Source organism: Macrobrachium nipponense, chromosome 19 (genome assembly GCF_015104395.2).
Source record: "Macrobrachium nipponense isolate FS-2020 chromosome 19, ASM1510439v2, whole genome shotgun sequence".
In the NCBI taxonomy this organism is placed as follows: Eukaryota; Metazoa; Arthropoda; class Malacostraca; order Decapoda; family Palaemonidae; genus Macrobrachium; species Macrobrachium nipponense.
The window spans coordinates 56,579,342-56,651,430 of NC_061088.1; the positions used below are offsets into that span (position 1 = coordinate 56,579,342).

The 72,089-nt window shown below is 36.9% G+C and overlaps 1 protein-coding gene and 1 pseudogene across 1 annotated transcript; one reads left to right on the forward strand and one right to left on the reverse strand.

The window, feature by feature from the left end:
* Positions 1–34,896: 34,896 nt before the first annotated feature.
* LOC135211796 (uncharacterized) lies at positions 34,897–59,387 on the forward strand. The gene is made up of 11 exons (XM_064245011.1): positions 34,897–35,116; positions 41,237–41,420; positions 41,702–41,799; positions 42,288–42,414; positions 48,026–48,169; positions 48,417–48,599; positions 49,015–49,529; positions 50,439–50,612; positions 55,094–55,280; positions 58,862–59,056; positions 59,176–59,387. The coding sequence occupies exons 2-11, from the start codon at positions 41,297–41,299 to the stop codon at positions 59,319–59,321; spliced, it is 1,893 nt and encodes a 630-aa protein (XP_064101081.1). The 5' UTR covers positions 34,897–35,116; positions 41,237–41,296; the 3' UTR covers positions 59,322–59,387.
* On the reverse strand, positions 36,908–40,230 carry LOC135212908 (uncharacterized; annotated as a pseudogene).
* Positions 59,388–72,089: the final 12,702 nt, after the last annotated feature.

Genomic DNA, 72,089 nt, shown 5'->3' on the forward strand with positions numbered 1-72,089 from the left:
GCAGTCTCAAAATTTTAAAACAGTGTTTGCTTTCTTCAACAGCAGTTCTTAAAATACAAGTTTTGCTTTCTTTAAACAGCAGTTCTTAAATACAGTTTGCTTTCTTTTAACAGCATTCAAACAAATACAGTTGCTTCTTAAAACAGCCAGTTCTAAAACAGTTTGGCTTTCTTCAACAGCAGTTCTTCAAATACAGTTGCTTTCTTTCAACAGCAGTTCTCAAATACAGGTTTGCCTTTCTTTCAAAACAGCAGTTCTCAAATACAGTTGGCCTTCTTTAACGCAAGTTCTCAAATACAGTTTGATTTCTTCAACACAGTTCTCAAATACGTTTGCTTTCTTACAACAGCAGTTCTTTCAAATAACAGTTTGCTTTCTTTAACAAGCAGGTTCTAATACAGATAGTTCTTTAACAGCGTTCTCAAATACAGTTTGCTTTCTTTAACAGCGTCTTAAATACAGTTGCTTCTTCAAACAGCAGTTTCGCAAATTACCAGTTTGCTTTCTTTAACAGCAGTTCTCAAATACATTTAAAATATCTTCAAAGCAGTTCTAAATTTACAGTTTGTTTCTTTAACAGCAGTTTCTCAAATCCAAAGTTTGCTGTTTCTTTAACCAGCAGTTTCTCAAATACAGTTTAGCTTTCTTTAACAGCAGTTCTTTTCAAAGCCAGTTTGCTTTCTTCAACAAGCAAGTTCTCAAATACGTTTGCCTTTCTTTAACAGAAGCTCTTAAATACAGCTTGCTTCTTTAACAGCAGTCTCAAATACAGTATTTCCTTCAACAGCAGTTCTTCAAATACAGTTTGCTTTCTTTAAACAGGCAGTTTCTCAAAACAAGTTTGCTTCTTCAACAGCAGTTTCCAAATACAGTGCTTTCTTAACAGCAGTTTCTTCAAATACAGTTTGCTTTCTTAAACAGCCAGTTCTCAAATACAGTTGCTTTCTTCTTTAAACAGCAGAGTTCTCAAATAACAGTTTGTTTATTTCTTTACAGCAAGTTCAAATGCAGTTTGCCTTCTTTAACAGCAGTTTCGCAAATACAGTTTGCTTTTCAACAGCCAGTATTCAAATACAAAGTTTGGCTTTCTACAGCAGTTCTCAAATACAGTTGCTTTCCTTCAACTAGCAGTTCTTCAAATACAGGGTTTGCTTTCTTTAAACAGAGTTCTTCAAATACCAGTAATTTCTCACAGCAGTTATTAAATTTACAGTTTGCTTCTTTAAACAGCAGTTCTTAAATACAGGTTTGCTTTCTTTAAAGCAGTTCTCAAATAACAGTTATCTCCAACTAGCAGTTCTTAAATTACAGTTTGCTTTCCGTTCAACCAGCAGTTCTTCAAATTACAGTTTGCTTTCTTCAACAGCAGTTCTCAAATACAGTTTGCTTCTCAACAGCAGTTTTCCAAAATTACAAGTTGCTTTTCTTTAACCGCAGTTTCTTCAAATACAGTTTGCTTTCTTCAACAGCAGTTCCACAAATACAGTTTGCTTTCTTTAACAGCAGGTTCTCAAAATACAGTTATTTAGCATTTTTTACAGCAGTTCTCAAATACAGGTTTGCTTTCTTTCAACAGGCAGTTCTCAAATACAGTTTGCGTTTCTTTAACAGCAGTTGCCAAATACAGTTTAAATTTCTTCAACAGCGTTCTTAATTTTACAGTTCGCTTTCTTCAAACAAAGCAGCCTCAAATTACAGTTTGCTTCTTTAACAAAGCAGTTCTTAATTTACAGTTGCTTTCTTAACAGCAGTTCTCCAAATACAGTTTATTTCTCAACAGCCCCCAGTCTTAAATACAGTTTGCTTTCTTTAAACAAGCAGTTTCAAATAGTTGCTTTCGTTCAAAGCAGTTCAACAAATACAAGTTTGCTTTCCTTTCTTTAACAGCAGTTATCAAATACAAGTCTTGCATTCCTTCAAAACAGCAGTTCTTCAAATTAACAGTTTGCTCGTCTTGCAACAGCAGTTCTTCAAAATACAGTTTGCTTTGGCTTTCAACAGCAGTTCTCAAATACAAAGTTTGCTTTCTTTAACAGCAGTTCGCAAATAAACAGTTTGCTTAGTTCGACAGCAGTTCAAATACAGTTTGCTTTCTTAACAGCAGTTCTTCAAATTACAAAGTTTGCCTTCTTTAACAGCAGTCCAAATTACAGGTTGCTTTTCTTCAACAGCAGTCTCAAATTACAGTATTTCCAACAGCAAAGTCTTAAATACAGTGTTTGCTTCTTTAAAACAGCAGTTCTTCAAATACAGTTATTTATCTTAACAGCATTTCGTTAAAATACAGGTTGCTTTTGCTTTTTAACAGCAGTTCTCAAATACATTTTGCTGTTCTTTAAACAGAGTTTTCTCAATTCGTTTTATTTTTCTTTCAACAGGCAGTTTCTTCAAAATACAGTTTTCTTTCCTTAACAGCAGTTTCTCAAATACAGTTTGCTTTCTTTAACACAGTTCCTTAAATTAACAGTTTGCTTTCTTTAACAGCAAAGTTCTCAAATACAGTTTATTTCTTCAACAGCAGTTCTTAAATACGTTTGCTTTCTTTAACGCAGTTCTCAAATACAGTTTGCTTTCTTCTTAACAGCAGTTTCTCAAATACAGTTTTAGCTTTCTTTAACAGTCAGTTCTTCAAATACAGTTTGCTTTCTTTCAACAGCAGCTTCTTCAAATACAGTTTTGCTTTCTTAACGCAGTTTCTTAAATTACATTTGCTTTCTTTAACAGCAGATCTCAAATACAGTTATTTTCGTTCAACAAAGCAGTTCTTAAATACAGTTTTGGCTTTCTTTAACAGCAGTTGCTTCAAATACAGTTTTGCTTTTCTTCAACAGGCCAGATTTCTTCAAGAAATACAGTTTTTTGCTTTCTTTAACAGCAGTTCCTTCAAATACAGTTTTTGCTTTCTTCCAACAGCCAGTTCTTCAAATAGCAGTTCTTCTTTGCTTTCTTCAAACATGCAGTTTCTTCAAATACAGTTTGCTTTCTTTCACAGCAGTTCTCAAATACAGTTTGCTTTTTCATTTAACAGCAGTTCTTCAAATTAAAACAGTTTGCTTTCTTCTAACAGCAGTTCTCAAAATACAGTTTGCTTTCTTTAACAGCAGTTTCTCAAAATACAGTTTTAGATTTCTTTCAACAGCAAGCTTCTTCAAATACAGTTTGCTTTCTTTCAACAGCAGTTCTTCAAATACAGTATTTTCTTTTTCAACAGCAGTTCTTAAATACAGTTGGCTTCTTTAACAAGCAGTTTCTTAAATACAGTTGCTCTTTAAACAGCAGTCCAAATACAGTTTATTTCTTCAACAGCAGTTCTTGCAATACAGTTTGCTTTCTTCCAAACGCAGCAGTTCTTTCCAACAAACAGTTTGCTTTCTTTCAACAAGCAGTTTCTTTCAAAATACCAGTTTGCTTTCTTCAACAGCAGCCTTCTCAAATACAGTTTTGATTTCATTCAAACAGCAAGTTCATTAAAAATACAGTTTTGCTTCTTTAACCAGGCATTCTCAAATACAGTTTGCTTTCTTAAATACAAGTTTTGCTATTTCTTCAACCCAGCAGTTCTTTCATAAAATACAGTTTTGGCTTTCTTCAACAGCAAGTGCTTCAAATTTACAAGTTTGCTAATCATTCAGCAGCATTCTTCAAATACAGTTTGCTTTCTATTCAACAAAGCAGTTTCTTCAAATAACACGTTGCTTTCTTCAAAAAGCAGTTTTCTTTCAACTACCAGTTTGCTTCTTCAAAAAGAGTCTAAAATACAAGTTTGCTTTCTTTTCAACAGCCAGTTTTCACAAATACAGTTTTGCTTTCTTTCAACAGCCAGTTCTTCAAATACAGTTTGCTTTCTTCGACAGCAGTTCTTTCAAATACAGTTTGCTTTCTTTAACAAAGCCAGTTTCTTCAAATACAGTTTGCTTTCTTTCAACGCCAGTTCTCACATACAGTTTTGCTTTCTTTAACAGCAGTTATCAAAATCACAGTTGCTTCTTTAACAGCAGTTCTCAAATACAGTTGTTTATTCGACAAGAGTTCTCAACTACAGTTTGCTTTCTTTAACAGCAGTTTTCTCAAATACAGTTGCTTCTTTAACCAGCAGTTCTCAAAATACAGTTTGCTTTTCAACAGCAGTTCTCACTACAGTGGTGCTGTCTTTAACAGCAGTCTCAAATACAGTTTATTTCTTCACAGCAGTTCTTCAATACAGTTGCTTTCTCAACAGCAGTTCTCAAATACTGTTTGCTTTCTTTAACAGCAGTCTTAAATTACAGTTGCTTTCTTTAACAGCAGTGTCTTCAAAATACAGTTATCTTCAACAGCAGTTTTCTTAAAAATAAAAACAGTTTGCTTTTCTTTAACAGCAGTTCTTCAAATACAGTTTGCTTTCTTCAAACAGCAGTCTTCAAATTACAAGGTTTGCTTTTCTTTAACAGCAGTTCTCAAATTTACAGTTTCTTTCTTCAACAGCAGTTCTTCAAATACAAGTTGCTTCTTCAACAGCAGTTCTCCAAATTTACAGTTTGCTTTCTTTAACAGCAAGTTCTTTCAAATACAAGTTTGCTTTCTTAAACAGCAGTTCTCAAATACAGTTTTGCTTTCTTTCAACAGCAGTTTCTTCAAATACAGTTTGCCTTTGCTTTAACAGCAGTTCCTCAAATACAAGTTTGCTTTTTTCTTCAAGCAGCAGTTCTTCAAATACAGTTTGCTTTCTTCAACAAGCAGTCTCAAATACAGTATTCTTCAACAGCAGTTCTTAAAATACAGTTTGCTTTCTTTAACAGCAGTTCTAAAATTACAGTTTGCTTTCCTTTAACAAAGCCAGTCTCAAATACAGTTTAATTTCTTTCAACAGCCCAAAGTGCTCTAAATACAGGTTTTGGGCTTTCTTCACAGAGTTTCTTCAATAACAGTTTGCTTTCTTCAACAGCAGTTCTCAAAATACAAGTTTGCTTTCTTCAACAGCAGTTCTCAAATTACAAAAAGTTTGCTTCTTCAACAGCAGTCATTAAAAAATACAGTTTGCTTTCCTTTAACAGCAGGTTCTCAAAATACAGTTTTGCTTTCCTTAAATACAAATTTGCTTTCTTCAACAGCCAGTTTGCTTTTTCATATAACAGTTTGCTTCTTCAACAGCAGTTCTCAAATACAGTTTGCTCTTTCTTCAGCAGCAGTCTTAAAATACAGTTTGCTTTCTTTCAAAGCAGTTCTTAAATCCAGTTTGCTTTCTCAAAAGAAAGTTCACAATCCAGTTTGCTTTCCTTTCAAAAGCAAGTTCTTAAATACAGTTTGCTTTCGTTCAACAGCAAAGTTTTCAAATCCAGTTTTCGCATTTACAACATCAAAAGTTCTTAAATACAGTTTGCTGTCTTTGAACAGCAGTTATTAAAATACAGTTTCTTGCTTCTTCAAAAAAGCAGTTCTTAAAATTATTATTTTTTAAAAAAATCTTTTTTTTAAAAAAAATAAAAAAATTAAAACTACAGGGTTTTGCTTTCTTAACAGAGTTGCCCTCAAATACCAGTTTTTGGTTGCCTTCTTTAACAGCATGGTTGGGGCAGGGAACTAGGTTCGGGGAGTTCTCTCAAATACCAGTCAGTTGGCTCCTTCTTTGAACAAGCAGGTCCTTCCAATACAGTTTGCTTTCCTTCAACAGCAGTAATTTCATCTTTCTTTCTCTTTCAAAAAAAAAATACAGTTTGCTTTTTCTTTCTTTCCTTTTCAAAAACTAGCAATCGTTCTCAAAACTTACAGTTGTGCTTCTTTTTTTAACAACAGCAAGTTCTTTTTCAAAAATTTTCTTAATTACAGTTTTGGCTTTTCTTCTCAAAACACATGGCCTGCAGGGTTGGGAGGGGTGGCGTGTACCACTACAGCAGTTCTCCACCCCCCCCCCTCCCCTATTCCACTCCAAAATAAAGTTTGCTTTCTCTTAACAAGCAGATGTTTTTCTCAAATTTACAGTTGACTTTTTTTCTTTTATTTTATTTACAGCAGTTTACCTCAAATACACTTCAGTTTGCTTTTTACTTTAACAGCCAGTTCTTTTCTTTCCAAAATTTTCACAGTTTAGCTTTTTCTTAACAGCAGTTTTCTTTCTTTTTTTTTTATTTTTTTTTTTTTATATAAAAAAACGTACAGTTTTCTTGCTTTCGAGAGTTTCTTTCAACAGCACAGTTTCCCACTTCTAAAAATTAAAATAATCAAAAAATACAGGTTTTGCTTTTTCTTTTCTTCTCTCCTCTCCCTCTCCGCTCTCGGTTTAAACCCCAACGGCAGCACGCCCGTTCTTGCCGAGCCCCGGTTCTCAAAACCAAAAAAAAACACAGTTTTCTATATCTTAAAAAAGCAGTTTTCTTTTAAAATTACAGTATGCTTTCTTTAACAGCATTTCCTCAAATACAGTTGGCTGTCTTAAAGCAGTTCTCAAATACAGTTTATTTCTTCAAAGCAGTTCTTCAATACAGTTTGCTTCTTCACACAGCAGTTCTCAAATACAGTCGCTGCTTTCTTTAACAGCAGTTCTTAAATACAGTTTTGCTTTCTTTAACAGCAGTTCTCAAATACAGTTTATTTTCTCAACAGACAGTTCTTAAAATACAGTTTGTTTCTTTTAACAGCGTTTCTCAAATACAGTTTGCTTTCTTCAACAGCAGTTCTACAAATACAGTTTGCTTTCTTTAACAGCAGTTACTCAAATACTGTTTGCTTTCTTCTTTTAACAGCAGGTCTCAAATACAGTTTGCTTTTCAACAGCAGTTATCAAATCAGTTTGCTTTCTTTAACAGCAGTTCTCAAATACAGTTTGCTTTCGTTAACAGCAGTTCTCAAAGACAGTTTGCTCTTCAACAGGCAGTTCTCAAATACAGTTGCTTTCTTTAACAGGCCAAGTTATCAAAGACAGTTTGCTTTCTCAACAGCAGTTCTCAATTACAGTTTGCTTTCTCAACAGCAGTTGCAAATACAGTATTTCTTCAACAAGCAGTCTTAAATAACAGTTGGCTTTCTTAACAGCAGTTCTTAAATACAGTTTGCTTCTTTAACAGCAGTTCTCAAATACAGTTTTATTTCTTCAACAGCAGTTCTTAATACACAGTTTGCTTCTTCAACAGCCAGTCTTCAATACAGTTTTGCTTATTCAACAGCTAGTTCTCAAATACAGTTTGCATTTCTAAACAGCAGTTCTCAAATTACAGTTTGCTTGTCTTCAACAGCCATTTCATTAAAAATACAGTTTGGCTTTCTTTAAACAGACAAGTTCTCAAATACAGTTTGCTTTCTTAAATACAATTTGCTTTCTTCAACAGCAGTTCTCATATACAGTTTGCTTTCTTCAACAGCAGTCTCAAATACAGTTTGCTCTCTTCAGCAGCAGTTTCTTAAAATACAGTTTCTTTCTTCAAAAGCAGTTCTTAAATACGTTTGCTTTCTTTCAACCAAAGCAGTTCTCAAATACAAGTTTGCTTTCTTCAACGAGTTCTCAAATATAGTTTGCTTTCTTAAATACAGTTTGCTTTCTTCAACAGCAGTTCTCAAACACAGTTTTTTGCTTTTTTCAACAGAGTTTTCTCAAAATCAGTTTGCTTTCTTTCAACAAGCAAGTTTCTTAAATACAGTTTGCTTTCTTCAACAGCAAAGGTTCTTAATCCAGTTTTGCTTTCCGCAAACAGCCAGTTCTTAAATAGTTTGCTTTCTGAAATTACAGTTTTGCTTTCCTTCAAGAAAGCATTTCTCAAATACAGTTTGCTTTCTAATAAAGTTTTGCTTTCTTCAAGAGCAGGTCTCAATTTACGTTTGCTTTCTTCAGAAGCGTTCTCAAATACAGTTTTGCTTTCTTCAACAAAAGTTCTCAAATTACAGTTTTGGCTTTCTTCACAAGCAGTTCTTAAATACAGTTTGCTTTCTTCAAGAGCATTTCTTTAAAGTACACAGTTTGCTTTCTCAAGAGCAGTTCTCAATTACAGTTTTGCTTTCTTCACCAAGCAGTTCTTAAATACATTTTGCTTTCTTTCAAGACAGTTCTTAAATACAGTTTGCTTTCTCAAATACAGTTTGCTTTCTTCAAGAGCAGGTCTCAAATACAGTTTGCTTTCTTCAAGAGCAGTTCTCAAATACAGTTTGCTTTCTTCAACAAAAGTTCTCAAATACAGTTTGCTTTCTTCAACAGCAGTTCTTAAATACAGTTTGCTTTCTTCAAGAGCAGTTCTTAAATACAGTTTGCTTTCTTCAAGAGCAGTTCTCAAATACAGTTTGCTTTCTTCAACAGCAGTTCTTAAATACATTTTGCTTTCTTCAAGAGCAGTTCTTAAATACAGTTTGCTTTCTCAAATACAGTTTGCTATCTTCAACAGCAGTTCCCAAATACAGTTTGCTATCTTCAACGGCAGTTCTTAAATACAGTTTGCTTTCTTGAACAGCAGTTCTTAAATACAGTTTGCTTTCTTCAACAGCAGATCTCAAATACAGTTTGCTTTCTTCAACAGCAGTTCTTAAATATAGTTTGCTTTCTTCAACAGCAGTTCTTAAATATAGTTTGCTTTCTTGAACAGCAGTTCTTAAATACAGTTTGCTTTCTTGAACAGCAGTTCTTAAATACAGTTTGCTTTCTTCAACAGCAGATCTCAAATACAGTTTGCTTTCTTCAACAGCAGTTCTTAAATACAGTTTGCTATCTTCAACAGTAGTTCTCAAACACAGTTTGCTTTCTTCAATAGCAGTTCCCAAATACAGTTTGCTTTCTTAAATACAGTTTGCTTTCTTCAACAGCAGTTCTCAAATACAGTTTGCTTTCTTCAACAGCAGTTCTTAAATACAGTTTGCTTTCTTTAACATCAGTTCTCAAATACAGTTTGCTTTCTTAAATACAGTTTGCTTTCTTCAACAACAGTTCTCAAATACAGTTTGCTTTCTTAACAGCAGTTCTTAAATACAGTTTGCTTTCTTTAACAGCAGTTCTCAAATACAGTTTGCTTTCTTCAACAGCAGTTCTTAAATACAGTTTGCTTTCTTCAACAGCAGTTCTTAAATACAGTTTGCTTTCTCAAATACAGTTTGCTTTCTTCAAGAGCAGTTCTCAAATACAGTTTGCTTTCTTCAAGAGCAGTTCTCAAATACAGTTTGCTTTCTTCAAGAGCAGTTCTCAAATACAGTTTGCTTTCTTCAACAGCAGTTCTTAAATACAGTTTGCTTTCTTCAAGAGCAGTTCTCAAACACAGTTTGCTTTCTTCAACAGCAGTTCTTAAATACATTTTGCTTTCTTCAAGAGCAGTTCTCAAATACAGTTTGCTTTCTTCAAGAGCAGTTCTTAAATACAGTTTTCTTTCTTAAAGAGCAGTTCTTAAATACAGTTTGCTTTCTCAAATACAGTTTGCTTGCTTCAACATCATTCTTAAATACAGTTTGCTTTCTTCAACAGCAGTTCTCAAATACAGTTTGCTTTCTCGAATACAATTTGCTTTCTTCAAGATCAGTTCTTAAATACAGTTTGCTTTCTTCAAGTGCAGTTCTCAAATACAGTTTGCTTTCTTCAACAGCAGTTCTTAAATACAATTTGCTTTCTTTCAAACAGCAGTTCTTCAAATTACAAAAGCTGCTTTCTAAGCACAGTTTCTAAAATTACAGGTTTCTTTCTTCAAGCAGCAGTTCTTAAATACATTTCAATTCCTTCAAATACAGTTTGCTTTCTTTCAAGGGCAGTTCTTCAAATTACCAATTTGCTTTCTCCAACAGCCAAGTTCTTAAATTACAAGTTCCTTTCTTCCACAGCAGTTCTTAAATTTACAAGTTCCTTTCCTCTTAAAGTACAGTTTTGTTGCTTTTCTTCGAGAAGGGCAGTTTCTTCAAATAACAGTTTGCTTTCTTTCAACAGCAGTTTCTTTAACTTACAAGTTTGCTTTCTTCAAGGCCAGTTCTTAAATACAGTTTGCCTTTCTTCAAGAGCAGTTCTCAAAAATACCAGTTTGCTTCAGAGCAATCTCAAAATAAAGTTTGCTGTCTTCAAGAGCATTCTTCAAAACAAAGTTTCGCTTTCTCAAGAGCAGTTCTTCAAATACGTTTGCTTTCTTTCAAGAGCAGTTCTTAAATACAGTTTGTCCTTTTCTTCTAAGAGCAGGTTGTCAAAAATTTACAGTTGCTGGTCTTCAAGAGCAGTTTGTCAAATACCAGTTTGCTGTCTTTCAAGAGCAGTTCTTAAATTTTTACAGTTTGCTTTCGTCAAGAGCAGTTCTTTTTAAATACAGTTTGCTTTCTTCAAAGAAGGGCAGTTCTTAAGAAATACAGTTTGCTTTCTCAAGAGCAGTTCCTTAAATACAGTTTGCTTCTTCAAGAAGCAGTTCCTTTAAAATACAGTTTGCTTTCTTCAACAGCAGTTCTTAAATACAGTCTGCTTCTTCTTTTACAGAGCAGTTCTTAAAAATACAGTTTGTCTTTCTTCAACAAGCAGTTCTTAAATACAGTTTGCTTTCTTCAAGAGCAGTTCTTAAATACAGTTTGCTTTCTTCAAGAGAGTCTTATTAAATACAGTTTTGCTTTCTTTCAGAGCAGTTTCCTCAAATACAGTTTGCTTCAAGACAGTTCTCAATACGTTTTGCTGTCTTTCAATAGCATTCTCAAATACAGTTTGCTTTCTCAGAGCAGTTCTCAAATACAGTTTGCTTCGTCCAACAGCATTTCTAATACAGTTTGCTTTCTTCAGAGCAGTTCTTCAAATACAGTTTGCTTTCTTCAAGAGCAGTTGTCAATACAGTTTGCTGTCTTCAAGAGCAGTTTCTTAATACAGTTTGCTGTCTTCAAGAGCATTCTTAATACAGTTTGCTTTCTTCAAGAGCAGTTGTCTTAAATCAGTTTCTTTCTTCAAGAGCAGTTCTTAATACAGTTTGCTTTCTTCAAGAGCAGTTCTTAAATACAGTTTGCTTTCTTCAAGAGCAGTTCTTAAATACAGTTTGCTTTCTTCAAGAGCAGTTCTTAAATACAGTTTGCTTTCTTCAACAGCAGTTCTTAAATACAGTTTGGCTTTCTTCACAGCAGTTCTTAAATACAGTTTTGCTTTCTTCAAGAAGCAGGTCTTAATACAAGTTTGGCTTTCTTCAAGAGCAGTTCTTCAAATACAGTTTCTTTTCTTTGCAAGAGCATTTCTTAAATATAGTTTGCTTTTCTTCAGAGGCATCTTAAATACAAGTTTCCGTGCATTCAAGGCAGGTTCTTAAATTAAACGTTTGCTTTCTTCAAGAGCAGTTCTTAAATACAGGTGTATATTCCTAGTTGTGCAGAGGAATATTACATAGCAGAGTTCTCAACGTTATTGGCAATGCCTCAGAATGTTTAAATGAGTATTTCATAGTTTGGTAAAATATTAAGGATCCGTGACCACTATTTGGGGACAAACGTTCAATGATATTTTTTATATCCTGTGCAAAATTAGGTGGGGGTACCCTCTCAAAACCTTGGGCTAACTCCGTAAAGTGGTAAAATCAGAGATGGCCGTCAAGTTCTTTCAAACCATTCATTTATCAGCATATGTTGACGATCAGCAGTGGTGTGTACTTCCACTTAAGTGTATTATCAATCAGAACAAGTAAGACATTTATTCTTATAGTATTTGTTGAAAATGTTATCCATCATAATTGCTAAAAGAAGAATAAATTCCAATATGGACGCCATTTATATACTAATTGTCATTGCATAAGTACAACTCACTGTGTGAGCATGATTAATTGACACTCCGTACAAAAAAAATGTAAAGGGCTATTAAATCATTAATGAATTGCGCTAAAATTTCTTCCAGCATATACTGAATTCTCTAAATGCAAATGTATAAGTTATGCGTGAGCTGCTGAAGTATATAAGAGAAATATATATATACAAAAATTGAAAGCCCGCTAGCATAACATAGGACTTCAATATTGAAAAGAGTCAAAATCATCAAGTTCATCTGCATCTGAACCACATGAATCAGAATCTGTTAATGTTTCTGTGCCTATAGTATGTCCACGGCATGTGAATCTCTAGGGAGATGTAGTCTTTCTGGAAGAGCTGACTTGGTGTTACGGAAAGGTAGGCATTTTCCAGTATTTAAGATCTAGCCATGCTCTAATGGGGAACAGTCAAATACTGGTTAGTGACATTTCTTCAAAACAAACACCTGATAATTTGCTCGAGTAATCTTAAGTTGGAATGAGTCTTGATCTGGAGGGATCCGAAGTTTTGACTTACGTTTCATCATTTTCCACTTTGAAGCACGAGATTCTCCTACAGTTTTGCTGACTTTGTCATTATCTCCAAATTGAATGGTGAACTCTGTTGTGCTCCTCAGAGTGTTCTGTGAGACTGGAAGACTGACACCCAAGTGTTTGTAGAAACAAAAATGCTGCAGCTGCATCTGATCCTGTGAAGATGAGCTAAGCAATAATGACGGGAACAATATCCTCAGGACAAATTTGGGAGCAGTCATATGTTGCTCGTTGCCTTCTTATGCTAAGGGTACTACCATCAACATGGTATGAAACATAGGCCGACAGCACTACGGTGTCTGCGTCCTCAGCATCCATTATTACTGGACCTTTTGAACCTTCCAGGCTCAATTTTGAAAAGATGTAAAATATAATGATGTCAGTTTCTGTATGAAGACATTCAAGGGGTGGAACTCTAACATCATCAGTACCAGCACTTAAGTACAACATTTGTTTTGTACGGAATATAAAGAGACATTTGGTTTCTGCTGAGCAAGCCGTCGAAATTCTTTCGTCAAGAATTGTTGAAGCCTGATCTCGTTTTGAGGAGGATTTTGAAAGAGACATTTCCTACAGTAAACCAACACTAGTTACCTATCATGAGACAGAAAAGTAAATAGCATTAAAAGAGGAGCCAGGACTTTGAGGAAGTAGTCCAGGATTGACAACTTCATAAATTTTATTTCATAATAAGAATGATTTGAAATCAAGATGTCTTCAAGTTTTGATAAAAACAATGGTGTCTGGTTATCATATAATATTCGGAAACGTTGACAGCACAACGACATTGTTGCCAAATTATTTAACCAAACGTCTTCCAGAGCAACGCATCAGAGAGAGGAAAAACTCGACACCCCCAGAAAGAAGAAGAAGAAGAAGAAGAAGAAGAAGAAGAATGAGAAAAAGAGCGAAGATGCTATGCGTAAGAGCTTGATCGTGTCATCATCCAAAGACGCATCACAGATGTTTCCCGAGAGATTTGGCGTTACCCGAGCTTTATCTTGGCGTAGTAGTAGGTTCTAATTGGAATGACTGGCTCTACACTTCGGAAATCCTTTGGTTCAGAGGCAGGATTTTACTGGATTCCTTTGGGAGGATCAGCTCACAATTGAATAAGGCACACATTTTCTTTATTCTTTTAGATTGTATGTTCTTTATTTATCAAATATATTTTCATTGGTTTTCGTTTTATTTCAAAAAAGATACCCAGAGCTTCAAAACACACTTTTCTGTTCACTTTCTTAGTGTTAAGAAAAGGGAATTGGTGAAGAAGCAGCCTGAGTACCATATTTTAGCATATTCGTCCGCCGGTATACTCAGGGGAAGAGGCCATTTCAAGTTGTGCGAACTTTCTCTTGTTTCCTATCTTGTGCCAATCATGAAAGGTGAGATGTCAGTCAACCTAGCATCTGAGTAAACAGAGTTTCAGACCTCCTACAAATAAACGATGAATCGCATGTCGTACACGGAGAGGCAGAGAGAGAGAGAGAGAGAGAGAGAGAGAGAGAGAGAGAGAGAGAGAGAGAGAGAGAGAGATCTACAAGCATATTAGGATCTTCACCTCAACAGTATCCACAGTGGTCTCACGTATACCATGAAACTAAGTGGAATTAAAGACAAACTAATATGAAGCGTCAAGAAAACAAAGAGCGAACGAACTCGCTTGTTCCGCGCCCCTGGGGGAGTTCCAAAATGATTCCCAAGGGATATGAGCAGTGAACACTAACTACATCAGAGGCTTCTGAAAACGAAGAGACAGCTACAACCTTTAGTTCGCATATCTTTTTGTTCTAGTTTTTTTCTATATATTATGAATGAATCAGAAAATCTTCTTTTCGTTTTCCAACAGATGTGGTTTACAATTGCAAGTTATTAGTTTTAGGAGAGCATGAAGAAGAAAAAAAAAAAACAACCTCATTCAGTACGTTCGCCAAATTTAGCAAGCACAGTATGGTAGGCCCCCAGGATTAATAATACGCGGTTATCAGCCAGCGCGCACCTGGGTCCAAGGTAAACCTGGGTCTATGATTCATTCACCGTTTAGAAAGTGACGTGACGTCACGGTCCCTAAATACACACGTGGTTCCAGTAAGGTCGACACTACAACGCACTATTTACTGGCGTCACCCTCATTTGTACATTGGTTGAAAATGAAAATACCCAATAAATGCTGTGCACATGATACGGGCTCTGCTCATCTTCTTGCACGGAAAGAAGTGAATATGACCCTTTCACAAACCTCAAAGCAGACAGAGAGGTGGTCGCGTTTACGCGTATCTGCCTTAAAAGACTTATATGCAAGTCAGTGCTTTAAGGTAAATAGGTAATGTATGTATTTACCTTAATACGCAAGTCAATGTTTTAAGGTAAATAGGTAATGGAGTAGTACTTACTAATTTACCTTAACCAATTTCCTCTCTTGCTTTAATCAAGAAAATTAACTAATACCTCACTTTTAAGATACCATAGTAGAGTTAACGCCATCCCGGCGGTGCACGCACAAATAAACACACATATGCATACATACATACATACATACATACATACATACATACACACACACACACACACACACACACACACACACATATATATATATATAATTATATATATATATAATTATATATATATATATATATATATATATATATCTATATATAATATATATATATATATATATACGTATATATATATATACATATATATATATAGATATATATATATAATATATATAATATATATATATATATATATATATAATATATATTATATATATATATATATATCTATATATATATACTATATATATATATATATATATATATATATATATATATATATATATATATATATATATACGCGCTATAATGTTTACGTAATAACACTGTGACTTTATACTGGGTCCCACCAATGAATTAATGTGACTTTTTTCCTAATCCAAATTGTGGTATTTTTTCCTGACTTTTTTTCCTTGCCGAAACTGAATTTTTTTGTTACTTTTTTCCTAACCGAAATTGTGACTTTTTTCCTAAGACTTTTTTCCTAGATTTCCTCAACGAATTTGTGGCTTTTTTCCTGTGATTTTTTTCCTAGCCAAAATTATCATTCTTTTTTCTGTGATTTTTTTTTCATGTGACATTTTTACCGGCCACCATCCTTGCATATTGGGTTTAGAGCCACAAGAGTCCCAAAAGAAGATTTTCTGCCCATGACGTCACCGTTCCCTTGGTTTCCCTTTAACCTTGCTCTCTCTCTCTCTCTCTCTCTCTCTCTCACTGGCAGCTGATTAATGTAATATGATTCATATCGCCATTTGCGAAGATAATACAGATACTGTGAAACTGCAAGTTGTGTTTGTAAAAAGGTTTCATGACTTTCTCAGCCGCTCCCTGACAGGTTGAGCCTTGTCGTTCATTATTCCTCGGGGAATTAGGATATTTCATGCTACGAAAATAAAAGGATATCGTGACCCCCCCCCCAAAAAAAAAAAAAAAAATCACATCATTTCTAGAACGTTAACCCCAGAGAGTTTTATTTCAGAAAAGTGCCCTTAATCAGGTTTACCTTCTGTCACCCCCCCCTCCCCCCCACCGTAGCTAGGTAGTTACAGCATCAAAGATTTCCCTCATAACAACACCAAAATATGAGCTAGAGGCTGATGTATACATTTCTCCCCTACTGACTGACACTCGCTCTCCAAGAATCAGCCTGAGGTTCCTTTTTATCATTTCCCTTTTCCCCAAATCAGGATATTTCATTGAACAGTTTTTTTTTTTTTTTTTTTTTTGACGATGTAGTACAATAGTAGATTCCCATCAACCGAGTATTTGATGTCTAGGCCAATCCCTTACGAGGCTCCTGATTGGCTGTTCATAAACCAGTGACAGGGCTGGAAACTCCCAGTCTCTCTCGAGAGACTGAGAGTTTCCAGCCCTGTGATTGGCTTATCAACAGCCAATCAGGAGCGTCATAAGGGACTGGCCTCTTCTTCAATCACGTCCTGGGCATTTTTTTCTCATCTGCGTCTAAGGACTGAAGTCTTTATCCTCATCCAAAGTCTCTGCCTGAATCTGAATCCAAGTTGCTCAATATCAGGGAAGCCAAACATATTTCCAGTGTCAACTCCCTTCCATACATATAACTGACCTCACAAGCGTTGCATGACTTGTGAAGGGGGACTTTTTCACTGAGAGCTTTTATTTCCTTTCCTAACAACAGCATTTTTAGTCGAAACTTGAAACTGAATTAATTTGGGGGGTGATGAGGACCTTTCATTTGCCTATAATGCCTCCGAAGAAATGCTCCAGACAATCTTGGTTTCGTCTCTGTCCTGCTGTCACGAATGGAGACTGTGTGAGGCTTTCAGCAGAATATAATGACAAACCAGGATAAAATGACTCCTTTCTGAAGCTTAAAAGGACTTTTTGTTTACAGACTTAATTCTCACGGTATTTATTACTAACCTCGGTTACCTTGTTTCATGTGCTTGTTTGGTTGATTGTTTGTCTGGGTCAATGCCAAACACAATACTCGTTAAAATCTCGGAACCGATTCGACGAATTCACAATATCAAACCCACCGTTCATTAAAAGAATAAGACATTTAGCAGTTGTACAGCTATAAAAAAATAATAATAATTCAACACAACGTCATGGCTGGCCACTCACATTCAAATAGCATCTCAGACCATATTCTGATATAGTTAATGACGTAACATTTTATGTAGGCTACACCATTATTTGAAATGAATCCGCCATTACTCAGGAAAACCCGGAGTCTATGAAATTATACCTAATTTCTAAACCGACAGAGTTCGATGGCGTGGCGTTAAAGATCCGCTCTGTTGCTAATTTTACAAAAACAACTGCCACGTGTGTGGCAGACCTTTGAATGTCTTTGAGACAAACCCCGTGGCTATATTTATATGATTATAGGGGCTTTTCATTTCCAGGTACTTTAATCTCCTTCCTTTTCCGCCTCTCTCTCTCTCTCTCTCTCTCTCTCTCTCTCTCTCTCTCTCTCTCTCTCTCTCTTCTAAATCTTACATCTTACAGATTTTTTATTTTTTATTTTTATATATGTCCATCTTAACTATTTTGTCAGTGCTTGTAGATGTGTATTTATCATTATTACATAATTAGATACTTAGAAGTATTTAATCAATGCCATAGGAATAGGGGATATATTGCCTGTAAGTCGGTGTCAAAGTCACTCTACACTTCAGTCAGGCCAAAAGTTTGTTGCCATATCGCATTCAAGCAATATTCAGTCATTGTTTCCAATCTGATATTTTGTCAGAGAGAGAGAGAGAGAGAGAGAGAGAGAGAGAGAGAGAGAGAGAGAGAGACCTGCCTGTACACGATTGTTTATTTTCTCACTCGTCAAACTCTCTCAGTTATGCTTTATTTCACTTTTCCTTGCTTACCAATATACCGTGACCACCGAAAGTGGCCCCTGGAGATAGTCTACATAGCGGCTTATCCGTGGATTTAAACGCGCCTGGAGCTGTTTGAAATATTGACAACAGCACCAAAATGAGATGCCATGTTGATAAAAAATCTGATTCCGTTTCTTGTTATTGCATAAAAAAATTATCAATCGTGAACCTATGTAATTAATTTAGAATTCTTGGTAACGGGAAAGATGATATTTGTTATCTGCAATGGGAGAAATGGTTTTAACTCTATGTTGCTGTTATAAATTTGGAAGATATGCGGAGATTAAACACACGTGGGAGGACCCAGACAGCTATGCCAGAGAGATCTTATCATTTTGGAACTGAGAGAGAGAGAGAGACCTTACCTTACCTTACAGACCTTACACTTCGTTCGGGTTGCCCCAGGTCCCTCAGTGTGAGGCGCCTCTAATGTCTACCAGAGAGTTGCTAGTACATCTTCCGGTATATTTTGCATCTTCCAATCTTGGATGGTCTGGGATGCAGTTTAGATATTTGTCGAGCTTATTCTTAAACACATCTACGCTCACTCCTGATATATTCCTCAGATGAGCTGGCAACGCATTGAATAGACGCTGCATTATCGATGCTGGTGCGTAGTGGATTAATGTTCTGTGTGCTTTCCTTATTTTTCCTGGTATAGTTTTGGGCACTATTAATCTACCTCTGCTTGCTCTTTCTGATATTTTTAGTTCCATGATATTTTTCTGTTCCTTCTATCTGTTTCCATGCCTGAATTATCATGTAGCGTTCTTCTTCTCCTTTCTAGACTATAATTTTAAGGATTGTAGTCTTTCCCAGTAGTCTAGGTCCTTAACTTCTTCTATTCTAGCTGTAAAGGACCTTTGTACACTCTCTATTTGTGCAATATCCTTTTGATAGTGTGGGTACCATATCATATTGCAATATTCAAAAGTGGATTCTTACGAACATATGTTTTATAAAGCATAATCATGTGTTCAGCTTTTCGTTGTTTTGAAGTGCCGTAACAACATTCCCATTTTTGCTTTACATTTTGCCAACAGAATGGCTATTTGATCATTGCATAACATGTTCCTATTCATCATCACACCAAGGTCTTTAACTGCTTCCTTATTTGTGATTGTCTCATTATTAGGTCCCCTATATGCATATAGCTTTCCTTCTCTGTCTCCATAATTTATTGATTTAAATTTATCAGAGTTAAATACCATCCTATTTACCTCTGCCCAATCATATACTTTGTTAAGGTCTCTTTGTAGAGCGTTCCTATCTTCATCACAAGTAATTTCTCTACTTATTCTTGTGTCATCAGCGAAACTACTCACTACCGAATCCTTAACATTACTGTCTATGTCTTCAATCATAATAACAAACAATATTGCAGCTAGCACCGTACCTTGTGGCACACCGGATATTACCTTGGTTTCATCCGATTTCTTATCGTTTGCAATAACTATCTGTTTTCTGTTGTGTAAAAATTCTTTTAACCATCTTCCTACTTTATCTACGATATTGTGTTTTCTAATTTTCTTTGCTAATAGTATTATGGTCTACTTTGTCAAAAGCTTTTGCAAAGTCTAGATAAACCACATCTGTTTTTCATTCCGCTTTTCATATTTTGAATATGTTCTCACGGTGGACTAACAGTTGGGTTTGTGTACTTTTTCCGGGTACGAAACCGTGTTGTCCTATATTAAACAAATTATTTTTTATTTAAATGTTTCATAATATTTTTCTTCATTACCCTTTCATACACTTTCATAATATGTGATGTTAGACTCACAGGCCTATAATTACTTGCCTCTAGTCTTGATCCACTTTTGAAAGTAGGGGTGATATATGCTAATTTGTGCTCATCATAAATCTTGCCTGTATCTACACTTTGTCTTAATAATATTGCAAGTGGCTTTGCGATAGAATGAACTACTTTCTTTAACAAGATAGCAGGGACTCCATCCGGCCCTGCAGCAGCTCCATTTTTAATTTCATTAATTGCCTGCACAATATCAGCTTCATTAATTTCTATGTCAGCTAAATATTCACTATTTTCGTCCCTTACTTCTATATCATTATCTTCATTATCTATTCTAGGGGTGAATTCTCTCTTATATCGTTCTGCCAGTATGTTGCAAATTTCCTTTTTTTCATTCGTTAATCTCCCTTCAATTCTCAGAGGGCCTATTTCTATTCTTCCTTTATTCATCTTCTTCGCATATGAGTATAATAGTTTGGGGTTTTGCTTGATATTTAATAGGGTTTTTTCTTCCAAGTCCCGTTTTTCATTTTCTTTTGATTGTATAATCTTTTGTTCTGCATTTCTATCTTACTTTTTTAGTTCTATAACTTTCCATGCATTTTTTTCTTTTGCAAGACCTTTTTTCCACTTTCTGATTTTCTGGAACAAGATCCTTCTGTCTCTTGGTATGCATGAATGATGTTTACTTTTCTTCTTCGGTATATATTTATCCACTATTTTCTCCAATATTTATATAATATCTCCGTATTTACCCTTATGTCATCACTTACGAAAATGTTATCCCAATCTTTGTTTAATTCTTCATTAATTTCTGACCATTTTATATTTTTTTTTACTGTAGAAGTTGTATTTTCCATATCCTTCCCACTTTTTCATTTCTTGCTTATCTCTATTTTCACTTGCTTTGGAATGAACTGTTAATTCTATGACATTATGATCTGAAATACTCGCATTATAAACTATTATTTCTTTAACATAATTCATCTCGTTCACAAATACTAGGTCTAAAGTATTTTCCTTTCTTGTTGGCAGGTGATTTATTTGTTGAATGTTGTATTCTAGTAGCATATCTAATAGCTTTTCAAATTGCCTCTTATCTTCTGCACTACTATTACTCTCTTTTTTATATGTATAAGTACAACCACAGTCTCCTATTCGTTCTTTCCATTCTACGAAAGGAAAGTTGAAGTCACCAGATAGGAGAATAGTCCAGTCCTTGTGATTTCTACATATATCATCCAATTTTTCTATTATTAAGTCAAACTTTAGTATTAGGAGGTCTATATATTACTATGTTCATCAAATTTTTCATATTCAAAATTCTACCGCTATTAGTTCACATTCTGAGTTACTATATTTCTCATATATTTTTCCTTGTTTTTTGTCTTTCCCATATATTGCGGTTCCCCCTTGATTCCTATTTTTTCTATCTGATCTATAAGTTTGGAACCCTTTTATTTGATCATCATTCCCAGTCTCTTGGGAATACCAGGTTTCACTTATATTCATTATATCTATTTTCTTTTCATTTTGGGTTAGTTCTTCTAAGTACTCTATTTTTCTTTTTGAGTTACTCGTAACTAAACCCTGCGCATTCATCACTATGATGGTTTGCGTGTTTTCTCCTTCATTTAATATTGGTAGTAATAAGGATTTTCCCATGTCTCTTTCCTGTTCTGGTATGTTGTTCTTTTTTTCATTTCCAGAAATTCTGACATTAAAAAATCCAACTTTTCCATAATATTTGATCTTCCTTCATCATAATTATTTATTTTGTGTCTGAATCTGCAATTTTCTCCGTTTCTGCAATATCCTCTTGCATAATAAATACAGTTATTATCTCTTGAGTAGAATTTCGGAGCTGATGCTTTGAAATTTTTTGCTGACACCTCTGCATATCTCATTGGTGGTTTGCTTTTCTCTTTTACCTGATATTCTTGATTTCTCTCTTTATTTGTTTCTTTCTTATTTTGGATTTTATTACTTGGTTGGTTATTTATTTGAGAGAGAGAGAGAGAGAGAGAGAGAAGAGAGAGTTTATCTCTTCAATCTAATAAGGAAAGTTAATCAAATTTTCTTTATCTGCTGATCACACCCTAGATACTCCACGCGACTGACAACAATAACTTTTATATGTTTGTTTTTTTGTCTTCCAAAGTAGTGTCACTGTGCTACACATTTTTAAAACATTTTGATCACACACACACACACACACGAACAGTGTGCATATATGTTAATGTCAATTGGTTAAATTGGTCAAATTAGCAGTATCTTTTCCTCAGAGAGAGAGAGAGAGAGAGAGAGAGAGAGAGAGAGAGAGAGAGAGAGAATTATTTAAGACGCTTAATGCTTGGCAGATGTACAATTATTTTATTATAATATCTTGGGGGATTTTTTTTTTAATCTTGGGATTTTCTATGGTCAGTTCTAGGGATTTCGAAAGAAAAATAATCCGAGTAGCAGCAGCGCGCACCCAAATGACTCGGGTCAGTGATGCCGATCCACCAACCTTATGAATTGACATCCTCACAATATTAGGAACTCACTTGCTACACGAGGTACATGATAAAATAATTTTTTTTTTTTTTTTGGTGGTGGGGGGGGGGGGGGGGGGGGGGTTGGAATTTGGAGCTTGCATGAAACGCGAGATCGCACGTTATCAAAGCAATCCCTTCTTCTAAGATAACTTTTGATAAACGCATTCTCAGAGAATGAGGATATGATAAAACTTTCACCAGAAACAGTGGAAATAGGACTACCAATTGACTGACGTCATGCAATCCTTTTGGTATTCGGAGTAGAGGGTCAGTGGTCGAGGTCAGTGCCTATCTACCTATGGTGTATGGGTATTGGGGATAGGGGAGGGGAAACTTGCTTAACACCGTTGACCAGCTTGCCAATATCTATTTCTATGTTACCCGCTTCCATAGATGACTGTGACTTTTTTCTGTGACTTTTTCCTGTGACATTTTAACCTGGATTCGCAAAGAATATCTCTTTGGATGTTGTCTAAAGTAGTACCAATCTGTGGGGTGAGGGTTTGGCGTGTCTCAAAACAAAAACACACGGTGTCGCCATATCTTCAGGTTCTTTGTAGAGGCGGCCAAAGTCAAAGCTCTGTATATTTTGCCAACCCCATAATTAGGGAATCATTGCCCTACAGTCAAAACTTTGTCCTGCACAGATTATCCTCCTTTCAGAGTCAGGTGAGGGGGAATGCCCACTCCAATTGTCTTAAAAGGGTTTGCTGGTATAAGTTTATTTTTACTTTATTCAGATATTTATCATATAGTGCATATTGGCATTAAAACATAAATGATTTTTTTATTTTAGCGGTGTACTCCTTTACCATCTCTAAAAATTGACTTTTCAACATTTTCTCTCTTGGTTTCGCACCTTTAGAGATGAGCCAATCTGTAATGACTGTCTTTTTGCTTGACATCGTTGGTAGTCTATCTACTTCCCTTGAATGTTTCGAAGCATTAATTATCCATCACAATCATTGAAGTTGGTGGTATTTATGTTCGGGAGCAACTGGCAACGAAACCATTCTTCAAACACTTCCTGTTTCATTTGACGGTGATAATCACCATCATTTCTTCACTTTATAAGGTTAAAATTAATGACTGGTTTAACACAACATTCACCGGGATCTGTGTACAACACTCGTGATTCCAAAGAAAACTCATAATCACACGAGTCAATAAAATGGAAAAGTAAATCCACAATTGTATGTCTGTTTGAGCTTGTTATCTAAAATATTTTAAATAACAAAATCAAACAGACATACTATTGTAGATTTACTTTTCCAATCATTATTCAATCATTTTTGGAGCAAATTTATTAATTTCAGTTACCAAACTGCTTCCTTTACCTCATTAAAAATGTTAGTAGATTGATGTTTGGCAACTCCAAACCAATTTCTATCCTAACCACCGTATTTAGTTTTTTTTCGTCTTATCACCCGATATCTTTTTGTCATATTCAGTTGACTTTGTCTTGAAACAATCTACACAAGAAAAAAATAACATCAAAGATGGAAAAAAATGTTCATATTCAAATTTCTCTACAGAAAAGTTCAGATAATTAAGTACTTAATCATACGCACACAACACACGCACACACACACATTTGTGCGCCAACTATATTTACATCCGCTAATCCTCACCTTCACCATAATGATCCCAGCTTATAAGTTTTCCCATTCTCAAGAGATTGACGAAGGGTTTAGTGTTTCTTAACTGACAGATACAGCTTTCAATACTTGATCTGAGAATCGAGATTGTCGATGTGGCAACATGTAAGCCATGTTTCTCAAATATGATATTGAAAAACTGTTTAAAATATTGATCATTAACAACTGTATACATAAAACCTAAATTTAGTAAATATTTCAGAGTAATTCTCTTCAGTTTTGTTATATAACAAGAACCTATATTCCATAAAATTTTCTTTAGAATGGAAGTTTGGCACCGCACGTAAATGACTTTCGGTCCAACAAAATCCTTACCACAGATTGGTACTACTAAGACCACGCCTCAGTAACATTTCCAGCACATTTCCTTCACATTTTATTTGACTCCGACTATAAGAGGTGGCTTTTCCTTTCACACGCCATCCAGAAGGTCCTCTCAGGTTGACCACCAAATGATAATGAGGTCGAATGAAGAAAACGCAGAGAGAAAGGTCGCTTATTTTAATCATTACTAACCCTTTTTACAATAATCAAAATTGCTTCATTTTTTGGATGCAGAGAACTGAATATGGTCTTTTGTCTTATCACTTACTCGGTGAGTAAGCCTACAAACTACTTCTTGTTGTTCTTGTTGGCGTTTTAGGAAAGGTCTATGGAAAAGCCTAAAAAAGTCTGAAAGTGTGTTTTGCGCTGAGTTAGATACAGGAATTTTAGGACAGGCTATTTATGAGTTATTGATTAGGATGAAAATGTAAAAAATAAATAATGTGCATGTTAATTAGTACAGAACAATTATTTCTAATAAAATATACTCACTCACTCTCACTCCACTGGCTTTCCTAGCTAGTTAGTTAGTTAGTTATTTTTATTGACAAGATATACAAAATATAAGTACAAACTTGTCCCAAAAAAAGATACAATACAAAAAAATACAGAGTAGATAGCTATCTCTTCTTTTTTCTGTAAGTACAAGGCCCATAATGACAAAAAAATACAAACATCAAGTACACATTACATCAGCACATAATATCATATACACGACAAAGTAAAGAAAAAAACATATCCACCTATAAACCTTGGCTTATTATAGTTAAGTCTCAAACACAACGCTTGCAAAAGAGAGAAAAAACCTACTTGAGAAAAAAAAACATAAAACAGAAGACAAAGACGCATATTATTTATAACTAAGAAGAACTTCATAAACATATGCCCACACAAATTCAGTAAAGTATAATTACTTTCATTTAATAAAGTATTCAAAGACTCGTAACTTAAGTTTGGATATTTATGTCTACACGGCATTGACAGAGGGACAATTGATGAGAGCGTGTGGACTCGTCCTGAATAGAGCTATTATCACAGGCACACACCCTTAACTCTGGAGGAGTTCGGCTCCCACCTACCCGTTTCTATACAAAGGTTATGGGGGACATTAACCGTAAGCGACTGAAAGCTACGCGAATGTAATCAGCGACATATAATTTATCGGTATATAATCTATGAACTTCCAAGTTGGGATTCAGTTTTGCTTCTGTAAGTAACATAGTTAAGAGTTGCTGAAGTTGGTCTATTTCTAATTGATGATACGATGTCGTCTAGTGGGTCAATTTGGTCATTAAAGGTTAGGGAATTTGAATAAATCTGTACCCAGGGGAATCTGCATCCCTACACATTCCATATACAATATGAAAGGCTCATCCATATCAGGGTCAGACAACTTTGACATAAGAAAACGTTTCCGTTTATTTTTTTGGCCACAATGAATTTCGCTGGGGGTATCCCAGACTCAAACCAAACACAAATCTGTATAGGTATTTACCCTCACATCTTAGCAAACTTTTGACTAAGTGATTGTAATTACTTATTGGTTTTGTGATACATTTGTTAACCATGTTTCTGACCCATAAAACAAGGATGAAGTCGCCGCTGCTTCAAAAACTTTCTTCTTAAAATAGAATGGCATCTTGGTATTCGTGTTACAAAATATTGAGAACTTGTTTAAGGTTGATTGCCAGTTAGGCTGATGTAAAGAGAGGCAAGTTTTCAACTTCCCGTCATCTGTGAAACCAAGTTCCCAGATAGAGATAATGGTCACAGTAACTCACAGTTTGACCTTGAGCTGTTATTGGCAACTGGTCACCTACATTCTTGTTTATCACGAAAAATTTGCTCTTCTTACCATTAAGCTGCATGCCATATTCATTACAGTAGTTCATCATAATGTCAAATTTTTTTAATACACATTTCTCGAGAAGTGGCAACAATCACTGTGTCATCCATCAACAAAAGCACATGTAAACTACCCAAAAAACCATCGACTGGAATTGCATCTTTTAACATCCTAACCATTTATCCATATAAATGACAAACAGTAAACAACTAGTGGGGGCTCCCTGCCGAACACCGACAGAGCTTTCGATCACAGCTGTTCTTAAAACATTTTTAGTGTTACTGTACATCTTCTTGAATTGCAGACAAACAATTCTTTTCCCACATCCTAGTTCCTTCAAATAAACTATCATTTTTCTTCGGGGAACTCGATCATAAGCTTTACTGAAAATCTACAACATTATATACAGTTTTTTCTTCTTGAAGATAGCCAAATCTATTAACAGTCTTAATGACAATATTTGTTTCTATACATCCTCTTTTCCTCTGTGCTCCAGCTTGACACTTATCTATACTGAACCATAATTTCAGTCTATTTAATAACAATATGTCATATATCTTGCCTACAGTATCCATGATACTTATACCTCTATAATTCCCACAATCCATTCTGTTTCCAGACGATTTAAAAAGTACAACAAGTTTACTGTATCCCCATGATAATAAATAATTTAAATTCAAGAACAAAGCATTAAACACGGCCAAGAAAAACATCAGCCACAAGGCGGGCAGGCGAACGAACAATCCAGGGCACAGGCCACAGAAGCTCTTATTCATATTCACGTCTTTCCGAGCCTCGTCCAGCTCTTGTGGGGTAAAAGGGTCGTCAAGAACAGGGATGTAGGGGGCGTTATCAAGAGCACTTATACCTTCACTTTGATTATCATTATTACCTGGGTTTAAAAGTGATTCGAAATGAGTCTTGAATTTGCCGTCGCCTGGTCGCAATGTATTTGCCTCTAATATCTGTCCCTTCCTGTCTATAGCTCTCCAGATTGCTTTAGAATCGTTAGACTCAAGTAAACGCTCCCATCTAGCATTTGTTACATCCCAATCAACACTTCTGCCCTTCACGTTACATTTTTCGGCAACTCTCCTGATCGTCTCTAAGCCTTCACTCATTATAGTTTCTATGTGGCCCCTGTCTATATTAGTCACATCAGGAGGTTGAATCTGACTCATGCACTGTACAAATTTATCAATATCAACATTGTTATGTGAAATAGTTTTTTTAATCAACCGATTATTATCATATTTTATATAAGATAGTCCTAAATTTTCTGCTCTTTCTAATAAAAATTTAAATGACAGATTTTTGACCACCTGTGGCAAGCACCACACTTAAGGGGCGTGATCAGACCCCCGTATGCCTTGATGCACTTCCAAACTTTCTAACAACCGAATACATTCTCCTGACATTATACACAAATCCAATTCTGATACCCATTCTCTCTTTCTATATGACAAATTTCCACCCATTTCTTTCCCTTTATATGAAAGATGATTCACCACAACCAACGATCTATGGTTACAAATGTCCAGAAGCTTCCGTCCATTGTTATTAACGTGATTATCTTGAATATTCTCATATACATAAGGAACACCGTCTTTATTGACAATACTTGGATAGCCTACACGGGAATTAAAATCTCCCATAACAACTATTTGTTCATAATTGTTCATCACAGACTTCCAGATTACCAAATTGCAATACATCAAAGTAAGGAGAATCCTGTGGTGTAATGTATACACCACCGAGAAAGACACCTGGCCAACAAGACAACTGAACCCAAATTTGGCCTTCACAATCAAGCTTTACGTTTTTTTTTTATCAATCTCATGATGTTGCTTTAACCAACAAAAGTACGCCACCCCTATGTTTGCCTTTCCGAGAAGGATTGTGATATAAACAAAAACCTGGCACACTCAAATTACTTACTAATTTCGCTTCTAAAAGCCACACAATATCGTAATTCAAAACAAAACGAAAAAATATCAGGATCCTGCAATTTATCTCTCACACCCGCAACATTCCAGGAACATATTTTTTATTTCATTTTTCCAAGGACCTAGAAAAAATTTACAATATATTTATCAATAACTACATTGTCTCGAAGAAGAACACGATTTTTCCAGTCGTACCTAATATTAGTACCAGCATTTTCTGGCTTACTCTTCTCTTCTCGTTCTCTCTCTCTAAGTCGAGCCATCTCCTTCCTTACTGCTGGATGTAGGTCCTTCTTGATGAATATTCTAGCAAAAGGTCCGTCACAGTTCTTCAGATTTTTTGCTTTCTCCAAGATATGGTTCCGTTGTTGCTGGTTGTTAAGCACGACAAGAATGGGTCATTACGTCGATCGTTCTCCTTTCCAAGACGTCTTATCTGCCACTTTTCCGGCTCCATTCCCATGTCGTCTGGCATAGCCAGTTGCCTCGATCACCTTCCTAACCTTGGCAGCATCGTCGTCTCCGATCTCGTCGCTGTTCTCTGATAACCCAGTTACAACAATATTTTCGCTTCTTTCTCTTGCATCAACTGCTTCTAAAAACCTTTGCTGCTGGCTTATAACCTTTTGTGGAAGCTTCGTCCAGTCGGGCTGAGAGATCCTTAACCTCTTGTTTAATTGCCTTTACTTCACTGATTTCGCCTCTGAGTAGCTTCAACTCATCCAGTATCTCGGTATTGGATGGCTCTTGATTTCTACTGGCATTAATCATTGTGCTCAAAGCTTCTTTCAACTGAGGATTGGTAAGTTTGCTTAACTGGTGTTGTGATAATGCTGTCACGGACTCCACACTGTCATAGGTAGGCATTTTTCCTGAATTTCAGCACTAGGCCCAGTGCTTAAACTCGAGTTTATTAAGCAGCGTTGTCAAGGACGCGAGGCGTTGCTATGGCTACTGCGCATGCGCAAAAAAATCTAGAAACTGAACGGGGGGCGTGTAGCATGAATTTCAAAATTTTTCTCCTCAAATTACGGCTAAGTCCAATATAGACTAAACTGCTTTCTCACGTCTAAACAACCACTGGACATTCATGCATTCGGAAATAGGTTTCAATGCTTACAGAACCTTGTAATTTCCTTCAAATCTCGACAGAACATCAGAGCTTCCTTAGCCTGTTTGTTTATGTCCCAAACACCATCTACAAGAAGCTTCCAACGACCACGGTCCTGCGCAACATCCCACTAGTCCCCTGGACCATCCACTCGGAGCTTTGTCATGTCCCTTTTAATGTTATCAGACCACCTCATACAGGGTCTTCTTGGAGGTCGTCTGCCCTCTGGTTGTCCTCTAGTAATCTGGCTTATCAGTCTCTCCTCATGAGCACTGGCCACATGCCCTGCCCACCTCAGTCTTCGAGCCATAATCGTGCTTGTTATCAGAGGTATTTCTCTCATTTCCCTCTGTTCATTATTATGCCTTCTTCTCCATTGCCCCACCTCCGCATCAAAGACCGGTCCACATACCGTTCTCAAGAGTCAGTTCTCAAACACTTCCAACCTTCATTCCAGATCCTTGGTCAGCCTCCAGGTTTCACAACCATACGTTAACATGGGTCTAATCATTAATGGTTGTATAGGCCTTCACCTTTGTTCTCTTTGATAAGATATTGATATTGAGAACTTTGGCTTAAGCCCAACTACATCTGGCTGCCGCTGCTATTCTTAGTTTTACCACTTTCTTTACTCTATTTTCAGCTGTAAATGTTGATCCAAGGTATTTGAAATTCTTGACAGCTTCCAAATCCATGTTTCCACATCTGATGTTACCCAGTATCCTCTCTTGCCTTGAAACTTTCAAGATTTTGGTTTTGGCTTCATTTATTTCCAGGCCGACTTGATTTGCAGCTTCTCTAAAAATCCTTATTTTTCTATCAATTTTCTGAATGTTTTCACCACGAAGTCAGTATCATCTGCATAAGCAAATCTATCACACATAGCCTCCCTAAGATGTAATCCATTACCCTGTGGTGTTTGTCTCATAACCCATTCCAGCACTAGGTTAAAGAGAATCGTAGACTGTGCGCATCACTACTTTAAACTGCTGTCAACTTCAAAAGGATCTGTTACTTCCTCTCCAATCCGTCTCTGTCTCTCATATTTCTGTAACTCATTTTTATTAGGTGTATAAGCTTCTCTGGTATTCTGAATTCTCTCAGTATTCTCCACAATGCCTCTCGTTGGATACTGTCATATTCCTGTTTAAAATCTATAAAGGCATCCCGGGACTCTTTATCATATTCCCAGTATTTCTCCTGGATCTGCCTACATAAATATTAGGTCTATGGTTGATCTAGACACTCTAAACCCTGCTTGGTAATCCCCTACTATGGTCTCACTGTGTCTCTTCAACCTATCATATAATAGTTTAGCTACAATCTTATGTCCAGCTGTTAAGAGACAAATGACTCTATAATTCCCACATTCCATTCTATCACCTTTCTTGTGAATTGGCACAAACAATCCCTCCTCCCATTCTTCAGGCATTTCTTCCCTTCTCCAAATTCAAATCACAATTTTTGCCATTGCTTCTTGTAGCTGTCTTCCTCCATACTTCAGTAGTTCTGCACTAATTTCATGAGGGCCAGCAGACTTATTAATCTTTGGATGTTTTATTATCTCTAAAATTTTCTCTGTGGTTGGATCCTCTTCATCCTCTCCCAATATAATTTCTTCATTCTCCCATGGCTGTTCGGGAGGTGCTGTTCTATTTAACAAGGTTCTAAAATGTTCTTCCCATCTCTTTTCAATTTCCTCTCTATCTACTAAAAGATCACCATTTCTACTGCACACCATTCCTTATCTGGCCTGGTATCCCTTCCTGATTTTATTTATACCATGGAACTCGGCCCTCACATTTCCCCGTCTGCTGTTGCTCTCAACCTCTTCCAACTCCCTGTTGATCAGCATTCTTTTCTTCCCTCTGTTAGTGCTACATGCCCCATTTCTTGCCTTTGTATATATATCCTTCTCTACATTTCCCCTGTTCTCTATCCATTTTAATCTTGTTTCTCATTTTCTCTGGGCTGCCTCTCTGCATTCCTTATCAAACTATTGCCTTCCCCTCCGTCGCCTCACCCTGCCAACAGTTCTCTCTGCTGCTTCCAACTCTATAGGCTTTACTTTGGTTCCAACTTACATCATCGTCCACTTCTAATGCAGCAAATCTGTTCTCTACTTCAACCTGATACTGCAATCTTGTTTCCTCTTCCTTCAGTTTCTCAGCATCTATCTGAGATGTTTGCCTTCCATTCTTTCTCTTTGTTGTTAATTTTTATACATATTTTTGCTGTCACCATGTAATGATCTGAATCTCAATCCACTCTCCGATACCATCAGCGCTGATCTAAATTTCCTTTTGACTAAAATGTGATCAATTTCATTGGTTGTGTTTCCATCAGGTGAAATCCAAGTGCCCTTATGTTTTTCTTTGTGTGGAAACAGAGTGCCTCCTACTACTAAATGTATTCTGTGGCTAGTGTTGCTAGTCTAATCCCGTTGCTATATGTGCCTATAGTTCCCGTAAAAGCTGCTATTTCTTTACCTACTTTAGCATTCATATCTCCAAATATTATCAGCATATCGTGTCCTGGTACTTTGTTTAAAACCTCCTGAACTTCACCATACCATACTGTGATTTTAAACCATTTAGCAGTCATCCTTATTCTTGCTATCCTGATGCTTATACCCTCAAACTATACAACAGCAGTGCTTATATTTCTACTAATGTAAAATCCAACTCCCTCCTCATGTCTTCCAACTTCTCTGCTACTATAGTATATGCCCCATTTATCCATCTTACACTTCTCAACTTCCAGGGCAGCTATTTGTATTCCATATCTTTCCAGCTCATTTTTTAAGTACATCAGCAAATCCCCCTCTGTACAAACTTTGTACATTCCAAGTAGCAAACTTTATGGGTTTTTTCCAGCTCATGATCATATTTGTTCCAAAGTCATCAACAAGCGGTCCAAGCTTATTTGCTTCTTGTACGGTTTCTGTAACAATATAGGTTTTTACAGGAAAGGGTTGTTAGCACCTCCCTAACCTTCCCCATTTATCCGGGCTTAGGACCACACAGAATCACATCCATGGCTGGGTTTCTAATGAAATATAACGTATTTATTTTAATTTTCGTTGGTGAAACAAAGTTCTATTTGGCTGCCAATTTTAGCACGAGCTGCGAGTAATCTGCAGTTCGGATCACGCCTAGTTTTACTTTGGCCAAGTGCTTAAAACATATCCATTTTATCAACCAAGAGCCTGTACTCCTAAGGTGCGTCTGTTCTCGAGGGATTTGCCAAAGTCCCAGGAGACTACTGCAGCTCTGTTGAAACCAAGCTTGTGGTGAATAGCAATGTTATACCTTAAGATCTACGGATTTATGGCAACTGAGCTTTCCTTTCATGGATGTCTTAGATAGCCTAGCATATTTTTTTTGACAAGATGCACTATCCTCTCTCACCAGTCATAGCATTCTTCAAATAATGTCTCGAGTTCAAGTCACAGGGGAAAACTTGCTTCTGCAGTACTTCGAACACATGGGAAAATATAGATTGATGTTTGTGTTGTTTCCATGTAGGTAGTAGATCATTTGGATAGTGACATTACATCAGTAAATGGACAGAATTTCACGTTTTCCAGACGTAGTGGAATAGATTTTCATATTATCTTCTATGAACCTTGTCATTTGTCTTTGACATACAATGAAGCAAATTGCAAGTACTTGCGAACACCATACTGGTATGATGAATTGTTGGTTATTATAAAGCAAAAACCAGCTAGCTTTGCAGCTTAGCCCCTCCTACTGATTACGTCACGGCCGTTCCTTGAAGCTGATTGGTTGGAAACAGTTTCGAAAAGTTGGCTAATCTGTCGTTCTTATCATCATCATTTATTTTGCAATAGCTGTTTTATCAAGCTAAAATACGTTGTGCTGATTATCAAAAGGAAACGTTACATTAACCCATGAAATAAATTCATAATACACGGCTCATAAAAATTGTAGAGAAACAGGAAAATATGAATGAAGTCAGAAGTGTTATGCGTTCCGCAATGTTGTGTTTCGTAAATGAGGTTCACCTGAATACGGAGGTGACACTGGGAATGTCTGCGTTCGAATCGGTGCACTAGAATCAAACCGTGTTCCCCATTCTAAATTTAAACACAAAGACTTTATCAGTTATGCAGAGGGTATTTCATATTAATTTCAGGAATTTTACTACATATTAATAGTCTTCAAATCGACTTCATTAGAATCGTTTACACATTCGGAGGGTTGAAAATTAATGACTACACTTTACAAAACCAGAATATACCTTTGTTTAACAAACAGTTACAATATAATAGGCTATACAAAACATTAGATATAAATTGCTGAGAATCTTATTAAGGAAATTATTTCCTTTCGAAATAACAGGATCATACAAAAACATAGACCCATAAGTTCCTGTCTTTTTGTCGGTTTACTCAGCTGGTGACGTTTGGATTATAGGCCTATCTATATTCAGCTGTTTTATTGTGGTTCTTGTTGTGGTTATTCTTGTTTTTGTTACTGCTGTTATGGTGCTTGTAGTATCTTCGAAAATTTTTCATATGGTATCAAAACATTGCAGAATAAACATAGACCTATTCATAAAATACTGGTGTAAAGAATTATCTGCCTAGACTCTTGTTAACTGAAATTTAGTAATTTGTTTTAACTAAAAGAAATAGGGAACTTTATGAATATAGTCCACAATAGAATATTCTCCTAACAATACATATACACGCGCGCGCGCAGAGAGAGAGGCTCTCATGTGTCCATTTGTCCAACAATGCCGTCAAAACCGAATGATTCATGAGCAAATCGTAGACTGTGTTGGATCACCTCATTCATAACTTTTCAGCTATTATGTATTTTTCTTATTTCGTTAAGTGTCTTATGATGCCTTTCTACCATAACCTTCATTTTCATAGAAATGCAGCCTTGTACTTACTCATCACAGTAACATAATTTGTTATCCCTTCAGTAAATATATATTTTCAATATAGTTAATTGAGTCTTGAGAGCAGTTTGATAGTTGTGTGTATGGCTGAGACCATCAGCTACACAGCCACAAGTTTTACTTTTATTCTCTGTGGTATAAGTTACTATGGCCATCCACGCATGTATGTGCTCTTGCTTATACGTGTACATTCCACTTTATGCATATGCAATTAAATCGTGGAGTTGAAACTACTATATTAATTAAAAGCTACTCCATTTCCAACAGATAAGGTAGGAAACTATTTGCAATAAGAAATTGACGTGCAGGCTCATGCTCTGTCATTGTCTCAATATATAAATTTTATGTGTAGGCCTATTTATTGACATTGCTTCAAAATATAAGAATTTGAAGTGTAGGCCTATGCCCTGTCATTGCCTCAAAACAAGAAATTGACGCGTATAGGCCTAATCATTGATATTAACATTTGACATGGAAGATTATGATGAATTAATACCCTACCATCGGAACTGGCTGCATATGTCTATGCTTCATTTCAATTAAAGTGGTCTATGTCGTTTCGCTTACGCATGCCAACACCAATAAAAAAAAAAAAATAATAATAATAATAATAATAAAAAAACAAGGTGCGTGTAAAAAAAAAAAATGCACAGACAAAATTATCCAAGATCTTTTATAATGGTACCTTTATATAATCTTTTATCTGAGATATCAGTTGCATCCTTCACAACTCCGGGAACTCAAATCTGTGGTGCTATGATTCATGCACGAAACTCAACATCACCGAACGGAGATAATCCGTAATGGTAATTATTTGAACTGTTAAACTAGTCGGTTGTTACTGCATGCAATTCATTTTTGTCGTTCTATGATATTTTGAGTAGGATCTGGAGTAGTATGCTCTCTTTTAATTAAAGGAATGAGGCTTATGAGGCAACTGGCACTGATCGTCGGGATCTCTCATTCAAATGGCCTCCAAAGGCCTCTATAGATTAGTACTTCGATGTCTGTCGATGACACTGATCGTCACTTTTTGCGTCTCCACCTTCTCGTCCCGAGTGATAGCTTTATCGGCTTTGGTATGGAGTACCTTATCAGCCAAAGACGATATGATAATATGCAAAAGATGCCACTCACTGAGGTATAGATTTGCCATTACATCTGGGAAGTGCTGTGGTAGTTGTGCCATCCCGAAGGAACCCGATGCACTTGATATAAAACGAATTCAGTAATAAGATTTGCACGTAAACCACACTGGTTACCTGTAAGTGATGAGACAAATGGCAAGATTGCGCGGTGCTTCCATACTATGTGGACTTTGCTGAGCATCGAGTGACGTCTTGAAACGGTTAGGTTTCAGGTGGTTTCAATACCCGAAACTTAGTTTGACATAAAGAAGCCAATTACTAACAGAAACCTGTGTTTGTCATTGTTGCGAGTAATCGGCTTCTGCATTGGGAGTTTCGTCGTTGGATTATATATATATATATATATAATATATATATATATATCTATATATATATATATATATATATATACTATATATATATATAGTATATATATATATATATATACGTGGATTTTGTTATGTATATACAATATATATATATATATATAATATATAATATATATATATATTATATATATATATATATATATATATATATATATATATATATATATAAATCCACGTAAGAAGGTGAGTGAAACCCGGGACTTGCAACAAGTCTTTTCGTTGTTTATTCTTACATTTTCAAGTTCACACTTGGAAATCTTGAATAAACTACGAAGGTAAGTACTTGTTCCAAGTCCACAGTTTCACTTACCTTTCTACCGTGGATTTTGTGATATTCGCAAGCGCCCGTTCTTCGTTCTGCATTTTATATATATATATATATATATATATATATATATATATATATATATATATATATATATAGATATTATTATTATATATATATATATATATTTATACTAAAATATACACACACATATATATATATATATATATATATATATGTGTGTGTGTATATTTATATACATATATATATATATATATATATTATATATATATATATATATATATATAACGTTTTTTATCTCCACGCAGTGTGAGTTGTCTGTCCATGTGTAAATATATATGTGTATATATATATATATATATATATATATATATATATATATATATGTTTAGTACACATGGACAGACAACTCACACTGTGTGTGGAGATAAAAAACGTTATGCAAGTTGCTTAAACTCACCATGATAAATTCTGAAACTACAAGAAACATAAAGAATATACAAATACATATTTATTGACCCCTATCTTTCTTAATGTGTAATGAATTATTACTCTAAATTATTAGAATTTACTGTGAGAATTGGTTATTGCTTATTTGCTTATTTCTTTCATCTATTTATATATTTCTTTATTCATTTGTTTTTTTGCTAATCGTTCCTAACAATGATCATTATTAATTTTGCTGATCATGGAGGCTTCCTGGTCAAGATGTCGACGGCGACATTCAGAATTCCAGGGTGATTTTCGCAAGGTCAAAAGCTCAATTTCCGAGACCAACCTCTGACTAGTAAAGTTTGACGGTTGATTTTCGAACTTTAATGCATTTGCATCCAAATAAGCAACCCCCCTGCCTTCATGGGAACCTTGGCCACACTTCAGGAGAGCATGAAATCCAAAATGGCAGACTGACCATCTACTAGATGAAATAATATTTTCCGCAAATGTTCCAGATACCTTATTAATACCCCTTTTTCTGATACTTTCAGACCAAGGAATCCATTTCTGATGTTAGTTTTGTGATTACAGGCCTCCTTTGTAATAAGTTTTTAAAGGTATAATGCATATAATGCAAGATACCAAGACATCTTGCATAATAATTACCATTTTCTTTATTCAGACACTTTTGAATGCTAGGACATTGTTACTGTGCATGCATCCATTGATCAATTGCTGTTGCACCTGATTTGAAAAGAGGTAACAAATTTAGTTACATGCTTGATTAGTTACTGAATTTGCAACATTTTTATTTGCTTTTATTGTTCAAAGAAAATCATCGCTTTTAAACAGTGCATACCTTACTAAGCGTTGTCCTCGTTCACATTTCAGTACTGGTGTATGAATGTGAACAAGCTGTGCGAAGTGCATACTGACAAAGTAAAAGATGTCCTCTACAAAGTTTGAGTCTCTTCTGGTTTAGGTTATTATTACTTTTCAGTTTATGTCAGGGGTGCAATGGACCCCAGCCTGGCGTCTATGGTTACACCTCTATATTCCACAAGACTTATATCCGATGGCTCTTTTCAAGGTGTCGAACGTTCCTTTGAGGGGAGAAATCTGTACCTCATTTATACTTGGGCAACTTCGTATTGCCTGAAGATATTTTCTCAGGTTTTTCTTCATAAGTCCTGTTGCCCCTACTACCACAGCTATTATTTCTATTTCCTTCAGTTCCCAAGTGCTTTTCAGGTCGTTCTTTAGGTCTTGGTATTTTGCTATTTTATGCCTTTCAGCTCTATTGAGGCCAAAGTCACTGGGTGTTGCCACATCTATAATCTTTGCCGTTTTTTCCTCCTCGTTCCAGATCACAATATCAGGTCTTATAGCACCTCCTTCTATATATCTTCCTGTTGGAATTTCCTTGTCATAAAAGATGATAACTGTCCTATTTTCCAATGGTGGGCTGTGTAGTGGCCATCTGCAAGCAGGGTCTGGCAGGCTGATATCAGATGATTCACACTCATAACCGCTGCACATATGCCCGCCATTTTCTTGAAGCCGTTTGTCAGGAGGCCTTGATCTTGTATAGTACTCCTATTATCAGTCTTTCTTCATCATAACCTAGGTCTCCATGTCTTATCCATCTAAGTGACTCTTCTTTGTCTATGTAACTTTTTTCCAGTTCTTGAAATCTTCCTGCCCTTTCGTGGTCTTTCCACCTTTCCAATCTAAGTTTCTCCTCCCTGTGACTGTATTTCTGCTTGGTCTTCCTGGCTATCATTGTTGCTCGAGTCTGTTCAATACCCTCTGTGTCTTCTAGCAGATCTCTTGCGAAGTTCTAAGCCTGTTTTGTAAGTTTGCTCAGAGCTTTTTAAGTACTGCCTACTAACTATACTTACGGTTGCTGCTCTGTAGGCCTGGTTGATCTCAGTCAGGCCTAATCCATCTTCTTTGCGAGGAAGGTATATTCTGTCCATACACTGGTGTCTGTATTTGACTTTACGTAGAGAATCTTTCTGGCTTTAATATCCATCCTGTCTAACTCACCTTGTGGCCAGTCTACAATGCCAAAACCATAAGTCACCACTGGTATCGCCAGCTGGTTTATGGCAGTGATCTTGTTCTTTGGTGTTAATTCTGACTTACAGATCTTTAAGCAGTTGATGTAATCTTTCTTTATCTTTTCTCTCATTTTCTTGTGTTCTGTACCAGTTTCCTTCTATTCCCAAGTCCTTATATGCAGACTCTTCTGCCAGGTCTTCAACAAACATGCCTTCCTCTACCTCTATGCTTTCTGATGTTACTTTCTTCCCTTTCTTTATTGTACTCTTAGCACACTTGTCCAACCAAAATTCCATGCAGATGTCGTTTGAGAATTGGTGGACTGTCCTAACCAGTTCTTTCAGTTTTTCTTCTGTATTTGTATACAACTTCAGGTCATCCATGAAGAGCAGGTGGTTCACTCTTTTATTCTCTTTTCTGCTTTTGCTTAGGTCATAGCCAGCGTTAATGCTGTTCAGGATTTTACTAAGCAGATCTATGGTCAAGCAGAAGAGGAGTGGTGAGAGGCTGTCACCCTGGAATATTCCTCTTTGGATCTTTATGTCTGGAATTACTATCTGGCCCTCAGAGTGTTTTAGATAGAGAGTGGTCTTCCACTTAATCATCTGGGCTTCCAGGAAAGATCTTATTTCCTCATTGATGTTATATAGTTCCAAACATTTGAGTACCCAGGTGTTTGGCAGATTGTCAAATGCCTTCTTGTAATCTATCCAAGCCATATTAAGGTTCCTTTGTCTTTTCTTACAATCTTCTAATAATGTTTTGTTTATTAGTAGTTGATCCTTAGTGCCAAATTTGTTTCTTGTGCATCCTTTTTGTTCTTTTTCCATACTGCCTTGATCTAGGTGTATCTAGATCTCGTCTGTTATGACTCCTGTGAGCCATTTGTAGGTTGTTGGTAGACAGCAGATGTGCCTATATTTGTTAGGAAGAAGGTTGGTGTTTCCTGTTGTGAGCCACTCTGATGATTCTTCTTCTCCTCTTACCATTCTTGAGAAGGCTTGCGCATAAGTGTGGTGTAGTACTGTGATCTTTTTTAGCCAGAAATTTGGGATCTTGTCTATTCCAGGAGTCTTGAAATTACTATATTCTTTTATTTTCTTTGTTACTTTTTCCATGGCGAACCTTATTGGTGGCATTTGATGTTTCTGACTGCTCGGCCTAATGGTAACAATCCATGAATTTTCTTGGTGTTGTCTGGGGTCTTCAAACAGTGGCTTCCAAAATCTCTCTAGGTCTTCCTTGCTCGGTGGTGTTTGTACCTCCAGTGTTTCTTTTGTCATGTTTCCATACACAACCTTTGGATTTTCACCAAACTGCCTATCTATCTGTTTTGCTTTTATCTTCTGTCGTTTGTTTCTTATCTGTGCAGCTAGGGCCTTTACATTGGCTTGGTGTTCTGTCTCTGTCAGTTTTCCATTTATTTGTTCATCCCATATTCTGTATTTTTTCTTTATTTTCCTTCTTTTCTTGAGCAGATTTTGTGAGCAATTTTTGGGAGATCTCCTCTGCCCTTAACTGGTTTATTTTATCATGTTGTTTCTTTTTCCATGCTGGCTCTGCATTTCTTTTCTTTGGCTGAATTCCTCTTTTTTTATAATCTGGTATGATCTTACTTTGTATGCATCATGCCGTGCCATAGTTGATATGATTGGCTTCAGTCAGACTTAATTCTGCCGGGACCATTCTAGCAAGCACAATGCTGACTCTTTTCACCCATGCTTTGACTTCTTTATTTTCTTTAAGTCTAACTGGGTTGGGACGGTCTTCCATTGGTATTACTTTAGTCTCCTCAATTTTATTGGTTAATTCCTCTTCCAGTTCCCGATCATATAACTGAAGAAGTATGGAATGAATTGAAATCCAAAGCTTTGAACTGGAAGGGTCTTCATAGATTTGGGAATGTGTTTGATACTGTTCGCTGGGAACTGGAACATTATGGTTAACTGTCCAATTGATATATCAAAGTCAGATAAATGAACAAGATCAAAGAAGAGACAGCCGAAATGTGAGAGAGAATTAACCTCACGTCAGCAAGAACAGCATATACCCTCATCTACACCAAAGCGTCTGCGAACGGGTGTAGGAATAGTGCATGACCAAAATGTGTGTCCAGTGTATGAAACCGGAGGATGCCAAGTATCCTGAGCGAAAAGGACAGTGGCTTCTCATATCTTATCAGCCAGCACGTTATGTCTTTAAAAGCCACACCGTAGTGTTGAAAGATGATGCCATGAGGGACAGAATCATCTGCCTCATTGACTCAATCACTGATCCATTTGCAGCAGAGATGAAGTAGTAGTGATGAAAGTGTGTGAGCTGTGATGTCAGACTCAAATTGTCTAGATCTTTTGAGTGAAGAGATAAGCTAAACAAGGAGTGGGGAAACTTCTTCCTGCTGTTCAAGTTCAATTACCTGTGGAGGCCAGGGGACATCTTTTAATTTGTCAGTCTGCGCTTCGCACAGCTTGTTCACAATCATACACCAGTACTAAAATGTGAAAGAGAACAACACTTAGTAAGGTATAAACAATTTAGATCAGTTATTTTCTTTGAACAATAAAAGCAAATAAAAATGTTACAAATTCAGTAACTAAATCAACCATGTAACTAAATTTGTTTACCTCTTTTCAAATCAGGTGCAACAGCAATTGATCAATGGATGCATGCACAGTAACAATGTCCTAGCATTCAAAAGAGTCTGAATGAAGAAAATGGTAATTATTATGCAAGATGACTCGGTATCTTGCATTATATGCACTATACCTTAAAAAACTTGTCACATAGGAGGCCTGTAATCACAAAACTAACATCAGAAATGGATTCCTTGCCCTCAAAGTATCTGAAAAAGATACTCTGAGGTATTGGGAACATTTGCAGAAAATATTATTTTATCTAGATGGTCAGTCTGCCATTTTGATTTCTTGCTCTCCTGAAGTGTGGCCAGGGTTCCCAGAGAGGCATGGGAGCTTAATTGGATGCAAGTGCATTAAAGTTTCAACGTCAACCATCAAACTTTACTAGTCAGAGGTTGGTCTCAGAACTTCAGTTTTTGACCCTACTATATTGTGCCAGAAAGAGCAAGACCTTCCTTCAGTCATTACAATTAAGTTACAGAAAACTCTGTACAAGTCTGTCAGTGCACTTTTACTGGTCTTTCTCTCCAGAAGGTTTCCTCAGAAGTCGTCGATGCAGTTCATGAAGAGAGAGAGTCACTGTCTGCAAACATGAAAGAGAGACATGGGGCGACGGACGGGGAGACGCCGCCGGCAGAGTTCCCAGCGCCTTTGGAAGGCTCCCTCACGACATCAGTTGGCACCAGCAGATGTCAATGCCATAACGAAAGTAAAGGTGAGGAATGAGTCCTTCACTTCAACTCTGCTCTTCATTTCATTTCATTTCGTGTTTATTTACAAACAGTTTGGTGTCCTGGTGCACAAAAATGTGCTTCATTGTCCAATAAGTGTGAGTTAGATTTTCACTGCAATGAAAAGTGGGCTGAGGAGGTCACAAGTTGATAACATGTTATGTGAAAAGGATCATTAAATGATCATCTGAATCTTTGTGCCAGAGAGTCGTCCTTCCACTCGAAAAGCTGCCCTACAATACCTGCTTTGCTTCCTCCCCTCTAGATGGAGAAGCAGGTGTAGCGAGAAATGCTGCTGCGGGGGACTGCCCCCCTCACAGCCGATGGGGCTGGCTCGTCGTGCTCGGCTCCAGCCTCTGTTTCGTAAGTGCAGAACCGTTGGTAGCAGTCAATTCCATTTTTGTAATGATCTAGTAGTAAAATCTACCTTACTTGATCCCAGTGATAAAATTGTTAGTAAGAGTGAATCCATAAATATGGGCAAAGAAATTGTAATTCCACCTTAATATCCAGCTTTAAATGGTGATAAGTTTTATGCTACTTATGTGAATGATGAAGCCCTAAATTTACAACAAAACTGAGAGTCCTTATTTGGATGTGTTCATAAGCCTTAATTCCTAATAAGGTATACGTCCTTTTGTAGTTTTAATATCAATGTTAGTCGCCTTAATACCTGCATTTGATGTTGTCCATGCTTTGCGTGTGTTCTATATAAAACAGCTGGGCCAGAAGGCTCACAACAACCTTTGAGTGTTGTACTGATATTGTGAAAGCTTTATTAACACACTTTAGATGTCAGTTAACTTATCATATCAGCTGTATGTCTGCCTCTGGTCTTCCATGTTTCTCAGATGCTGGTGGGGATGCAAGGTCCTTGCTTTGGTATTTTTTATGCTGATAGATTGCAGGAGCTGGGAAGCTCTCCATCATTAGCAGCCTGGCTTTTCAACTTACAAGCCTTTTGGTACAATTTTGCAGGTAGGCTTATATCACATCGTTATTTGGGATTGCTATGGTATTTTGTGCACACTGTCTCCTAAGGTGTTATAATTATATTGAGCCTTTTACCTGTGAAGATATAGCATCGTGGATGATAATCCTTGGCATATCTTTATGTAAATGCTGATGTAGACTTATCACTGGTTATTTTGTGCAGAGGTATCGGAAGGGATTGGGATCATGTTCACGCTCCTAATGAGAAGAGCTACCCAGGAGAATGTATGAGTAATGAACATTACCTAAGTTTCTGTTTGTCAAATGAACAATTGTACATTTGCACTGGCCTCCTTTCAGCACTTCTTCCACTTTCATTGGATGATCAGGCAGTCTAATCCCTCTGTGCTGTTGTGACTGTAGGGCTTCCTTTCCTTTATCATTGCTTTCATAATCTTTCCAGCTTCTGCCCCTAACCTGTTTTTATCAAGAAACTTATTATTTTGATGGCACTGATGCTTTTTTCCTCCTCATACTCCCAACCATTCACATCACCTCCTCAGATGTCACATATCAGTTGGTCCCCCTACCACATCACATCCTTTGCTTTGTTTTGGCTCGATCTTTCAGATTTTCCTCGTTTATTCCTGTCTGGACCTTTTCTTTTATTGATCTTGGAATTTTGTTGGTACCACCCAAACAATAACAATAAACTGAGGCAGCCCACTTGATCATCAGTGCTGCCACATTACATTTTATAGACTGTATTTCGCCATGTAGTTATCTCATGAGACTGACTGAGACAGGAGACAGACCCACCCTTCATCCTCTTGATGCTCATTGTCTTTGATGGCATCTTGCCCATCTTGTGCTGTACACATCATCAGAAGGTTTTACGTCAGGTGTCCTTACAGGAGTCAGTCAAAAACAAATTCTCTTCACAATCCTGTCTTGCTCACCAACAGCTTGCTATCTCTTCATGTCCGGGCCTTCGTCTGTGCCATTCCTGCCGATGGCCTGCAATCTTGTCATATAATTGCCTTCGTCTGTGCTGTTTCTGCTGCTTCCCTTCTATTCTCCATGTAACGGCTCCTCTACCGTTCTCATTCGACGTCCAGTGAATTTCAGCTTTAAGATCTTAGCATTTTGCTCTCTCTGTACTTAACTAACATCTCTCAGCAACTGCCTCATCTGTGATTTTGATCTTCCCAACTTATTATAGCAGTGAATCTGAGCGTTCATTTCCATTGTAACAGCTCATTTCTCTTTTTATACCTTCTTCACTAACCTCTGCATCCATAAGGTAGCACCGTGTTCTGTTCTTTCCTCTTCTGTAATTGTTGTGGTGGGATCACAAGCAAAAAACAAAAGCAAGCAACAAGATCTCCCACATTTACATTAATTGTTCCAACTAACAAATTTTCCTACAACCACACTTTCCCCTTTACGTTACTAAATACGTGCAGGACAATTGGCTTAACGAGATACAGAACACACAAAACACAAACACATGTACTCACCTCAGACTAGAGACACTCAGGGTGAGATGCTGTGCCGCCCGCTGGATAGTCATTGAGACACAACAACCGCCGAATTTCAACACACAAAGACAGACAAGCACCAAAACCATACAAGAACTAAAAAAAACAACAACATAACAATCACTACGGAAATAAATACCAACGACTCGAAAACAACACGACAAATCATGCAACAACTCAGAACCAACACAACAACCCACAAACACCAACTGTCTCCAACAAACAACTCACTAACATCAAAACACGAAATCAAGTACAACAAACACTTCAGCTCAACAACAACCAGACAGACACACGCAAAACAAACATACAGTCCTAATATCAATCAAAAAAGACCCAATAACAACTGACCATCAATAAACTCTGCCAAAACTACTGTCCTCTATGAATGCTCATCACAGACTGGCTGACTGACTGACTTGGCAACCGTCCCAGCAGAGAACCCAGATGATCGCCCAACAAGCAAACCATTCGTTAACTATCCATCCACCACTTACGCCCTCTCTCTCTCTCTCTCTCTCCTCTCTCTCTCTCTCTCTCTCTCTCTCTCTCTTTCAGAAAACCATCGACATAAATACATACTATATTATCTTAACAGCAATACAAACACGAAACATGACATATCAACCAAACAGAAACATTTAAACTCTTCCAATTACTTCTGCAAACAACCCAACTATGCTCTCACTTACTCTCTCTCACAAGCAACCCTCATTTACTCGGTCTTGACGCTGACACTTCTGCTCTCTATCATACACATATCTAGCTCGTAATCCCCAACTATCTCTGAAATATCATTCCATGTTAACCTCTCATTCGTCCATCTCATTTTCTCCTTATGTTTCAGATTTATAAACTCATATACACTCTCAGGCACAGTCGTTAACAACTTCCTCACAAACTCCTTACACTCATTTATTCCCTCGTCTTCAAACTTTTCCCATTCACCACTATCCAAATCACTCTCTATCTGTACCTTAATCTCAGCTCTTTTTTCATCGTAATCAGTCCTTTTCTTATTCGGCCCATCATTCTTACTACTCTTCGTTCCCTTGGCCCTTTTCTTACTTTCAGCTCCCTTCTTATCCTTCCGCTCAGGTTTCTCCTTATCCTGTGTCTTCTCCTTTTCCCCCTCACATGCCGCAACCATATCACTTTCATCACTCATACTCTCGTCCATTTGCTCTTCCAACCGCTCCCTCTCCAAAAAACTGTCATCATTTCCTTCATCATCTCTTGCACATTACTCATCACTGATCCCAACTTTTCAGCCATCTTCTCAACCATCTGCTGCTCGGCCTCTTTCACTTCCTCTTTCATTCTCTCTTCTGCACTCCTCATCGCTCCTCTCAACCCTTCCAATTCCCTCTTATACTCCTCACCCTCAATCCTAATCCTCTCGTACTCTTCTTCCACTCTTTCCTTAACTTCCCTCAACAACTGCAACTCTTCCTTCAGCCTCTCCACTTCAATCAAACCTTCCATACTTGTTTTCTTTTCCAAGCACACAACTCACTATATACCAATCGTCTTGCAGCTGCCACAGCAGTAGTCCCTGTTCGGGCGCTAAAAAATAATGTGGCAGGATCACAAGCAAAAAACAAAAGCAAGCAACAAGATCTCCCACATTTACATTGATCGTTCTGATGGATAAATTTTCCCACAGCCACACTTTTCCCTTTACGTTACCAAATACATGCAGGGCAATTGACTTAATGAGATACAGAACACAAAACACCAACACATGTACTCACCTCAGACTAGAGACACTCAGGGCGAGATGCTGTGCCGTTCGCTGGATAGTCATTGAGACACAACAACCGCTGAATTTCAATACACAAAGACAGACAAGCACCAAAACCATACAAGAACTCTAAAAAGAAAAACGTAACAATCACTATGCAAACAAATACCAATAACTCGAAAAAACATGACAAATCATGCAACAACTCTAAACCAACACAGCAACCCATAAACACCAATTGTCTCCAACAAACAACTCGCTTGCATCAAAACACAAAATCAAGACAACAATCTCGGTCAAACATATGCTGACAAACTGCTCTCTCCTGAGCAGATGTGCCAAACATAAAGTTCTTTTTCTCTTCTTTTTTTTCTATTCAGTCATTTCAGTTTACCTGTGAAAATATCTCTGGTGTCGTCTCATATCTCTTTAACAATGCTCTCTTTAGGCTGTCATAATTACTTGTTAGTTATAGACTTGGACAAACAGCTCGCTTATCCCTAAGCCAGTCTTACATTTACGCCAATCTAAAATCTTTCAGTGGATGTATCAGTGTTACCACTTCTCATCAGATATATTTGTTGGGTTTTGCAATGATACTGGAGTTGCATGAACTTCTGCCGTGCATCTTATTACTTGAAGTTCACATTTCTGCTGTCTTTTCAACTTCTTGTCTCTTCATTAGATCTCTGTTTTTCATCCTCTTGTCTTACCTTTTCTCTTGCTGTTTTTATAGGCTCTCTCTCTCTCTTTCGGCTTCTTCTTTTGCTGCTTCTCTTTCTCTCTGTCGCTGTACATGGGCGAGGTTTTGCTGTTGTTGTTGCAGACATCTCTTCCCTAGGAGCCTTTCAAACCTTGTGATATAAAAAACCATCTCTCTCTATTGTCGTGAATTAAGGTTGGTACTTCAAATTTTAGCTAATACAGTAGAATCACACTGAAGCACTGCCACTAAAATTGACCCTGGCCAGATACCCAAAATGTCACACAATGTGTGGTAGTAGTCAGTGGCCCTGCCTTTATGCTTGGTGTGATTCAACCATGAATTAAGAGAAAAGGGTCAAATTGATTCACAACATTTATGACATGTCCTTGAGGCCAACTGGGCCTGAGGTATTTTCCTTAGAATGGCTCTTTTCGTGAAGTTCGTGCTAAAGTCAGTTCCGTTCCATGGAATTGATAACACTGCTTCACACACACACACACACACACACACACACATATATATATATATATATATATATATATATATGTGTGTGTGTGTGTATGTGTGTGTGTGCGTGTGTGTGTGTAATCGCCTCCAGCTCTTGATAGTCTTGCCATACATATACATTGCATCGGTACACAGTGGATCTTACATAATCCTTGTCAACTCAGCCAGCATAAAAGTTCGTATGACATTTACATATAAATTATGCTAAAGGTCTGGAACATCACAGAAAATCAAGGATTTCATCGACTAGAGCAGTTTTCTAAAAACTGCTTTACAGTCCAGGCTAAATGGCGAAAGCATTGTATGTGCTCCGACATGATTTAGAAATTGTGTTGCTTTGTTGTATCCCCTGTACTATTGTTGACACGCCATTACAATGATGCAGTGAGTATACATCTTACTGTGTGACAAAAATGTGTCATTTTTCGTCCATTGTGAGTAGGTACTTATATGAATGAGTCAATACATTGCTTTGCACCGTTGTAACCTTTTCCCTTTTGGATTTTGGTCACTCGCTGATTGTATGTGCCGTTTGCCTTTTACACTGCGCCCACTTTGTAGCAGTAACTCCCTTAGAGCAATTAGTGTCACTTTTCCAGAAAAGGGCCGTATGTTATGTTGAAGATACCATTTGAACGAAGTATTTAGAACATTTTCTTTCTTTCTGTGGAATTTATACTTTCATATCGTCAGAATCGCAATCAATAGTTTGAATCGGACAATGTTATTAATGCCACGAATGCTTTTCTCCTCTGTCCACAACTTCAGTTTTCCTTCCCTGCTCACGCTCAGGACCTCCTCCTCCTCCTCCTCCTCCCCTCTCCTCCATCCTCCTCCTACTCCTCCTCCGCCTCACTCCTCCTCCTCCTTCTCCTCCTCCTCCTCCTCCTCCTCCCTCACGACGTTACCTCCAGTCCTGTACCTCAACTGTGCTTTTCAGCTTATGTACAAAGCTTCAAATCAGCTTCAAATAATAGTAGTAAAACCAAAAGGTTATACTTTGGATATGTACCTCTCGATGAAAATGATGTTAAGTGACAAAAAAAAACTGTATTTAGGAAGTTTCCTTCAGATTTACGAATGAGTCATTACCAACAGTCTACAAAAGTTTGTCAGTGATTCCAAAGATTGAGAATAACTTGAGAATTTCACCCCTAGGACCATTAGCTGGGCCTCTGAGTCAGAAGTTTGGACAACGTCTCGTGGCCCTCGTGTCAGGGGCAGTTTCATCGTCCTCTTTCGTATTATCTGCCTATGTCACGGAGCCATTTCTTCTGCTCTTCACTTTTTCATTCTTCTGTGGTAATTGGAATCATGAAGCATTTTTACTGTATTTGCCTAAGTTAAGGTTTGAGTTCATTTCGCATTCCATAAAGATAACTTTCCTTGCAACAGGTAGTATTAATTAAAGCTCGTATGAAGTGAATTATCATTGAATGAATATTCTTATGTTGCTATGTAATACTATTTCAGCTATATTACGAATTTCTGCTGTAGTTCAATTTCCAGCAAGATTCACTGCACTATTTGTTGATGATTATACTTTTAGGCGTCGGCGGAGGTTTATGCATCAACTGCTGTTTCCAGATGAACACCAAATATTTCAAACATCGACTGGGCTTAGCAAACGGCATCATGATGGCGGGAGGCTCCTTAGGGCTAATCCTGGTGCCCCAACTTGCCTCGTATCTTCAGCAGATTTACCCCTTTGAATGGGCCAATATTATTGCTGGTGAGTGACGTGCATAGTTTATTTATTTAGATAATAACAGTCATGCAGACCAACAAGACGATGGATGATACTTCACTCTACTGCAAGCTTCTGTTATCTTAACACTGGTGGGAGCGTTTCCTTTTTGCAGACTCACATTCTGTTCTTAGGCCTTTTCAGTCGCCTCTTGAGTATGTTATAAATTGATCATCTTGTCGGCAATGCTACACATCATCTGCAGTCTCTGGGATACACCGACTGAGAGGTGTCATTGCTTTCACAATCAATGACTCTGGGGAAGAATCGATTTGATGACTTTAATCAAACCAGATACAGCTATCAATACTGACTCTCATCAACTGGCAATTTGTAAATAAGTATTTTTTCCTGAATGTATTGAATAATCGTATGTAAACGTGCAGGATCTTTATTCTAGGTACAGTCATGATGAATGCAATTCCAGCAGCAATGCTTTTCCACCCAGTTGAATGGCACATGAAACAAAGCAAACATTACAATGTCACTGATGATGCCGTTCCTTCAACAGCGTCACAGGACTACTTCAAGTCTAAAGATCATTCTGATAATGAATCCCTCAGACCACTACGTAGTAAGTCCAAAATATTTTCGGAACCTCAGGTGAATAATGGTTTGAGGGGCATGCCGAGAGGCACATCTGTTCCACATGACCTTCTGAATCCCAGTGTGCAGTATAACCGACTCAGCCTACTCCATTCCATGAGGAGGAATCGAACGCTGAGTGAGTCACCCGACAAGATGAAAATGAACAGAAATGAAAGTTGTCGAAACTTCGGTGTCATTGGGACTCCGGAGGGAAGCAGACTAACTCTTCTATTTAGGAGGAAGCACCACAATGGGCAGCGTTCTTACACTTCAGCAAAATCCCGGAGAAGAAGACACAGTAAGTCATGTTTAAGTTTTTCACAAATAGTAGGTCTCAGGAGACTTCTTTCGTTCTGAGTGAATACCAGTTGTTCAGAAATCCCGTCCATGCATTCTTCCTGCAGGTCTCACTCTCAGAGATGAGATCTGCTAAAATGATAAAAATCAGTCATTAGATATCACAAAGGAAAGAAGCTTGGAAATTTGACTCATTTTTTCTTGCCTTGTCTGTTATAAGTTCCCCCAGTTAAGAGCTTGATTTCAGATCTCTGCTGCTTTTTGAAAGCGCTTTGAAAGAATACTGTGCTACTACATGAGATTTAGAATGGCCCAAAAATTTAAGTGTGAGTGTGCGTGTGTATATGAATAATGAAAATGCTCCTGCAACTGCATACTTGTCTATTATTGACCTCTTTTTGCATATATATAGCTGTCTGTTTTCTTCTTCGAGAAGTTTTCCATTTTCATATGTAAAAGATCAAGCCTCTGAAACTGACTTCCACTTCTACTTGTACAAGATGAGTTACTTGAATGAAGCTCTCCCTTCTCAGTAAATAAGGTGAGCTTTCTACACGACTGACGCTTGAAAGTTGACTGTCCTCCTTTCACTATGCACCACCAATTTTCAATAGGCCTAATACACTCCTCATTGCACAACGCCCATTTCTTTAAATGCATTCCACTTTAAAATTCATTCTTTCTTAAAATTAAGAATAACACCCTTACATAGATGTGTGAACTCCTTTGTCTTACAAGATTGTATGAACTGAACGAAATCAGCACCTGCGTGATTGTTCGAACGCATCTTGTCACTTGAGGAAAGCGCTGACATTGAACATGTCCAGGTTAAAGCAGGATGATAGCGATGACAGCAGAGTTAGGTTCGGAGAGAAACATTGTTTGCATTTGAAGCCAGATTAGGATTCGTGAGCATCACTTTTCTCAATACTATTTCAGATTTCCCAGGCGCCTGAGGAGGAGGAGGAGGACTCGCAGCGTCGTGGAAGGGCCTCCATTCCAGGTCTTCTAAGAAATCTAAGATGTGCACAGACAGCCTTTTGGAAGGATCCGTTGATCATGTCAGTTGCTCTCTTCACCTCCGTCACCATTCCCACAGCAATTAACATCTTTGTAAGTTTTAAAGGAAGAGTAGTTGCAGATAATAAATTGTTGTCTGCTCCCTACACCTTTTTACTGTTAAACAGAATGTCCGCACAATGAGCAAACCCTTTGTTTTATGTTTGCATATTTCCTGAAAGTTGCTGTTAGCTCTGCGTCTACTGTCAAGTGACCTCAATATAAACGCAAGAATTCGTCAGTTCCTGTTAATGAGTTTTTCTCGGAGATGGGAGCCCCCAAATTGACTTCCTGAATTCAACATTACGTATAACTCAGCTCACTTTACAAATGACTGTTTAAATGATGAGGCTTCCTGGTCTAGCTTTCCCCGTTTGCAGCGTCAGAGTGATGTGGCAGAAATCAATATTTTTGTTGTCTCCTTGTAAGGCTGCTGCTCAGAAGTAAAGCAAAGCAAAGTTGCAGCTTGAAAAATAAGTTCAGAAAATGCATTCTTAATGTTGCAAACGTCAAACGGCATCAACTTTGATCCTTTTTTATATTATAAAATTGCTTTCTTTAAAAGTGAAAGATTACCAAAAAGGCGCCCATTACAGACTACGCAAAATGTTAGTGAGCTGCAGAGCAATATTTCTCTAGTAGCTGAAAACATTTGAGAAAATTCAAAACATACAGCAAATAACTTCAAAATTAAAAATATAATAGTTATATTGTAATAGTCAGGAATTTATATCTTCCCAAATGAAAGCGTACCAAAAGATGCATATCATTCAGCAATCAGAAAAAATTATATGTATATAGTAAACGCACACGCGCGCGCACACACCCATATATATTATATATATATATATATATAATATTTATATATAGATATATCTATATAATATATATATCTATATATATCATATATATATAAAATATACTTATATATTATAATATTATATATATATAAAATATATATATATATATATATAATATATTGTTAAAATTAGTAAAGCATCAAAAGTTTTGGAACTTTCAATAGTAAATTGAAAAGTAACAGTTATAGAGAAACCCAACTAACTAACGTGAGATAAAATTTGTTCATGATAATTAAGAGAAATCGTATTTAGGAAAACATGGAATTTATCACAACTCATAAAAGTGATGACTTTCTTTCTCATCGCTCTTTTTTCAAAAGAGACCTCATGAAAAGACGCTGAGAATAAAACAACAGAGAAAAAGATCTGAAAATAGATTCTCTGGCAGGGAACCACATCTCCAGCTTTAATACTGTTTGTATTAAGAACCTTCTTCTTGGATTTTGCAAATGATAGCTCATTAAACAAAAGCATGGAGTGCAATAAACTAAAGGACAGTTTTATAAAAACCACTAAGAAAGGAAGTCAAAGAATCAAGACTATGCAAGCTCCGAACGGCCAGACTTCGTTACTTTCGAGGTTAACATTCTTTTATTCGTACAGGTGTGTCGCGCTGAGTTTCAGTTGGGGTCGATGGAAACTAGTAATCTTAATAAAACATGGTGAGTGACAGCTGTTAATGATAACTTATACTATTATTGCTAACAGACGCGACTTAATCATGTTTTCACCAGTGCAAAGTTCCTCCTGCTGCATTGATCTTTTGTAATCACCGCTCATACTAACAACTATGGATTCAATTTTTGGAGATGAAGGGATGTAATGCTACATCCGGTCAAGATGTTATTCCCAATGAGAACAATATCGTGTTTCATTGTATGATTTAATTGGGTAATCAAAGTGTATGACAGAGTCAGGGGGAAAGATCACGTCTGGGGCTGAACTGGACCGCCAATCACAATCATTCACTCAGAGAGCCAACAGGTTAACAGATCACACCGAACCTGAGATGGAAACGCTTGCCACAGCCAACACATGCAATGACAATGTACTTAGAGGTAGTCTGTATCTGAGTCGGATCTGCTTTTGTACTCATGAGCAGGACTAGAGGAAGACCAACGGTGGAAACAATAGGGGCAGTCGAGTGCTGATGTACAAGTCTACTTGGCAGAAATGAAAACAAACTGGGCTGAGGTGGAGACGTCTTGCTGATATAGGCGTAAGGATCTACCCAGTTAAAGTGATAGTACACGAAGGAACAAGGCGAAAATATAGACAAGAAATTATATTTTTGCTCAATGGAGTTAGGAGCACCATTCACCATAGCACTGAAACATCTGTCATGGAGACAGAGTTCAGGGAGGAGCCACCAGCCATGACTAGGATAAAGAGGGGCCGCCATTACAGAAACCAGACTCAGACAATATGAGAACTGTATAGGATCAAAGCCAATACAGACCATCGGTAGCTACTGCCAATCATAGATCATACGGCAGATCCACTAATACTCAAATATCGTATGATGGCTTATTTATAATATATTTGTTTTGTGCTACAATAACTTTATAACATATGAGCTAAACTTACAAAATGTTTCACACTGTATTTGGCTTCGCAATATGCACTTCATGTACTTTAAATCTACCAGACCCTACATAGTACTATTTAATTAAAATAAGGTACTAGATAAGAAAGAATATTCAAGTTTAAATATTTACCTCATCACACGAAACTGAGTAAAAGTATATAATCAAGGCTTTACAAATAAACCATAGCATATAATATAGTTGTGTTTGCAGTGCTGAGCATACTGACTAGGAAAGTTGCAACGCGTAAAGAAATCAGAGCAGAGTATCCAGTGTGTTGGATTGCCTTTCGTTCTCAAGTAGAAATTCTGCATCAATAGAATGAAAAGGTTATTTTCATCATCTGGATAAATAAAAAGAGTTGGAATCAATTTTAACACGTAAAGTATAGTTTGCAGAGTCTAAACCGATGATACAGTGAGACGAGACTGTGACAACCCTTTAGCCCGCCATCCCCTCACTCACCCATGAGCAACAGCAGATGACTCACTTGGATGAAGTTACGGAAATTATTTATGTTCTGATACGACCCCGGACTCTGCATATGTGCCTTTCGGGGTTTAAGCAAAAATACTGTGAGAGGATTGTGATTATGGATCATGGAAATTATTTCATGTCGCACGATCTCGCTTTATTTGACTTGTATTGTCTACTTTATGGATTACTTTGTTTGAAAGGGATTAGAAGTTTTTCTTTTTTAACCCCACTATTTCCACATGAGGCAATTATCGTACTAAGCAATGGTATGACGTCATAAAACTGGATAAAACTGCATGGCTCGCTCTGCTGGTCCATAAGGAAAACTCGAAATAGTTCTGTTGGCCATCCAGTTCCCAAAACCCTGAGAGAATCACATCACCTTAACCTCATCGCATCTAAGATTTCAGAGTCTCTATCTAATGCCCTGCAGTGCTTTTATATCTAACTGAACTATTCTAGGTGCAACCTTTGAAGTCACCTCTATAGAATGAAAGTTTCAGTAGATGCATCACGAAAGTTATGTATCGTTGGTAAGGCCTCATGCGTATTTATTTATAACTGATAAGTCAATACAACCTGTCTTAGGTCGTGTCCACTCCCTTCACTTGAATGTACCTACTGTTCTCCGGTGTGGATGTCTGCTTCTGCCAGAGATTTAGCTGTTGAATAGATTGGTCTGTGATGGTAGGTTTCAGTTTTCTAATAGTAGCAGTTATGACCCGAACCGTTGACGAATGGTCCCTTGTTTGTCACTTTTCCATAGGTTGTAATTTGACAGAGACCTTTCATATTGGCAACTGATCCCTGATCCCCTTTTCCTGCCGACAGCAACCAGATTCGCCGAAAAGCAGCTCCAAAGCGCAGTCAATGCGCCTCGCTGTCGAACTTCTCAGTTCCAGAGGTCCTTTATTCCTCACACCGTGGGACTGTGGAACAGCCTCCCTTCAGAGGATGTTCTCAATTGGAGCTTCAGAAGTTCAAGCGAAGGTGCAATGCATTGCTTCCCTAAAACAGTTTAACTTACTTTCTAAATATTTATTGGTTAATTTGTTCATTTATCTGGTTTTCTAATAACTGACCTCCTGTTTCCGTATTTCCTTTTAGTGCCTTCTGTTACGTCCTTCGAATGAACTCCTTCATATTCTTTGGAAGCTTGAATTTAAATTCAATGGCTCCCGTCGGCTTGTTCCATAAGATTGGTGTTCATTCTCTGAATAATAATAATAATAATAATAATAATAATAATAATAATAATAATAATAATAATAAATAATTATATCAAATGAGGTCATTCGCTATAGATCTTATCGCCTTCACAGTGACTGAATTGACAGAAAGGATCACATTTAGAAGGGCATTGAATACTACCTTCAGTGTATGCTATAACTCAAAATGTAGTACACCTCAAACGTTCAATTATGATATAAATATGAAAGTCAGTTCTGTTCAGAAATATTGTTGGTTAAACAGGATTACAAGCCAATTATAATCAAATTTTATTAATCATTTTGAGCGGTCTCTATAGTTTGGCGGCGTGGATTTCTTCTCGTATAGTATGTCTGAATCCCTGAGTGATAAATGATTGTTGCCATTGTTTATTCCGTGCAAGGCGGCGGTGCCATTCGCCATGAGCGACGCAGGATTCAGCGTGCAGTTGGCCGCCTCTGCCGTGAGTGTCAACGCAGTCGTGGACTTCTTCACGAGACTCTTCTGCGCCCTCATCGTCGACCAGCCGTGGGCGAGCCCGAGGATGATTTATGGCTTAGGACAAATCGTCCTTATTTGCGTCCCTCTGGGTAAGCGCTGATTAATTAAGGAAAACGAACTCGAGTGTTGTTCCGAAGTGCCGCCTGTGAAATATATAGGTCTGGAAAGCAAGTTGAACGTCTTCTCTCTATAATTTAATAGGTATTAATGATCTCTTTTCCTGAAAAACAGGATTTGGAGAAGAATCCCTCGAAGAGAATTCGTAACTTTCATGCTAATGGATTCATGCTGACTCTCCTATCTGGACTATCCAAAAGGAGCGAGTTCATTCTGATCTACTTAACTGAAAAGGCTGCGTGTGGTCGTTTACATATCAAAATGCATGATAACGTTTTGAAGTATCAAAGTAACGTATGATACGTATAACATTATGTATTCTCGCCGTCACATTCAAAGTTCCTTTTTCATCTTACTGTCAGTCCCAGATATATTTTGTTGGACTTATTGGTTACGCCAGAGCTATAAGCAGGGGATTCGTTTTAATTGCTGACAAGTGACAGATGTGTAGTAGTTTTTTTTTTTAATAGATATTGATCACAAAACGTTTGTGATTGGTCAGTTTTTTCATTAGCCTGCTAGTTTGTTTCTTAGGTTTATATAAGTATGAAAGGAAAGTGAACATTTCATAAGAAGCGATGCCCGCTGTCTCAAAAGCTTCGACGTGCACTGAGCTGCCTCCTCCAGCCTTGGGTGTTTCCACTGAGAGTCCAGCTTAAAACAGAACAATGGAGGGAAAGAATAAAGCTTGAGGAGCGTTTTCAGTAGTTCCCCGGAGGAGCAAAACTGGAAATTCTCTTCGTTGTTTCGCCCTTCTAGGTCTTATATTTATTAACTTTAGCTTTAATTTCAGAAGTCCTTTTTTCAATTTTCTAGTTTACAGTGAGTCTGTGCTTCTGTTTCATCTAGTACTCTTCGAGCATTTAGAATGTTTCATTTCAAGTAATGTTGAGATACATATTTGAAGTAATATTCAGGATAACTATGGCCAGTGTCTCGCAATGCATCACTTTTCATTGTATATACACATACTTCGACTTACGACAGGTGCGACTACGATTATCCGCGTTTACTAAGAAAGTAGCAGTTAAAAGAATTATGAAAGTAAGATTTTTTATTAACGAAACATCGTGCAGAAGGCAGCGCTTAAAAGTAGTAGTTCCAGAGATGTGTGTATAGAGGGCCATACAACAGCATAGCGTATTATCATGTAGGTAAGCAATTTAAGAATGTATGCCTAGGTTGGAGGGACTGACTAAGTTTGATATTCATCTATTTAAAGTGTTTGCATGAAAGATCTCTAACGCTAGCACACTGATATCTCATTGCAGTCTGGCTACCAATTACATTTGATAGTCTGTTGCCCTCTTATATGCATATTGTAGCTATTACACACACGCACACATCTAATCTTAGTTCTCTCTCTCTCTCTCTCTCTCTCTCTCTCTGAACACTGTCTCAAGAAAAATAGCTGTCATTGCGCTTCATATACTGTTTCAAGAGTCTTTTATGAAGCCGCAGAAGGGACAGAAGGGACACTTTTACCGTCAACAATTTGGCCAGCTAAAACGGCAAGAAAGGATATCAACTTGGAAGTAAAACTGAATGTGATTAATCAATATCACATGACCTAGAGCTTAAGGATCAAGAACTCACTCGTGAGGCTGTGGAAATGTTTTGCTTCAGTGAACTCTATTGTGACTACGAATCAAAGACAAGGGCAAATCCATGAAATGGAAGTTATTAATGGCCGGGATAGAAGACCAGATTAGAAGACGAACGCCATGAAGCCTCGTTACCAAAAGTGGAAGTCTGTTCAAGAAGAATGAATTCATCCCAAGTACCTACTATATGGTTCAAAAGGTTCGGAAGAAGATTCAGTTTGCATAATGTTCTGGTAATAGGAGGAGAGGCAGCGAGAAAGTTCGTCGATAGTTTTGATGAACTCATAAAATGAAAAAGGATAAAAGATTACAACAGTTCCTATGCAAAAATTAATAGTTATTCGATTATAGCATTTCCCGTGCAAAAGCTGTGCCTATAATAATTCTTCGAATATTTAAAAAAAAAATAATAATACCGAGTAAACGCGAAAAGGTAAACATCATCAAACGCAGTTGGTCCTCAAGTCATACGCAAACATCGAAAACGGTTTGTAACAAGACGAAACAGAAACTTGGGCAATATACAAAACATTGTTATGAATTGGAAAATTAATTGGCGAGATGAAATATATTAATTATGATATATAACTAGCTGACCAACCCGGAGTTGTCGGGGTAAAACTCTGAAGAACTCAAAGAAGCTTCCCTGCACCACCTTGTGCTGACTGTCCCTTTTATCCAGAAATTACTGTACTGACCTGCCTGGGGTAACTCTGAATGGCACCAGATAAATTCTCTCTCTCTCTCTTTCTCTCTCCAACCTTCTTTGTTTCTTACCCTCTTTCTTCTCCCTAACACCCCCTCTACTCTCCCTCTCTCCCTCACACCTTTTCTATGTCACACCCTGCCCAACCTCAAGCCCCTTTGGTGCCACTGATGTCTTACCCCCACAGTATTCGATGATAAGTCATATTTAGTACGTATACTGGGAATCGAAAGTCATATTGTTTACCAGTATACCGAAAATTAGGTATGAAAAATTCGTAATGTTATTAAGTCTACGGGCTGAACCAGTCCCGCTTCGGGGAAAGCACCCCGCCCCTCCGGCGCCTTTGGTGCCTTTTGTTGCTTGAAACCCCATTATAAACCATTTTAGGAGTCCCTTCTATAACCCTGCCAAGTTTCTTGCCCATCAGACCAGCCTTTTGGCCGCGATTGAATGACAGACGGACGGACAGACATAACGCCCATTATAGTAAGATATTAACAGTGTATACTGTAAATACATAAGTATAATCCCCAGTTAAAACTATACTCCCCCCAAAAAAAGTAAAGCTAACGGTGTGTGTTTGTGTAAGATCATCCTAGACAATATGCCAGATGAGATGTAAACACGGGTTAAGTTACAAACAAGAGGTTTCCATGATATTAAAAAGCAAAATGGGAAATCAATCATTATAATAAACCAGAAGATTAATAATACCTTTAAAACATTTTTTAGAAAACCAACTACGAGTTTAGTCCGCACTAAGTCTAAGTCCTGACAAGGGAACACAAATACGCAAAAAGGTAAATTTACTAAAATCTTAGTAAAAACTTAATATAATCATTATTATAAAGAATGACAAGAAAGTTACTGTATACAAATATACTCATGGTATTAAAACTATGGAAGGCTGTTGGGTAAACTTACAGCACACAGCAGAGAGTAGAGGTTCAAGAATCCCCTTTGGCCCCAGTGTGTTGCCCTCTCCCTGGTAGGTACTTTTCATGTCTTCTTTTGTCTTTCATCACTAAGCGGCTACCATTAGTTACCGTTTGCACAATAAGTCTGTCCTTTGGAGATAACACAGCTTTTAAGAGCCGTTTTTTTTATCTGTTCTCAGCAAAATCTGACGCCAAAAGCACCCCATCATTTGGAAATGTACATTCTTCTTCAGCAAACAGCCAAAATGAATGCTAGGTGGAGACTGATCTATACGATGAATAACTCCAGATGTATTTTACAGGTCTGATGAGTGGATTGCACAACTACTGGGTCATCTTTCTCTGCATGGGTGTACTAGGTGTGGGCCTTGGCATCGTCTACGCGTTAGATGTGTTCATAATAGCCTATCTTGCAGGAGAAGAGAACCTTGTGCTGGTTTTTGGCATCAGTCAGTTCTTCCGAGCGATTGGATTCCTGATGCTAGGACCAATAGGAGGTATGACAATATTCTGTTATCCACCATTCAGCTGTCTGATATAGCTTAAATCCTACACAGAGACTTACTCTAAGGGCTGCCTGTAGAGAAGAATGAAGTTGGTTTCTACTTCTTTTCAGGGGTTCTTCGCGATGCAACCGGGAGTTATGCTTCTGCATTCTTATTCTTCATTGGAGCCGTGGCACTAGCTTTTATGATCTTGATTTTCACAGTCTTTCACACTCACCATCATTCACAGTCAGGTATTCAACGTTCTTCAAAATAAAAAAATTTCGTATGTAAAGAGAAACAACATTAAAAGGCGAACCTGATTCATAGAAAGTATAATAATTTTCTTTTCATCCTATTTCTTACCAATAACAGCATATCTTATTTACATAGAGGTGTAGCCTAGTCTTATATTACTTACAGATTTTTTCAATCGGTAATTTCCTTTTCAATTTGATTTGTGAAGATAGGACATTTTAAGAAATTGTCAAGGATTTCTTTCCAAAGGGAATCAAGATTGCACAAACACGACTTATTTGTTTTTAAAAGCGCACGAGATAACTTGGAAAGTATCTAAGATCTGGGATGAAGATATAGAAAGTGAAGTGTTCCAAGAGAGTAGCTACTCCTCTGCGAATGATTTTAAAATATTTGAATATCGATACGCATAGTGAATTCTTTCATAAATATACAATACCACCATTAGTGAAGTCAGTCAAGGGTATTGCAACTTATGACAGTGCCCCCCCCCCCCCCCCCGCCCCACCCCCACTAGTGAATATGAAACATGGATTCTTTAGCGATTTCAGTGTCACCTGACACGTTCCTTTTCTTTCTTTCTTGTTCTCTCTAATCTTCAGCTGAAACCCCTGCGTGGACAGAGTCATATCAATCCAAGAGAGTTCCAAAGGGAAAGTAGCTTGCAGAAAGAGAGAGAGAAAGTTATAGGAAAAGGTGATAGATAAATAACTAAATAAATAAACAAGAGGCAATAGGAAAAATAGAACCGATGCACTTGAAATTCAGGGGACGTCAGCAGAGAGCAGACGGGAAGGATCCACAACCGCCTTAGGCAAACTATTCCAAATTTTAGTTGTAACCAAAACAAAACTCCTGGCAAACTATGTATTATTAAAACTGAAGCTAAAAAGTGACAAACTATTTGCAGCAGCACCTGCCTAGTCTTGCGAGCAAAAGCAACTGGGTCAGGTTCGCTGATGACCCTCCATCTCGAAATCTGGGTTAGTTAGGCCAGCAGTCAAGTTTATTTTACAAACTTGATGTTGACTCGTGGCATAGACGTAATTCATTTTGTTTGTTGCATAACAAGCATTACAATGAAAAAATTGTAGTACACGTAATGCAACAAACAAAATGAACTCACTTTGCGTCTATGCCACGAGTCATCATCAAGACAAGAGTGTAAAATAAACTTGACTGCTGGCCTCACTATCTCAGATTTTGAGATGAGAGTCAACACCGAAAGACACACTGCAGAACGGTATTTCAAACGAGGAAGAGACAAGTTAAAACACGTAGACATAAAAGTTCTTCCAGAAACATTCTAAAGCGTTTGTGCAGACACCATCTGTTTGAGAAACAGGAAGCAACATCACATATATGCTTCTCAAAAGTCAGTTTCATATCAAAAGCTACTACTAAAATCTTACAAGAGTTATTTACATTTAAAACCGCACCATTTGAATGTATGTCAGGATGCAAGGGCAAAAGTGCTCGAGATCGACAAACTGTCATACTTTGGGTTTAAGAAGGTTAAGCTTCGTGGCCCCAAGACAACTCCACTCCACCCAATGATTCTGCAACCACGGACGTCACTGAGGTGCACAGAAGGAATAATACCTGGGAGAGCAACATTCTGGACATAATATGCAAGCAGTTTGTTTCTTACAGACCGTGGCACATGTCATTATATTATAATAATAAAAGATAATAAATAGCAAAGGTCCAAGTAGCTACATTCTGACGGAGTAGTGATGGTGCACCCTTTGGTAACACATTTTATGGCAATGATTTAACAACTTTGGGCACCCTAAATATTTGTGATTTTTTTACTTGTTATATTATTCGAACATTTCTAAATATCCTACAGATGTATCATTCTTATATGATATATGTATTTTCAGTAGCCTCCTTGTTTTCAATAAGCCTTAGTGGAAGCCTTCCTGCGACAGTGACCGAGAATACAAGGAGGAGTGGGAAAAGAAATGTGTGGTTGGAGAAAGCATCAGGAAATCGCGAGGAAGCTTCCTGTAAAGTCCGTCGTTGCACAGTGGAAGGAAACTACAATCATTATTTTGCTCAACAGGAAGCTTCCTCGAAACGCATGTTGAGGATACTAACTATTTTGAATCAAAGTGGTCTCGCTTCGTTTGTGATGAGGAAAAATACGGCATCAGAGTCAGAAGAGGTTAAAAATGCAGAAATAAGATTGGAGGTAGCATTTACTTGTCACTGTTCAGTAATGGCCGTTGATCATTTGAGTGATGTCATTCAAAACCATGGGAAGGGAAGCGTTCTTGAAAGTAAAAATCTACATCGGACGAAGCGCACGCAAGTAATGAAAAATGTAGTATGTATAACACTTCAGGCATATAATTTTGAAAGATGATATTAAGGATAAGAAGTTCCTATTGCCCATATATGAAACAACAGATGTTGCGGAACAGACGTTTATGTTTAGTGGTGAGGTACCTACTTCTTAGAAAGTGTAGGCATCACAAGTGCTTGTTTAGGGATGCTTCCAATATCTTCAGCAACAACGGAATCTGAATGTTTGAGTTGTGTGAATGCTATACGAACTTGGAAAATTATATAGCATTTGCAAATGATTGGCTACTTCTATGGCTGGATCTAAAAGTTCTGTCTGGACAAACTGCAAACAAAAGAAATGTTTTTGTCATTCTTTATCTTTATGCATTCAGCATAGTTTTGAAAAACTCATCTGCCCCTGAATTCCTCAGAAGAGATAATACCAGTTTGGTTCTGAAACAGTAACTTATAGAGAGAAGAAGACAAATCTCCATTTTCGACATTAAATCCACATTCTGAAACCGAATGTAGGTGTCAGCACCCTTAGCCTTTCCCTGTCAGAAAGCTTCTGAGACTAGGTGGCTTGTTAAGGGGAAGGTCATGTTGAATACCTTGCTAACTTGGGAAGAATTGAACATTTATTTTGAAGCCTCAAAAAATACTGGTCAAACAATATGTTAAAAGGAATGACTTATATCTAGTCTTTGCCACACCCATTGCAAGAGGTTTCGAATCTGTCAATGGAATATTTCAAGCAGATAACAAAGATGTCAACAAATTATCAATGAGTAAGAGTTGCTCAAAATACCTCTCTTGAACAGTATTTACAATCATAACGGTACTCAAAATGTCACTGAAGAAATTGATTACGGAGCCAAATTTAGTCAAGAAACCGACAGACAGCTCAATGAGGTCCGGGGGAGATTGTTTATTGTTGAGGCTATTAACCAACTAAATTCTAGATTGTGTCATGTAGCTTAGTAAAGTGTCCGCAAATCTTGCGTTACTGAATCATGCAGAAGTATCAAGTTCAACAACAAAGGGTGATTTTTTTTTACCTTAGTTGCATTCAGCTGAAGACAATTTGGATGAAATTGAACAACAGTAGAGGATATTGACCTCAACAGACTGGAGAATGAAAATGTCTTCGAAAATAATGAAATTTCAGAAGATAGGTAAAATTTTGATTTAGTATTTATCGCCCAGAACTTGAAGAACTTGGCAACTTATGCACTTCATTGTTTGGTCACGCCAATAAGTAATGCTTTGGTGGAACAGATATTTTCTGTGGCAGCTGCAGTTCAAACAAAACCCCGAAACAGATTACAACTTGATCTTCTTGACACAATCAGTAAAATCACAGCACATCTATTAAATTTTGTCTGCTGCAGAATTTCTATTTTAAAGAGAGAATGGTAAAAACTTCGAGTCAGAAGTTCTTTATTCCTATGGTAGTACAACTGCAGGTGCATCTATTTCAAAACAAAGCTTGCAAGAACTCCGGAGAACTAGCAGACTTAACAGTTCCTGTGATCATGAAAATCCTGAGGTGCGTTATTTTTCGTGTCATTGTCTCTTATTAAATCCTATGACTTTGGAGCATTTCAATTTGGGGGGAAAATTTCGGACTTTTCAGTATTAGGCCTATTTCTGACCTTTCAATACAAATTTGGCCAAAAGCATTGCAAGCCATCTGACAACATTAAAATAACATCAGTTACTTATGTAATGATAGCTATAAGAAATAATAGTTGATAGGGTAGCGTAAAAACACACAAACACACACACACACACACAGAGAGAGAGAGAGAGAGAGAGAGAGAGAGAGAGAGAGAGAGAGAGAGAGAATAATTAAAGTGCAGTAAAAATAATGAGAAAGAGAAGTAGAGAGAATAATCAGAGTATGTACAGTGAAAATAACGAGAAAGAGAGAGAGAGAGAGAATTGAGCTTTGGTGTTTGAGCCAGAATTTGATCAACAAAACCTGAGTCACAGGAAGTTGAACCATAACACCATCGCAATTAAAATCTTAAGATCGTCATAAAATCCTTGACCTGTGACCTCGCCCCAAACTTACTCAGCTTCTAGCAAGAATGCAGCTCCGCCTCCAGGAGGAGGTATTGACATGTTAAATTATTGACTCCGCCTGGAAAAGGAAGAATTAACATGTTAACCCCACCTAAAAGGGATGGGGAAAAGCTAAGGGAAAAACCACCCCACGAATCAAGAATCCAGTTGGGCGGAGAATCAGAACTTACATCTCCTAAGGAGGTGGTGCCGAATCCGAACCAAGGGTGGCTCAATTTCAGAACGACAGAAGCCAGGGAGGACCGGCAGCCGTCGTTCACAAAAAAAGTAAAAATATTGGCAGGGTCCAAAAGAGATTTATCAGCTTTATATTTGTAACTTGTGCTTGTACTCATTACCACAGTAAAGAAAGAAACTCTGCCGTTCGTCTCATTCCAACTTCTCCTGAGAGACTAACAAGACAAAGATGACTAATCCACAACTAATATTTAGAAGAAGCCTAAAGTTAAACATAAAACCTGACTGCAGAACTAATTATCAAGAAGAAGAAGCAGGTAAGCAATCATATAACCCGAACACTCTACCTTACAAAAACGCACCACGTGTGTATACTTGAAAATCACAGTAGATGCATGTAACTTCAGTACGTATATAAGCAAGTACTCCAATAAAATGACAGGCAGAAGTTCAGTATATATATATATATATAAAAATTTTATATATTATATATATATTAATATATATATTATATATATATCATATATATAATAATAATATATATATATACACACACACTCATATTACTAACTTGATTACGAAATATATAAGACGTGTTGCTACGTATAAATACAGGTAATGCCACAAAGGAAAATGAAAAACGAGAACTGCCCGAGATCTTTTGGTCTTTGACCCTTTACTGGAGGTAAGACTGATCAGAACAATGAGAAACACAGTACACAGGTAAGCAGATATAAACGGATATTTCGGGATTAACAAAAGGTCAAGGTCACTTTAAAGAAACAAAAAAAGTGCCCGTGGGCTAGATTCAAGATTTAAAAGCAGCCTCCCACAAGTGCTCACAGGTAAGTAAGAAAACAATACAAACATTTGTATATGCCTCTTTGTTCTTAAAACTAAATGTATTGATTTCTGACTAACTTACCTGTGACCACTTGTGGGTGGTTGCTTTCAAGTCTTTAATCTAGCCCACGGGCAATTTTTTTCGTTTCTCTAAAGTGACCTGCACCTCTTGTTAATCCTGTAATGCCCGTTTATATATGCTTACCTGTACTGCGTTTGTCATTGTTCTGATCAGTCTTGCCCTTAGTAAAGGGTCGTTAAGACCAAAAGGTCTCAGGCAGAATACTCGTTTTTCATTTTCCTCCGTGGCATTACCTGTATTTATACATAGCAACACGTCTTCTATATTTCGTGATCAAGTTATTAATATAAGTATGTATGTATGTATGTATGTATATATATCTATATTTATATTATATATATATATTTTATATACATATATATACATATATGTATATATATATATATATATATATACATATATACATATATATACATATATATATTAGGGCTCGTGCCTTGTATGATAAGGCGCCCTATGAGGTAATGTTAGACTAGCGATAATCTTACGCTAAGTCGGTTGGTATTGCACTTCCATCTTCAATGGAGTGTCTGGGGGTTTGTAGATCACTTACGAAGTCGGTATTATCTTGTTGGTTATTACGACGATGTGTTAAACTCATGTTGGTTCGGTGAGGAGGTTCTTGTAGAAAACACTAAGTATAAAAAATTATATATTCTTCTGAAGTTTTACATGGTGAAGATCAGGTATGATTGTACAAGTCTTCTAATAACGATAGCTTGATCGCTTCTGCCAATGATGATGGCTAATCCTATTCCTCTACATGATAAAGCTTAGGTAAAGAGGTACAGGTCTTCTAATGACGATAGCTAACTCTGTTCTGCCTGTCTACCATCTCTGTTACAAGTTATGAAGGAACAGACAGTAGTTCGAACATATGAACATACATACAAATGACATAGTTTCATACGAACACACAATCAAATTGAGACACGCAACAGATCACGTAGGCGGTAGTTGTCTCAAGCAGGGAGCTTGGACTAATGTTTATAAACAATTGAATGACTACAGGTGACGGCATGTTATCTTAGCCTACTTTTATTGTATACGTCATCTTTAGCGTCTCTAGTCTGATCACATTCCTGCAAGCAATCTTTTATATATATGGACTAACATTCCATATTTTTATTATGTAAACACTTACATTAGCTCGGTCAGCTACCAAAACCAACTACTGAATATTACTCAAACTTGACTTGCATTTGACTTATAGGAGTGTGATACAGACACTATGTGATATATATATATATATATAAGTAAATAAAAATTCATGGTGTACATAAAATGATTCAAGTAATAAAATATAAAACAATGATATTGGTAAATAATAGTGATCACGTGATATATAATGATACAGTTTTTCACTTCATCTCATTAAGATACATATGCTACAGAAAATACTAATGTACTCCGATAATTGCATAGAATGAAGAGTAACATGATAAAAATCATATTTAACTGATAAAAATTTTCATATATGAATTGATAACATTATTAATGTTTATGCTGATTGATTCGTTGATTTTTATGCTAAATGTTATATATCTGATTCATTAATCAATATACTAACTCATAAATAACTGCAGATATTGGTAAGATAAAAAGGTAACAGATTGATTATAGGCTACCTGATTTGTTATACATATGTATATGGATTCATATAATTATGATTAATATATGTGCACTTTAAATAGATTCCTATTGCATACACGCAAAGATATATTTCGATTCCGTTATTTATGATCATTTATATATAGATTCCTAGTGCGTACACGCAAAAAATATATTTCGATTCTGTTATTTATGATCATTTATATATATAGGATACATGATACTTTATATATATAGGATACATGACCGAGGTTATACTACTTCACTTTTAACTAGCTTTCGAACCACTTTTCGTCCATTACACAGTTCCAGACAACCACCTTTAGCCAAATGAAACGGCCTTTTTCAATGGTTAAAACAAGGGGAAAATTTGCCTGGGCGGGTCCAAAGTTCTATTTTTGCGCTCATACTTATTCTCTGCATCCTAAGCTACACGATTACGTTCGCGATGAATAAAAAAACATCCCAGCACGAGTCCTTCGCCAGCAAAGTAGAGTTGAATATCCTTCGGGTCGTAATTGTCGGAAGTATGTCCCTTTTGTAGTCGAATTCCGACAGCCGCCGGAGCATTCCGCATTAAAACGAGATTAACGACGGGATACGGGTGTCGGTCGAAGAAGTCCATGAAATTCCTTTCACATTGTAGGCGGTTGTTACTTGACTGTAGTCGTCCGCTGCGACGAACGATTTTTTGAAGTTGCGATGTGAAACTCTCGTACTGCAGGATACTGTAACCAGGTTCCATTAATCAGCCTGCAAGTGAAATTATACTTGTCACAAGGGCAAAGTAAATTCAGACAACATCCAAATACAGGGGAGGGAAGAGAGCCATTTAGACCAGACGTAACCCACATGAATTCGCTGATATTTTGGAATTCAAAAGAATCCGCTGTACAAACTTTTTTATCCATGGCATTAACAATGAGTGAACCTATCCAGGTCTATGATGACTTGTAAAAATATCCATAATTATAAAAAATAAATAGATATCATTACGAATCTCAAAGAAAATTCGATATTACTGGTAGTAAGTTACTAGACAAAGAAGTGGAAAACGGAGCTAATTGTAAGATTTCCAGGCAACATAAGAGTCAAAGAGAAGATTAATCATGATTCTATATGCCCTAACAAAAGTTTCATATTCAATTTTCTCGTGCGCATCCTCTGAGGTTAACTTTTAAAACATTATTAATAGGTAGGAGATGCAACGAAAAACCCACTATGTAACTAATTTCTATATAAACTTTGGGTTTTCAAGAAAAATGTAACATTTCCCATGAATGTGATTTACCTGGATTGTAATAAGCTAATGTTGCAAGTAAATAATCCATATCCATATCGTGATACTTCTAAATGTCTATGAGGTTCAGAAAAAATTAATTCATTTTGATGTTATAGAAATTCTATTTCCTTATTTTGTTTATTAATTTTAAAATGATTGCAAGTTGCATTGCGCATACCGATAGACACTTGTACCTAACGTCTGCCTTGCCCATGAGAAGTTCGGGCTAAGCATTCCTTTCTCCAGTCAATCTGCTTTTGCAAGCAGAGACGACACACAGATGAAGCCTGTGTAAGCAGATTATTGAGGTTAAAAGGAACAAATGCTGATACGGCAATGATGACGTCGTCACTTGGCAGGAGATTGCTCTCAGCCAGCTAAGAGTTACGTTACTTGCTGTAATAAATACGACTTTAGGATAAATTTTTTGTTTTTTTAATACTCGACCCACATGAGAAGAATGTCTGAAAAAAAACAGTACCAAAATTGAACTATATATTAGTTTTATGTTGGAAAACTGCATGATTATGTTAAATTAAATATTCTTTATTGAAACTAATGAAAAAGGTTTCCATACAAATTCTATATATATTATTAGCCCTGTATAAGATTCATATAGGATTATTCCATAGATAAACATTTTCACTTCTAGACTTCCTGACTTTAAAATCTCTTTTATTTTATTTTATTTATTTATTTATTTATTATTGTTATTTTTTAATTTTTTTTTCATTGACTACGAATATAAATCACCGGGACAGACAATATGTCAGTAGGTTTTGATATGTGTTTGAACTTTTAGCTTATTTGTCATTACTAAAGCGTTAAGTTAGAGTTCAAATCTTTACGCATATATATATTTGGATATTTAAGTAACCTATGGTTACGTTTTGCTTATTGATTTTATCGTGATTCCTTTTTTTATTATAAATTGTAACCCTTCCGACTTCTTACGGAGTGTATTATATTGACTCCACTTGTATCCATATTTATTTTTATTTTTTATATATTTATTTATATATTTTTTTATATATATTTGATAAATTAATGGTTGGCTTGAATATGTGGAAAAGTGTTCTAGCGGCGTACCGTATAAGGCTACTTGCGGCATCAATTCTATAGATACAAGATATAAATGATAAAGGTATTTAAAACCGCGAGAACCGCTATAATCCAGTTCGGATCCAATATCACGAGTTGCAACTCGTAAGACATTGACACTTCCTATTTAATTATCCGTTATTCTACCAAACCGATTGACTCTGGGTGATAAAATATATTATTGGTTTTCTTAATGGAAAGGAATTCACACCACGTGTTATGGAGATTATTATTGATTTACACCACCCGAGTCAGATTATCATGTGTTGAATTCCATGTTTACTGATTTAGCACTCATAAATATTCCTAACGCACTCAATTGCGGTGTTTGTTTTTAGTGCTATTAATTCTATATAACGTGTCAAGGAACTATTAACACTAAGAAGTGTTTATTCCCTCTGTCAGACTCGTAATTCTGTTAATAATTCTACGTATATTCTTTCAAGGATTGATTTGGCACAGGATAGGCCCTTAACTGACAGGTGTCTTAGTGTGTCCCTTGTTTTCATGACACGTGTTACAATCAGTTATGTGCTTTTTATATTTGTAAGCATTGTAGGCCAGTAAAATAGTGATTTGGCTTTCTGTGACATAGTAGAGAACCCTGGATGATGGAATGCAACCAGTTTATGACGATTGGTATGAAAGAGATTATTACTACTACCTGGTCGTTAGTCATCTGCTGTGTTCTTCGGGTTTTCCTCGTCACGGACCTACATATAATATTACATTTGATTACATTATTCTGATACACATACTTTAAATATACTTTTGCTTTAGGGTTTCTGCTCAAAGGGTTTATTGTTTTTGCTTAGCCGCTGACCCTGTTTCCGTTTCGAAGTGTTTATTGTTTGGTGTTTATTGTTTTGCTTATCGCTGTTGACACTTGCTTTGTTCAGTTTGTAACAGTTCTGCGCTCCAACCCAGATATTCAATGCTCGCGATCTCTTGGGTTAAGGAATTTTCTTGTTTAGATACGGTTTTAACAATAGGCACGGATGTTTCTATATTCTTTAGTCTAATTGATGGTTCTTTGCAGTATGGTGCGGGATTGCGGGATAATGCGTCAGCTATGATAATTGCTTTCCCAGGTAGATATCTTATCTTGGCTCCAAAGACCTGAATGATCATTTGTCACCGAGTTCCTTTTGGACTGTGATTAAAGCCTTTGAAAAAACTCGGTAAAGGACTCATGTTCAGTAAGGACTTTATCAGGATAGCCATAGATTATGAACTTAAAATGTACTAGTGAGTTAAAGATACCTAGCCCTTCCTTGCTTATTACTGCATATTTACTTTCAGAGGGCTTTAGTTTACGTGAATAAAAAGCTATAGGAAAGAACTGTTTATCATATTGCTGAAGTAGTATCCCTCTTACCCCTTGGTCTGAGGCGTCTGTTGCAATAAAAAAAAATTCCTTATTTAAATCAGGGATTTTTAAGTTAGGTAAGCTGCATTATTCCGCTTTTAAGATATCGAACGCCTGTTGATGCTTTTTAGACCATAATAAATCTACGCTCTTCTTCGTAAGATTTGTTAAAGGAGCTGTCATGATTGAAGAGTTACATATTTACATACGATTGTAATACCCACTACAGCGCAAAAGTGCTGTATCTCCCTTTTACGTTAATAGGTACCGGGAGTTATGAATAGCCGACACCTTACCATGGACTACTTTAAGACCTTGACTAGACACATACAACCTAGATAAACATGTTCGGTTTTAAAAAACTCACATTTAGATATTTTACTCTGAGATTATTTGTCTTTGTCTCTGTAGCACTAGCTCTAGTTTATGTGAATGTACTTCTAAGGTATTAGAAAAGATTATAAGACCAACCAATAGGCATGTAGAGTATCCCCTAAAAGTCTCCAAACACTATATTGTAATTGGGGCGCAACGTAAGCCGGAGGCATACGTAAAAATTGATAATGTCCCCTGAGTGTGCTGAAAACGGTATATGAGGTACAATCACTTAGGTAATGGTATCAGGTAAAAGCCTTTAAGTAAGTCCAAGTTGGTGAAAAATTTATTCTAACCTAACAGAGATAAGATGTCGTCGGTACATGGCACTGGAAACTATCGGGAGTCGTTTCCTTGTTTAAGCGACAGTAATCTGCGCAGATACGCCAAGTCCGATCTTTTATGGCATGACGTTTGAGGGAAAAATTATATGGGCTTATTTGATTTCCTAATGGCTCCTATTACTAACATTTTTCAACTTCGTCATTTATCTCTGTTTTAAAATTTCATTGAGAATCTATACGAAGGTACGTAAATAGCTTTATGTTTGTCCTTAGACCGTGTTTTGTGTTAAATTACATCCGTTTTTTTCCAGAGATCACTCGCCAGTGGAGAAACTTCCTGGTATTCAGGTAAAAGATAAAAAAATTCTGCTGAATCACCTCTGCTTGAATGACTTTACGGATATTACTTTAGATAGATTATCAGAGAGATTCGTCCACGACTGGTTGGGCGTGATTAAAAATTAGCAACAATAAAAAATGCGATATTTATAACTTCCGTATCCACGATATGTATACTTTTATGGCTTTGTTCGCGGAAATCGTTATATTTCAGAGTGTCGGGAAGGATTAAAATTTCATTTCCCAGCATAGTCTTTTTACACGCACTAAGACATTCGAGGGTGCATGCTTCTCGAGATTTTGCGTGCAAACTACGACTGCGGTTGTGGGAGAATTCTGTTGGGTCATTTGAACAATGTTACGATTTATGAGACAAATGTATAGTTCCTTATATAAGTTATTATTTGATTAACTGTCTCTTTTTGTTCAAACGGATTTCAATATGTTTGAAGGTTTATAGGATTTCCCTTTGATAAACACGCCTTATTTTGCAGGATGTAAGATAATATTTTGTATACCCCTAGATGGATCTTACAATTACACTACATACAGATCAACTTTTTTTTTTTTTATAACTATAGAGGTATCTGTAAACGCTCGCTTATCCGGACTTCTCATTAGGGAAGTTCGAACAACAGACGGTGAGTCCGTAAATACAGGATATTACGTGTACTAAAGGAATAAACAAGATATTCTAATTTTTACTGCGCGTACAGTCGGGCTTTATCCACCACTACTTATAATAACTTATGTATTAAAAAAAACGAAAACCTGCTCTGATTACTTTATACGGTCGTGTGTTTCATAGGAAAATCCTTTTTAATTTTTCCAACATCGCTCTCCCTTTCCGCTGAAGTCGCTTAAATGGAATGTGCTTTGCAATGACAACTCGGCGATTTAACTAACCTTGACCGCTTGACTAGGTGACACAGTCACCGAATTTG

Coding starts and splice junctions, on each gene's coding strand:
- LOC135211796 (XM_064245011.1), top strand. CDS start 41,297: ATGAAAGAGAGACATGGGGCGACGGACGGGGAGACGCCGCCGGCAGAG. Junction 48,170..48,416: donor CACTTTTTCATTCTTCTGTG/GTAATTGGAATC, acceptor TTATACTTTTAG/GCGTCGGCGGAGGTTTATGC. Junction 50,613..55,093: donor CCACAGCAATTAACATCTTT/GTAAGTTTTAAA, acceptor ATTCCGTGCAAG/GCGGCGGTGCCATTCGCCAT.